We start from the raw sequence: 72,089 nt of genomic DNA, 5'->3' as shown, positions 1-72,089 counted from the left end.
AAACCGCCTTTATTTAGAGGTTACCCTGGGTGTGAATCATCAAAACAAGATAATTCATGTAAATCATCAAAACAAGATAATTCATGTGAATCATCAAAACAAGATAATTCATGTAAATCATCAAAACAATATAGTTTATGTAAATCATCAAAACAAGATCATTCATGTGAATCATCAATCAAAACAAAATTATTCAATTACATAGCTCAGGGGACGCGGTGGCTGAGCGGTTAAGCACTTGACTTTCAAAGCCGTCGTCTTGGGTTCAAATCTAGGTGAAGACTGGGATTTTAAATTTCGGGACTTTAGGGTGCCTTTGAGTTCACCCAGCTCTAATGGGTACCTGACTTAAGTTGGGGAAAGTAAAAACGGTTGGTCGGTGTGCTGGCCACTTGAGACCTTCGTGAACTGTTGGCCACCTTAACATCATCTGTTCTATAGTTTGCAAGGTTTGAAAGGAGAACTTTTTTTTTCACATAGTTCAATGTTCTATAGGAAAAACTTTTCTTCTCTAGCAACTCTCGACTAACCTTTCAAATCCGAGACACATCGAAGGCCTGACCAGTGCATTATACGTTTTATAAATCCCTGCAAATTCATGTTTGTTTTTCTTATGACTTGTGAAAGATTCTTTATGTAGTGTCGATGATCAAATGGTTTCTGATTACAAAGCTCCAAAATCATATCCAATGCTCTACAAAGAGATGGCGCTTTATAATAATAATAATAATAATAATTTAAGAAAAAATGAGAGAAAAACAAAGAAAATATGGGAACCTAGGCTTGGAGATTAAGCGTCTATGGAAATTGTCCAAAATAACAATATACCCCATTGTTATATCAACCGAGGTGATAATAATAACTGACCATCACAGACACCTTCAAGGCCCTTAACATTCCTAGGAACATCCTCGTTGCCTGTCAGATGGCGGTACTGCTGCAGACATGCCACATCACCAGAAAATTCCTCAGTGGAAACTGTTAAAGGGACTACGATAAATTTTGTTTCTCTTTAACGAAACCTGACCCTGGCAGCGCCAGAGAATGACTACTCGTTCATTTCTAACATAATAATAATAATAATCTCTATTATCCATAAGGAAATTGGTCTTACATTTTGTGCATTTCAGCAAAACAAAATTATAATTATAGAAAACCAAAATATACATTCACACCAGACTCCCTCATAATTTACATGCGAAAAGTTTATATCAGATAGTTTCTATTTAATGATACGATTACCAGGGGAACAAAAGAGTTTTTGTGTTTGTTCTATTTGACATGTAATTTTATGTTCCTACATATAGAGGCTTGATGGTGAATTCAATCATTTACACAAAGGGGAATTACTTTAAAACTAACTGGAAACATTGGAAAAAAATCTGCCATATATCAGTGAAGGCTATCTACATGAAAATGACATATAATGTGGGTTCCCATAGAAAGCTTTTCAATTGACAAGAACAAGTAACACATGACTTGGTGTAAGAGTGGTGTGAATAATAGGACTTTCTACATCATGAGGATACATAGGAACAAAAAATTAATTTAAAAAACAAAACATTTATATATATATATATATATATATATTCTTCTTTTGAATTGATAGGTATCACTATTTGGCATCTTCCTCAAAAAGTTGTTTCCATTCTTGAAGTTAGTTGTTAACCATTAATTGTGTTGTAAAACGCACTGAAAAAAAGAAAATGGTGTCAGTTTTATTAAAACAAAACTAAACGAATTAATTTTCCTTTGAGTGCTCCACAGTACCTGCCCATGTAAAATCCATTGAGGTCATTTGGAATTGACTATATATGACATGTACATTTGTGATAGACGCTCGAAGCCCTAGTGAAATAAACTATCAATACATAAAAGTGATAAGTTATTGATAATTACTAGTGGCGTTGCTAGTGTAGCGGGAGGGAGGGATTATTTGAAAATCTCCCGGGCCCCAAAATGAGTGTTTGAAATTTTTGTTTGCATTATATATAAACATTATCTCAACCCCCCCCCCCTCCCCAGGCCTCCAAATGATAGTCAATTCCTAGCCATGCCACTGACTGACAAATCCTAGAGATACTAACTGAGGGTGAATATAGAAAAAGATAGTAACGTCAGGTGATTACAAATACCCAACCTGTGACTGCAGCTGTGTATCACGGATTGGGGTCTTCACACAAGAATATGCAATGGTAAAATATTGTCTCTCTAGACGTAAAATCCCACAGATATTTTTTAGCAGCTGAAGGTGAATGTCTGAAAGGGATGGATATGTTTGGTTCTAGGCAGTGTTTTATGAAGCCCAAAACAAGATATTTCGATGTAAAAACAAAAACAAAAAAAAACGTTTAGAAAATGAAAAAAAAAAATTTAAAAGACTTGGCACATAGAGATTACCTTTATGATTTGCCTAGTTGCACGGGGAGCATTGTGGCTGAGTGGTACAGCGCAATGCATACGAACCGAAAAGCCTCAGGTTTAAACCTCAGTGAAGACTGATATTATGAATTGTGAAATTTTTTGGACGCACCCAACTGCAAAGGGCACCTGACCTTAGTTGGGGAAAGTAAAGACAGTTGGTCATTTGGTGGCCAAATGACATCCGTGTTAACCGTCGGTCATAGAAACGTATGACTTTTAAATCTTCTGCCCTATAGATTGCAAAAGTTTGAAAGGGATGCGTGACTATATTTTTAAATAGCTGCTTATTGCATGATGGAAAACAAAATACATATTTTGTCTTTATAGGCCTTTCATTGGTATTTCTGTGTTATACTATTACTAGCAGTTGATTTGTTGTTCATTTGTTTCCTAGACTTTTTAATGTTTATTATGGCCGGGTTTGTTCCTAGGCTTTTTTGTAAATAATAATAATAATAATATTTATAGCTTTTAAATAGCGCTACTTTCTCTTTTGTGGACCAGTTAGGGAGGGGGGGGGGAAAGGGGATATCTGGGAGAAGGTTTTTCGTGCTGCCTTTAGGCATTCAGTAAATACAACTCTGTTCGAGTCTGGTGTCGAACCTCGAGCCCCCTTCATAGGTAGCCAAGACAGGCCAAGTTCAAGCGCACTTAGCCTCTCGGCCACGCTTCCCTTATAATTCAACATAATCATAATAAACTGGTCTTATTTTAACGATCAATCTAACTTTTGTTCTTAGCCCGTGAATGAGTGTATCTCTTACAATAAACGTTCACCTCCCGCTCATTCTTTCTTGAACACCCCTTTTCTTGTCTTTCTTTCTTTATTTTTTTTAAATGTATTATTTAAATAAATGGGCCCCATTTTAACTATCATAGTCCCCGACACATACACGCATTCATATTTTCGGCATGTTAATTCTAATACCACTCTCACTTATCCCCTTATCCCCCTCTCCCCAGACAAAAAGGAAAAAAAGTCATTCGTAGATTCTATGATTTTTTTCGGCTTCTCTATTCAATCCGTATTGGTACGCTTTCTCTCTCTCCTAATCAGCACTTGTGTAAAAACTGCTCAACACGCAGCACATCAAACTACAAGAACTTGACAACAAGTGTTTCAAATAATCTGTGTACTTTAATGAGGAAATGAAAACCGCCAATACGACACCATTGGTTACAGAGCTACTACATAGGTTACACTGTACAGCACCGTAATGCCGTACTAAACTCTATTGTCTCATCCTGGACTCGTATGTTTCATTGGAGGACTCACAACAGGACCGACTTTATGGCGGACTAACAGTCCCGGTCTCCTCGCTGTCCTGTCTTACACACTCTGTCTCTGGTCCATGAAAGCTTCTGATCACAGGATAATAACCCGGGTCATATTCACTGGCAAAGTTCATGCCAGTACTGTCCCTTGTCCATCGATATAGCACGCTAAACTGTATTACTGGCCTGTGTCACATATGTCAGTTGATCATACACATCAACCCTTATCGTATCGCCAATAGGGTTACAACAATATATATATATATATATAAATATACTTCGACCTTGACCCCCCTTTTTTTTGCAACCTTTAGTCTTAATACACGCAACCTTTAGTCTTAATACACGCAACCTTTAGTCTTAATGCAAACAATGTGTGGTACTAACACCGCACAAATTTCTTCATACCATCAGTTTCAGGCTTAGAGCAAAAAAATGCATTTTCAGAAGGCCCAAATAGAATGCCGAATTCCCGTTCCACTTTCTACATTTATTATGGTAATTTGTTCTCTAAATTAAAAAAAAATCAAATATGTTTTATTTCCTTTTGAACGTACAATAGATGTAGTCCTTGCTCTCTCTCTCTCTCTCTCTCTCTCTCTTTCTCTCTCTCTCTCGCTCTCTCTCTTTCTCTCTCTCTCTCGACAAAAAGGAAAAAGACTCTAGATCTATCCTATTAATGCTATTAGGACTGTTGTTTTTATTTTCATTTAGACCGCGTTTACAAGGAAGTGGATATGACGTATGGCAAGTTAAAAAGTTCACTTAGGAAAAAAGAAATAATATAAAAGAAGTCCTAATTTCGTTATTTAAAAAAAAAATACTTAATTTGTAGACTGAGTCCTTTTGGGGGTAATACCGAAAATAAAATACAAAGGTTTAATAGAAAGCTTGTTTTTTTTTCGCAAATAGTGGCCCCAGGGCTGGGATTCTATTAAAAAAAAACGTTCGTAGTGAGCACCTTGGAGGTAAAAGAATAAAAAGGCTTGTCTTCAGGGGCGGACTGGCTATATGGGCATTTGGGCAAATGCCCGGTGGGCCGGTACCCAAATGGACTGGTAAGGCCACCTAAAGGGCCCCATGAATGCCTTTATATAACGTATTAAGCTTTTAATAATTATTATTATAAGTTATTGTAAATGAGGCAGTCTGAGCTTCGTGTTTTTTTTTTAAAATCTATACAGACTCTATTGTATAATGGTAATGTAATCTAACACACTTTCCGAAATAATGTAATAGTCGACATCCTTCATCATTTTAGGGCCCACACTTTTAGCGATTAAAAAGCAACGTAAGGCCTATTATATTTCTTAAAAAGATATATTTTATGCATGCATTCAATCATCGATACATTATCAAACTTAGCATATTGACTTTGAGGACAGATAGACTTCGAAAGGGATACCCACACACAATATACAATTCGAGGGCCGGATGATATAGAAATGCCCGGGCCGATTTTAACACTCAGTCCGCCACTGCTTGTCTTCGAGTCAAAAGATTGGTGAGGAATGCAGTATTTCCCGTGGCTGCGCAGCCCCAGCAGTGACCTGCATATTTTGCCACATCCAGGGCAAGCATAACCATTGCCCGCAGGCGGTCGATTTAGATTTTCTTTTCGCCGTCTGCATTTGTCCTCGGCAGCGGATTTTCTTTTGGTCTCAAATGTGTATCCCGCGGCCTCCGTGAGTGACGTCCAGCTGGCTTATTCTCTTCTCTCCTCTATATCAGCCAAGGAAAATTGACACCTAAACTGGTCTTTGAAGCGTATCCGTGGGGCAATTTATTGCTTAACGTTTATTGAATTACGACATTTAATATAATCGAATATTTGATATTTGTAATATAGTTCTTATTATTTAATACGAAAAAAATAAAATACCTGTTGGAAGTGAGTGTCTTCGGCCAGTACCTAAAATAAAGAAAAGAAATTATTTTTAAAAATGTGTATTTTTGTTAAACTACTGTTTCATTAGGCAAAGCCGTCGATAAGCCGAGGTCACATTGAGTGGTTAAATCATATTGTAACTCACCCGCATATAGCGACTTTGGGGGCTTGGCCCCACCATCCCCCTTTTCCACCGAAAAAAAACTCGATTGTTACCCAACGATAACATTTGCTTCCATTCTATTTTCAAAATATCTTTGTCAGCATCAACTTATCTACATTTTTTTTTAAGATGTAATATTGTTGGCTGTTAGTATATTTTTTTTCTTCTTTGGTATCACACTTTGAATAATGTAACAAGGTTCGGTGCAAAACCTCGTCACCATTAGAGACTCCCCTGACAATATGCTTAAAAAATAATTATTGCGGTCCTAATCCAATCAGAATTATTAAGTCAAATTTTGTTAGTTTCGCCTGTTGTATACAAAAGGATACAAAGCATTATCTTTGAATTTAAGAATACAAAGAAAATTAAAATATTGTTTGGAAACAATATTTATATCCCGTATGGGAGACGTATGCCAAAGGCAGTCTTTTTTTGGTGAGCTAAAAGGTGGTCGATGTAACAGAGGCGCCCCACGGAAACGCTTCAAACACCTGAGTCAGATGTCCTGAAGGTCCGAGAACTTCCGGTTCCCTTTTATGGACCTCTTGACCAAGGAAAGGCTTTTATCCATGGCCAGGATGAGGCATCGGCTCTTCGCTAATCCCTCTGTCCGAAATCCCGCCTTATCCGAAACGATCATGTACTCTCGTCCGGTATGTCGCTGGACACGACCCCCTTGAGCCCCACACGAGTATCCCCCTCTCGTGCGAGGCCGGAGGCCGAGCCGCGTGGGGGCCTTTCGTATGCCTATTATGTCCAGCTTCAAACACCAGCTTAGGCGTCAACTTTCTTAGGCTGACATAGAAGAGAGCACCTGGTTGCATGCGGCCTCAGAACAGAACCTGTTGGTAGGTTTTCTACTGAAAAGAAGAGGAAAAAAACATTTGCACTTTCAATGTAATATTTACCTCTTTGTGAATTCCGGTAGAGCAAAAATTGTTCATCTGGCTCTGCATTATCTTGGTCTTTGAAAACGAGATTAACGAAAAGGAGATTAAAAAGATATGCTCCATTACTGTCTATATATTTAACATTTAGCTTATATAAAGAAAAACAAGCAAAATTAAAAAAAAAAATATGTAAAAAAAAACAACAGCATACCTAGGGGAAATAACTCTTCCCTTTTAACTATGTATATCAGTAATGTAGAAGTTATTTTTCTTATTTGATATCAAGTGAAGTAATAAAATGTATTCATTCAAGTCTTAATAAATAACAATAAAAAATAGTTTAAAGTATCAACTTGATTGGAAAATGCATACGAAAGATATAGCGGTAACAATTGTTTAAGAGGACTAAACCTTACTAATTTAGCCATTTATCTGAATACTGAAGGATTAGTTTCCTTGTTGGTATCAACCAAAACAAAATAATTAATAATAATTACTAGACAAATTGATTAATGATTTGTATTGATTCATGTCTGTTATATGCTCTCGCTCGCTCCTCATGGATTGAAGATGTGAGACTTGGAGTCTCGAGATTTGAAGCAAGAAGATTTGGCAGGGTGAAAGAGCGCCGAACCAACAAAAAGCTGAGAGAAGAAGCAGGCCTATCCTCAACTGACCAAATCTACCCATGCCGCGTATGGGGCTGGCGTTTTAAAGCGAGGATTGGACTTTACAATCATCTTCGAGTCCATATGAAATGGGAAATGATGGAGCTATATAGGCTATATATATATGCCAATGAAGAACTGTGCAAAGTTTCAATTTGATCTGAGAATGGTCATGTACATACAAATGCACAAACAGATAGACAGAATGAGTTGATATAAGACTTGTAAAAAAAAAAAACATTTTAAAAAGCAGCATATGTATTTCCTTACTCATCTTTGAAATGTCACTGGGATAATCAAGGAACACCAACGTTGAGTCATTTAACACATTCATTGAAAACAAAAGTATATTTTACTCCCCCTTGTTTGCTTTAGTTTCCCAGTCTTCTTATCACCCTGTAGGTTCCAATTCAGAGCCTGCTTTACCCAGCTCCATTTGCGTCTTTCGATTTCTTGTTATTGGAAATCTATCATTTAGCACATTTTTTCTCAGTTAGGTCTTAATTAACATTTACAAATAGATCAAACACATAAATGCGCGTTGGCGTTATTGTTGTCTTTTAAGGGAAAATGTGTAATTTAATTTATTTTACCACTTAAGATCGAAATCAATCACTTTCCTAACTGACTAGCCGTTTCTCGAAATATATATTTTTTTTATCTACCTTTTGTTTTTCACATAAAAGTACATTTGACCACATTTGACCATAAACACACACAAACATGTATCATTTTTAACACATAGTAAAATAAACATGTATAATAAGTCTAAAAAATTTACAGCCAAAACGTCCGGCACCAAAAAGGTCGCACCAAAACAAACACGCCCTACTTTGCACAAGCCGAGGAGTAACACTCACAATGAAACCGCTGACAGAATATTAATATTTAAAAAAGGCAAAGGCAGGTCGAACTTCTATTGAAAAATCAGACGACAAGCTGAAAATTATCGTCACAGCGAAGCAAAACGACGTTAAATAGGAATCTACAGGTTCGAAAATTCAGGACAGGCTTGAAATATCACATCGATTATAGGCCAAGGAATTCCCGATACTTTGACAAGTGGCCAGTAAAATTAGCATAAACACTTTTAATTTTAAATACATCGGATACTGGCCGCACGCCACGGCTATTTTGCAAAAATACCGATGAGTTTTTCATTGCTGGAAATGCTAATGGATATAAGCCCTTCACTGCCCATAAAATGATTCCACATGGCATGGGTCTCAAATAACCTCTGACAACCAGTCCAACTCCTGGCCTTCAAGTGTGGCGCATATATTCAGCGGCACTGTTTTCACCTACAGGGGAAAGGGTGAAGGCTAGTAACTGGCGCCTACGCCAGTAAGCTTTAAGCAGGAGAGTCTCGTTAGTAATGGCTGGCTACACACCTAGGAGAAGGAAAACTGAATTCAAACCTCTGCTGCCTTGCAGCTATACTCAATCATGGGAAAGGCTTCGGGAATCAACCCTGAGGAAAACCAGGAGCCGGCGACACTTAAGCAGCTTGCAGCCCTTAGTACTACACTCTGGCACTTGCCGCTCCTTTTGATACAATCAGCGGCGTAGAGAGGGTGGACATGATGTACAGGCAGAGAACACTGCGCTCTATGGACGCAACGCTTCTAATGATGCCACTTTTTCATTAAATGGACCAAAGGTTTAGAACTCAACTGTCCACTGATCTCAGACAGACAGCATGCTTCACTACATTCAAGAAGAACATTAAGACCTATCTTTTCAAAACTTTCTTAGATTAGTTTGTCATTTTAGCTCTCATGATTATGTTTGTAATGTTATCACAACGCCTTGAGCCTACATCGTGTTTGTTCACAGTGCTCTTTAAAGTAAATTATTATAACTATTATTATTCATCTTATTTCCATGAGATGATCCATAGTCGTTTCGGGACTGAAGGAGGCCGAAAAACGAGTTTTTGTGTACAGTATGCTTTGTTAAATTTGGCAAAACACATATAATCAATATTACCTTGAATATTTTGTCGAATCGTTTGAGCCACTGGAGTCGTTTCTAAATAAATAAAAAAAAGTATGATTATAAATATAGTTGTTTTTTTTAAGTCTAAATTCTGTGTTATGCATAAGTCTTTTACTTTTTTTTTTTTCATTCTTTAACCCTTAAAGTGCTGAACTGTTTTACAATGAGTGCAAACACAAGTCTGATGGTTAGAGGCTTAACTACCACACGCGTTTTAAGGGTTAAACAATCAGATAATGTACATTTTTAGGCGTAGATAGATAAGGGTGGCAGTGTTAAAATGCCCTTTGAACTTGATAGTCCCTAGTTTGAACACGGTATAAATAATAAATATTACCATGAAAGTTTTGTCCAGAGTATTGTAATGGTTCCTCCATTTCTGTACTTTCTGCATCAACATCTTTAGAAACAAAAATAAAAATTATATATTGAAAAGTATTTTTAAAACAAAGCAACAAAAGTTTTATAGCGATTCTTTTTCTCTTTTCTTGAAACTATCAACAGAATATACACTGTACAAATACTCCTTCTTCCCTAGTGCTATTAGAGCATGGAATGGGTTACCTGAGTCAGTCAGGAAAATTAATGACTTGCAGAATTTAAGTCATTGGTTAACATGCATGGCTAGATTTTTTAAGTAACGTCTGTATTTTATAAGATAAGAGATAAAGATTTAGATTTTAAGGCTGCCTGTTTATGTATGCGCTCTGAACAGTTGTTTCAATGTTCTTGGGTTCAAAAACAAACCCTGCCCGCCGTCACGACCCGAAACATGTAAAATAAACAAACAAGACTAGATCTACTTGATTTATATGGGGATTAATTGATAAGCGAATTTTATTTTTCTTCTGCTAATAACATAAGTTGTTTTATAGAATCCCTAAGATGCCCGTTGCATTACTGATCCCGCTTGGGTGAAGCGTTCTAAGTCAATACTCAATAACAAAATACACGAAATAGAAAAGTTATATTTATTTAAGTAATTAAACACTGTATTAAAGACTTAACTCTTTCTCTCCTAACTGACGATAACAGCGTTGATTCCACCAGAATGTTGTAAATAATTAGGGAGAGAAAGAGTTAATCCTCCCCCCCCCCTTTTTTTTTTCACTTCTATGCTACTTTATTTTATTATATATATCAACAGTTAACAAAATATCCCTTTAGTGGTCTGGTTGGTACATGACAACCACAAAGTTAACTCTTTCTCTCCGTAATTATTTTCCTCGTTTTGATAGTATTATTCATTTTGCAAATTTGTATTTCACTATCCTGTTGTAATTAAAATTCAATAACTTTTTTGTTTCCTATCAGAAAATGTTATATTATAGGAAAATGCATGCTCTTTTTGCACAACACAAATTTAAGTTTATAAATCCAAAATGAGCCTAGTTTAATGCGGGTCAAATCAACGTTGGCATCGTCAATAAGGAGAGAAAGAGTTTTAAAAAGTGTAACACTAAAAATACTCTATGAATTTTCTTCGACTTCTCAAATCAATTTACATATATATTTATTTATTTTTTATTTTTTTTTATTAATGCACGCAACCTTTAATCTTAATGCAAGCAATGTACGGTATTAGACACCGCAGACATTTCTTCAAACTATCAATTTCAGGCCTAGAGAAAACAAGAGTTTTTTTTTATCAATCAAGAATGTAAGTTATTTTCAGGCCTTGCATCTGCCATCTTTCATTTTTGTAAGAATCTCATTTGCGTTTTCTGAGAGGAGCACCGTTCTATCGCTGCCATATCTCTCATTATTGCAAGGCTTATCTCCCTTTAGCTAAGTATATTTTCTCAGATAAAACAAAATTAATTAATTATGACTAATTGATGTAATAATCGGTTCAATTTTTTCATTGCCATCGACAACGAATAATTTGCAGTTATAATTTGACCCGAGAACTGGAAGAATGAGAAATGACGTGCAAAAGATTTCAACCGGACAGACGGACGAAGGGATGTGGTATAAGCTGAATAGAAGGAAGACTCTACCATACGAAAGGTTTTACCTAGCTGGAATGTCGATTTTTGCAGCGATCTAAATTTCTTACGCCTCAGGTAAATTGCAAGAAAGGTTATAAATATAATGACAAGGACAATAACGACAATCTGTACGGCTACAAGAATCACAATAGTGTTGATGTCTTCTTCCACTGTGTGGCCGGCTCCTTTATCTGAAATATTAATAGATTTAAGTCAAAATAATCATCGCATTAAAATTGGTTATGGTTATTACTTTATTTTAATTATTGCTAATTATTACATACTTGATAAATGGCACAATTAATTTTAACTCAACCCGCAAACTTCATGTCCACATAGGATGGTTACATATGTCTCTGTATGTAGAGCTCTGAATATAACTGCATGTGTGGAGCTAGGAGATTACTTACATATACATTATAAACATACCATTAATTACTTTTTTCTACTTTGAAAATACACTGTAAACTGTTATGTCTTTAACTTACAATTACAAAATAGCTTTAGTTTTCTGAATCTAAAATTTGGGCTAAACTTTCAAACTATGGATAAAATATTCGTTTATTCCAAAAACTCAATCTTAAGCAAAAATGAATATTGATATTTGAACAACATAATTCAAAACACTTTTATGATATTTAAATGTGTAGTTAACAATATTCGACCTCTTTCTGAAATAGTCTTTAATTAAAAAAAAACAACACTTCTCTTTAGGTGGAGGTATCTTTTTCATAAGCTAATGGAAAACCTTATGCATCGAGTTCTTCCGTTTTTTTAGCACTAACTTATGACGTCTCCAACTTACTTACTTAGACTTACTTAGACTTAGGTCCTCCCGCGCCGTTCGGCGCTTTGGGCAGCAAGCCGTCTCCACAAAGATCTGTCACTGGCAATGTCTGAAGCCTCCTTCCTCCTGGTGTCCACTGTTCTCAGGTCCTCCATGAAGGTGTGGTGCCAAGTAATACGAGGACGTCCCTGTTTGCACTTTCGTCGTATTGGCCTCCATGTCATCGCAACTCTTGGTATGCGTAATTCATTTTGAAGTAGAATATGTCCCGCAAACCTCAAGCGACGCTCAGTCACAACCTCACTAAGTGTTCGACTCCCAGTTCGCAATAGAATTTCCTTGTTTGAGACACGATCTGCCATCTGCCGGTCCAAAGCCCCGGGTGGAGGGTTTGGCGTGGGGCTAGCGACCCAACCCTGTAAAACCACTATTGCTACAGAAACGGCAAACTTGACACACACATCTCCAAGTAGATATTTAAAAAAAAAAGAATGGATGTCATACTGTGTTTTTCGCACACCTGGCCTAAGAGGAAGAGGGAAACCATACCAATATCGAGGTGTCTGTTGGGATACTTGATAGTTTGTCATACGTAGTCATTAAATATTCATAACCTTTATTAAAACATTTTTGGTGAGATGAGGGCGGGTGAAATATGTTGCTTTATATACTATAGAATAGTACAGTAAACAAGGTTACAAAAGACAGTTTGTGTGGAAACACAAACTCAAAATCGGCCCCCGAAGTAAAATGTTTTACATAATTCGGATAATCCTTCAGAGATAGTTTACTTCCTAGTCCAAACCTCCCGCAGGACGACGGGGAATGGGAGCAGGCAGGGTTTGAACCTTCGATCGTCGATAAATCCAAACGACAGTACAGCGCGCAAACCGCACGACCAGTGGTCCACCCAGGTAGGCTTCGATATTTTCAGAAAGAACATCCGAATGAAATTATATCAAAGACAAATGAGAGATAAGAATGGAGAAAGAAGGTTAACAGATCTTGTGTAGTGCCCCAACCGTCCCGCAGATCAAAGGATACGTGAAAGTGAATGTAAAGTTAGATGTGAACCTGGCCTAACTAGTTTGTGGTCTATAGGGCAGATGATGTAAAGTTCATCTGTCGTTGTGGCCTACGGTTAACGAGGGTGTCATGTAGCCAGCACAACGACCAACCGCCTTTGCTTATCCCCAACTAATGTCAGGTACCCATTAGAGCTGGGTAGACTCAGAAGTTGAAAATCCCAGTCTTCACCAGGATTCGAACCCGGGACCCTCGGTTCGAACTAAATAAGTTAATTTCTTTGAAAAGGCTCAATCTCATTTTCGAATTCTCAAAAAAAAAATAAAAAAAAGATCATCCTTACCATTTAGAAAAAATATTCACGAAAATGATATTTATAAGATTACTATTCGTCTTAAATTAGGTGTAACATATAATGCATACTAATTAGCTTTTTCTTATAAAAAACTTCTTGCATAATTGATTTTTAAAAATTAGAATTTTCGCTTTCAGGAAAAAAAAAAGTAGCCGTTGCATCAGAACTTTGAATGGTCTAAAATATTGGGAAGTCGGATTTTCAATATATCTTCTAGTTTACGAGATCTAAACGGGACGGACGGACAGACGGACAGACATTTCGCTCAAAACTAATAGCGTCTTTTCCCCTTTCGGGGGCCGCTAAAAAAAACAACAACCTTTTAATTACAAAAAGTTCTGGTGTTCTTTAATAATCATTTAAAAGGCCAGCGCTAAAACTTCGAATACCAGTCAGATGGCTGCCTGGTTCTAACATTGCCCACTCCCACACCCCTTCGTTTACGGGAGTAAACTGTCTTAAACTCTGAAGGAACATAAAAAAAAAAAAAAAAAAAGCGGCTCAATGCGTTGACGATTTTATAAGAATATATTATTATGATGAATTACCATTAGAGATTATTCTTCTTCGTAATACTTTTAAGAATTCTAGACATTGGCAAGATTGCCACCATCTACCTGTCTGATCAACCTTCTGTCGGGAAAGATGAAAAAAGTAAGTGCCTACATTCCTATTACCGATGACTCGTAATCCGAGACGCTCTGATTAGGAACAGCCCAATAGCCGAGCATTCAGAGAGAACTCTCCCTCATTCCTTCTCTGTACCAATCACTGAATCAGCCGACATAAAAAAAAACGGCCCTTTGAGGATCGGTGTGTAGATGGCAACATGTTTGTTGGGGTTTTCTTTCATTCCCCGCCAGTGCAATAAACTCTTGTCTTAAGGCACCCAAACGGGAGATCTTCTCGCTTCCCTCCTGGTCTAATCGTCTCCTGTATTGATGGTTTTCACCTAAGGCCATCGTGAGTCTAAGAAGTATCTCCCGGGAACAATAGAAACGTATTAGAGTTCCATGTTGAATGTTATAAATTATTTGTAAAAATGTGCATCGACTCGAACATTTTTGAAAAATTTGACTTGTAATTAAGGTTAAGTTAATTTAGTTAAATATTTACTTTCTGTAATCTTCTCCATTGCAGTATGACCTGAAAAGGAAATAAGAAACCTACAAGTTATCGATATTTAATAGAATCGACTTTGTGGTTTACGACTACAAATCTATCTTGACAGAAAAAAAAAATATTTTAAAAATATATTAAAACGCACTAAAAAGTAAAAATATATATATAAAAAAGAAATCTTAGAGTTAAAGTTAAAGTTAAATTCACACCCAGACCTTTATCTTTTTTATGTAATCGCTATCATGAATAATTTTTTTTACTATATATTATTTTCGTTTTTTAGTCTGAAACTTTGACAATTATTTTCGACAACTGATGTAGTAAGTTTAAACGATTCAAGCCTTCTCATGATGGGCTTGCTCATTTAGTTGAATGACGATAGTGACAGAGCGGATCAACCAGCGCAAGGTGTGGAATACACTAAATCTGAATCTGAAGACAGGCTCTCTTAGCCGACAAAGGCGTAATTGATGTAAATTGTATGTCTTATGTACTTCTAAAAGTAAATCGAAGCATTTTTGTAGAAGAAAAATAATTTTTTGAAAATGATGAATAAGACAAGGTTAATTAACTAATCCATTACAAAGTTTTCTTTATAATGAATTAATATAGGCCCTACACATTGTCTTTGATATAATCTTTTGTGACGGTACGCACTACTACGGCGTACCGGCACTTTTTATGAAAAAAAAATTTTTCTTTTATTTTAACGTATAATATTAATTTTAGTAGTTAAAAGTTAGGCAATCAACTACTGAGTACCGGCACCTAAACACTGAGTACCGGCTCCTATTTTTTTTTTTTTTTTTTTTTACAAAAAATGCACTGTAAATATATATCGGTAATAATTATGACTAATTGATGAACTAGTTGGCTGATTTTTCTTTTATTGATTCATGTTCCCTTTACCACCGAGGTCTTAAAAAAATAAATAATTCGACCATACTATACAAAAAGTGTTTTAGGAAAACCAGCCAATGAATCGTAATTTTAATGTAGGCCTATATAATCATTTCTTTTAAGGAACTTACCGAATATCAGGCGACATGTGATATTCTCAGTGCGTGCGTTACAATAGCTGCATAAAAAACTCATTGAATCATCATTCGCATTGGTCTCAGCAAAATGAGCCGCACACCTTTCTGACTCTGCTACGGCCGCACCGTTATGATAAATTGTAGCCATCGTTGCAGAGGGGGCATTTAAGTCACAGCAAAATGTAATCTGTTTGGTATGACTCAAATCAATGAGACATTCAGTGGGAGATAGCTTTTTCCCGTTCACGTACAGAGCTACATTGAATGGATCTGTGGAAATAGATTTTATTTTGAAGAAAACTTGTTATTTAGGAGGAGCGGTGGCAAGGTGGTAAAGCGCTTGGCCTCGAACCGGAGAGTCCCGTGTTCGAATCCTAAGACTGGGATTCTTAACCTCGGGATTTTTAGGGCGCCTCTGAGTCCACCCAGCTCTAATGGGTACCTAACATTAGTTGGGGAAAGGTAAAGGAGATTCGTCGTTGTATACACCACATGACACCCTCTTTACCCGTGGGCCACTGAAATAGATACAATTTTCCCGATAGACCACATGGTATGAATAGGATACTTTTTTACAATTATTTTACGTACGGAATGTCCATAGATTGGAGAAATCGCAAGATTAAAGACAAAACAATCTAAACTGTTAGTGTCTTCTGAAAGCTAAAAGGAATCAAATTAAATACAAATTTCTCATATGATATTGAGAATCCTTATTCAAAATGGACAATTTAAAAATATCATGTGTGAAACGGCTTGTAGGATATTAGCGAGCTAGTGGCTTTCAGGGGTGCAGGTCAGGGGCGTATCTAAGAACTTTCCATCGTTTGGGGTCCCGAGGGAGGGGGCTTGATCTCTTTGGGGGCCCCTGCATTTTGCGTAATATTTAATTTTTAATTTAAAAAATAATTTGGGGCCCCCAGGAAGTGGGGGCTCGGGGGGATTTTCAAATTCTCCCCCTTTCTCCCCCAACTTAGCTACGACACTGAAGAGGTACAGTCATTCGTCTGAGATAGGGTCGTTGGACAGAAGAATGTTGGCTACCAAATAAGTTGTACCGTTCATAACAGACTTAGTAACTTAGTGTATTTTTTTTAAATACCAATATACGCAGAATGACTAGGTTTTGGTAATGTCACACTCAACATAAGGGAGTGGTTACCCACCATTATAGTGTAGAAGCCGAGTCACCGTGTACCAATCTATAATACAGCGGTTCTCAACCTTTTAGGCTCGGCGACCCCTTTTTTCACCCCCCCCCAAACCCTGCCACGACCCCCCCCCCTCCCCCGCACATACATACAGAAAAAGAAGAATAGACAATAACAATCCATTTTTTCGATGGTCTTCCGCGAACCCTGGCAAATCGTCGATCGACCCCCCAATGGGGTCGCGACCCACAGGTTGAGAACCTCTGCTATAAGATATATTTTGAAATTCGTTTAAGTTATAAGGATACAATACAATAATTATATTTTTTTTTTCTTTAGTCTGTACAATAAGTAATTTAAGTTAATTAAACGCTCACATTTAGTCTAAAAATTCAAATTACATTAGATTCTAACATTAACTTAGACTATTTAAATGTTCTGTATTTTTTATGTATATAACTTAAACTTACCAAATACAGTAGGGAGATTGATAATGTTACTTTGTATACGATGTGTTCCATTAGATATCGCGATCAAAAGAATGGCTTTATTCATTAATGCCTTGGCTAACATCTGAATGCTGATTTGATACTTATTGTCAGTAATCTTTTCACAGCGCACAAAATAGCTCGTTCTCTGTAAGCATCTTGAAAACGATATCTCTTGCAACTAAAACAATATAATGAAATAGACAAGCAGTTTTTCTAAGTTGTTATTTGTTTTACTAGGTTTCATACTTGAGACAAAATGTTTGATTATCTAGAGGTCTATACTCTATAGCCACGTGATGAAACATTTCATCGTAATAAATAACAACAAAATGTTTTCTCTAAATATTTTTTTTCATAACACAATGAAAGCTTATAGAAAAGCTAAAAAATAGACCACAGAAGCCAGAGGAAGCTTCAAATGATGGACACTTCCCAAGAACGATAATCAAATTAATTCTATAAGTTTTATGAGAACAGAGTAAAAGAAGGGGTCAAGCGGCTTGACCTCCGAACGGGGTTCCTGGTTCTAACTCTAGTGAAGACTAAAACCTTTAATTTTGTGATCTTAAGGTCTAATAAAAGTTAAAGCGGTTGGTCGTTGTGCTGGCTACTCGACACCCTCGTTAATCGTAAAGGAAATGGAATCTTTACTTTTTAGAGTTATAGAAAAAGGGGAAAGAATGGAAACTTCAAGGTTGTTTGCTTGTGAATTTAGTATCTAAATTGATTTACGTTGTGACTTATCATATACCATCTGATATTGTCACGTATCATTAAAACATCTAGACAAATATATATTAAAATTATACTTCACATCGAACCGTGACACAGATTGAAATAAAAATATGCATGTTTTGATTGTTGCATTTATTTGTACAGTTATTGACATTTCGCCAGTGGCGTGGCTAGGAATTAGACAACATATGGGGGAACGGAGGGCTTAACCACTTTGGTGGCCTCTACTATTTGCGTAATATTTAATATTTAATGTAAAAAAAAATTCGAACACTAATTTGGAGTCCCGTCTCAACAGGGGGCACGGGGGATTTTAAAATTCTCCCCACTCCTCCCCTCACCTTATCTACGCCACTGCTTTTCGCAAGTTATTTTAGTTTAAAATTATTATTATCATAAATAATTTATCTTTAGAAACTACTTACCACTGAATAGACTCTACTCTTACTATCCTTCATTTCTATGGATACAATTTCCACGACAGTTTTAGCATAATCATTTGCTCCTGTGTACTGCAGGAATGCTTTGAGGCCCAACCTATCAATCTGTGCCAGCAGGCCATGGGTACAGTTTGTAATGCTATCCTTTTGGTTGAATTCTTGAAGATTGACAAAGATGTCTTCTGATGATAGAAAGCTTTTTTTAAATTAATTAATAATTAATTCAGCAGTAGCATATATTTAGAATGTCTACGTTTAAAATGTCCATTTAACAGGTAACACATTTCAAATGTCTAGAATTACCTTTGATGCCGTCGTTAACATCAATAAGAAGAGCTGCAATGTGCAATAGTGCTGCGTAATTAAATATTCTCATGCGATTCATTCTTGTTAAGTAAAACCTTTTTCTTATCAATCCTAAAAAGAATGAGCCATTTCATTATACATTACCTTTTACCCTTCACCTATCCCTTAGTCTGTTGGACCGTTGGGGCACCAGGCAAGATTTGTCGACCGTCTTTCTCCATTCCTCCCTTTTTTTTGCCTTGTTCAGAACCTCTCTCAATGGCAGGCCTGTCCATTCTTTAATGTTGTCCTCCCATCGCTTTTTCTGTCTGCCTCTTCTTCTTTTCCCTGGCACTGTTCCCTGAAGAAAGGTCTTTGCGAGCCCCGTAGATCTCATTATGTGGCCAAAGGTTTTAAGCTTTCGTTTTTTCACAATAGTAAGCAGGTCGTCATGAGCTCCGATCGCTACAGTAACCCTGTCTCTGATTTCTTGGTTTGTGATGCGGTCTTTGAATGTGATGCCTAGGATCCTTCTGTAGCATCTCAATTCCATTGCTAGGATCCTCCTCTCAAGCTCTGCATTCAACGTCCACGACTCACAAGCATATAAAAATGTGGCCATGACCAGAGAGCGCATCAGTCTAATTTTGGTGCCGAGGGCTAAGCCATTATCTTTCCATATTATTTTAAGTTTTGAAAGGGCTGCTGTGGACTGTGCTATTCGGGCCAATAATTCGGGTTTTGTTCCCTCATCTGAGACAATAGCTCCGAGGTATTTGAAGCTGTTAACACTAGTTAGCTTTTCATATATATATACGTTGAATGCAGAGCTAGAGAGGAGGATCCTAGCAATGGAATTGAGATGCTACTGAAGGATCCTAGGCATCACATTCAAAGACCGCATCACAAACCAAGAGATTAAAGACAGGGTTACTGCAGCGATCGGAGCCCATGACGACCTGCTAACTATTGTAAAAAGACGAAAGCTTAAAACCTATACATTACAAGATCTACGTGGCTCGCAAAGACCTTCCTTCAGGGGACAGTATCAGGAAAAGAAGAAGAGGCAGACAGAAAAAGCGATGGGAGGACAACATTAACGAATGGACGGGCCTGCCATTGAGAAAGGTTCTGAACAAGGCAAAAAAAAAAGGGAGGAATGGAGAAAGACGGTCGACAAGTCTTGCCTGGTGCCCCAACGGTCCAACAGACTAAGGGATATGTAAAGGTAGAAATTTTTTTTTATGTATATATATATAGCATGGGCGTAGCCAGGGGGGGGGGTTCTTGGGGTTCAAACCGCCCCCGAAATGAAATCCCCCCCCTGGGGGGGGAACGGAATTAAGTGACTGGTTTTTGCTTTCATTTTGTTTATTTTAGGTGAGATTTTAATACTAAATCATCACTTACCACAGCACAGCCGAGGGGGTTTTGAGATTTAAAAAAACCCTATCAGGGGGTTTTGAGATACAAATCCCTCTACCAGGGGGGCTTGAGTTTAAAACCCCCTACCAGAGGTTTTTGCAGTTAAATCCCCCTCTTCTATAAAACAAAACAAAAAAATGCAAACAACAATCCCCAAATTCTAACAGCACAGTTAAGAAATATTTTGATTTTAAAACCCCCTCTTCAATATAAAAAAAAGCAAATTACACACTCAAAATTCTATAAGCGTAGCCAAATGGGTTTTGAGTTTAATTTCACCCCCCCCCCCCCTTTTCCAGTTGGGGTTTGAAGCTAAAAAGTACCTATTCAATATAAAAAAAAAGCAAATTACACACTATAAAATCTATGAGCGTAGCCAAAAGGGTTTTGAGTTTAAAACCCCCTGCCAGCGGGGTTTGAAGCTGAAAACTACCTTTTCAATATTAAAAAAAAAAGCAAATTAGGCACTCAAAATGCGCGTAGCCAAAGGGGGTTTTGAGTTTAAATCCCCCTCCTCCAGATGGCTTTTTCTTTAAAGTTTAAAACCCCTCCAGATGGTTTTGAGTTTAAAATTCCCCTACAGAGCGTTTAGAGTTGAAAACCTCTCTCTTCAATATTATTTTAAAGCAAACTACAGTCACCAAATTCTATGATCGTAGCTAAATGAGGTTTTGAATTTAAAAAAACAACAACAAAAAACTCCAGAGATTTTTAATTTAAAACCCCTCAACAGATGATTTTGACGAAAAAACTTTCCTTTTCGATATAAAATCTAAATCGAAATACAGGTATGTAATTCCAGGAGCGTAGTCAAGAAAGGTTACAAATTTCTACCAGTGGCTTGGGCCCCATTAATAAAGTGTGAATAGTCTTCTGCCAAATTGAAAAACACAAAATGTGGGTCAACAAAGATGGCTAAGACAGATTTTAGGAGTCAGTCATAGAGATCGGGTCTAAATCAAATAATTTTAAATCACATGCCGAACTGGGAGTCGAACCCTTAGTAAGGTTGTGACAGAGCGTCGTATGAGGTTTTGCGGGACATGTTCTCCGACAAAATGAATTACGCAAAATAAGAGTAGCGGAAACAGCTTGCCGGAAAATGCGCCGAACGGCGCGAGAGAGTCTAAGTCAGTAAGAATAGCACATTAGGTTTTTGAAATAAAACTTTTTTAATAGCAAGATAATGCACTGTAGATACCTCAGAATATGCATTTTGTTGGCTTTCAATACCAGAAATAGTGCTCGGCGGCGGGGCTTCGCCCCGCGCTGGGGGGAGCGCTGCGAGCTCCCCCAGACCCCCTTGCTAGCAAGGGCAGGGAGTCTACAAGTTTTCCACTAATTCCAGGAAGAATCTATTCTAGGGCACATTAAATGTCTTCCGAAAGGGTCAGAGTGTAATAAAGATTAATTATGTACACACACACATATATATATATATATATATAATTTTTTTTCCTCGGGGGGGGGGGGAAGCAGGGGGAATCCCCCCCCCCCCAAAACCCCTCCCGAAAAAAAATCCTGGCTACGCCCATGATATATAGATATATATAACCTTGATCAAACGCTGGATAAAAGAAACAACAAGATATAAACATTCACTTTAAACAGCTCCCCTTCAACAAAGGCTTATAAGATGAATCTAATGTTATGTCATTTAAAACAATATTTTAAAATTAATTCACAAGTTAAAAACATTTAGGTCATTTTAAAATTATAATATAAATAGAGAGTATAATGAGATGGAGCCTTAAAAATAAATGTTTCTAGCAATTTATCTTCAGATATTTACTACCTTACAGACGTAACTATAGTATATATTATTATAAGAAATAAACTCCGTTATTTATCACAGATTTCATACTATTCATTTAAATATAAGCACACAAATAGCCTAGTATTTAAGTCAATGCAAACTATAACATAATTTATATTTTATCATACAATCTTAACGAAGGAATGTAAACAACACTGAAAAAAATCTGATAGGGCCTGCATATCAAAACGAAAGCCACAGAAAAATCTTACCCAGCTATCAATGTAATGTATTATTTTTAACACGAGTATGTTTTGTGTTGAAATGTTACAGAGTTGTATCAATACATTTAGAATCAGAACAAATATCAATGGGAATAGATCAGGGAATACAGCTTGCAACATACAATTCTAGAGAACTGCAGTCTTTATAATCAAAAGTTTGGCCGAAAAATCGATATCCGTAGGCCTACAAACTCCATATGAAATAGCCAAATATAATATGTATTTACTGAATACATGCTTACGTCTTTTTGAAGACTTTTACTTTCATTGAATTTGATTGAATATTACATATAGATATATATATGTAGGCCTATACCGTAAGCGTAGTGGGGGGGGGGGGCAAGGGGGGAACACGCAGAGGGGTGCCATAGTTTTTTTTTTTTTTTTCTGGAAATGTTCAATCAATTTTTTATAATTAATTTAACTACCAAACAGTTTCACATAAAAAAAAAAACAACTTCTTTCATTACTTGATGTCTTACAAATTAACATTATGCTTATTTTAATACCAATTTATCTTTTATCCTTAATTCTTATAGATATATCGTAAGATAGAAAATAAATAGATATCAACTATATAGATAGATAGATAGATAGATAGGATTAACGAGGGTGTCAAGCACTACGACCAACCGCATTTACTTTTCCCCAACTAAAGTCAGGTACCTATTAGAGCTGGTTGGACTCAGAGGCGCCCAAAGATCCCGAAATTAAAATCCCAGTCTTCACCAGGATTCAAACCCGGTTCTCGGTTCGGAAGCCAAGCGCTTTACCGCTCAGCCACCCCGCCTCCAGATAGATAGATAGATAGATAAATAGATAGATAGATAGATAGATAGATAGATAGATAGAGATAGATAGATAGATAGATAGATAGATAGATAGATAGATAGATAGATAGATAGATAGATAGATAGATAGATAGATAGATATGTTTTATTAGTTTTATTAGTCTCCGACGAATTGAGTTGATGAGTGGGCTATTCATAGAATTAGAGATTTTTGTGCTGTCTTGAGCTTCATGTGTCTTTAACAATTGTGTGTTTGACACAAGACATTTTTTTTTCTGAAATTAGGGTTGTGAAATTCGAGTAGCTTAATTAGTAAACGAAAATAATACATTCACAAAATGGCTATACCTCATAATTTTTTTAATTGTTTGCGTTTTATACACCAGCTACACAGGTCTACAGGTATTACAGATATAAATGTAGGGCTATACAACTATATATATCACAATCTATGTTTTAAATCAGTGTTGTTTTTTTTACAAATATCTTTTATATAGCGCAACTTTCGTTATATAGCATGCTCAAAGCGCTTTGGTCTAATCACTAATCTCATTTATGGACTAGTGGGGAGAGGGAGTATCTGGGAAAAGTTTTTTTCCGTGCTGCTTTTAGACGCTCAGTTAGTCAGATAAACACAACTCTACTCGAGTCTGGTGTCTAACCTTGAGCCCCCTTGATACCTAGCCAAACCAAATTTAAGCGTACTTAGCCTCTATGGTTCCCAGAATTGAGCCATGATACCCTTTTTATAGTCACAATTTGCCCACGGTACGGACCTCCATGAAGAAGACTAAGATTACTTTAATGATTCTTGTGGAAATTAGTTATGATGACAAAGACTTTTTTCTCAATTAAAAATAACACAACGGAAACAGTCAACTAAATAAAACAGACACATTGAGTGACTTCACACAGACATTTTGATCCTTTACATGTTTCCTAGTCAACTAGTGGCGCTGATAGTCTGACCTAGTAACGAACTAACTAGTTTTGTATCGTTTGGTTGTAGTCTTGATTGACAGAAGTCGACCACTACAGGACGCCTTGACCTAGTTATGGTGCAGCGACCCGGGCATACTACCCTGCCTCATAGTGGCGCCCGGGTGGAAACGATCGTAAGAGGAAACGATTTGGCTAAAGGGTAGCAAAACAAGACTTCCGTGGGGGTACCTAAGGGGGTGCGAGAGCATCCTCATTGCACTGCGTGGAGTTGTAAAAAGCTCCCTTAACCTTGTCACAATCCATTCCAGGCGCTGTTCCTCAAGGGGCCGTTACATAATAAATGGCGTGTCCCGCAAGGTTAGCCTGGTATAGAAAAGAAAAATGGCGGGGGTTTTTAGTAGATCTATACGCGGCCTCTTGCCGCGAGTCTTACCCACCCGCTAGACACAACAGTGTACACTGTTTTCATACAGACCGGTAAGAAGGAGCTCTTGTTCATTTTTGCTGGCCTAGAGTTCCAAGAGCCGGACAGTTTAAGAAGAAAACGGTGGAGCAAATGGCTGTTGTCTTCCAAGAGTTTTCCGATTTTACAGAAACATTTTTTTTTAAGTTTTGTTTAAATATAGTAATGTTGTGCGTGCGTTTTTTTTTATGCTCTTTTTATATAATGTTGTCTGAGCTGCGCAACAGTTTAGATGAAACGTTGTCTTGCCAACAAGTTATTCCATATGTTAATAAATTTAGCATTGTCGTAGTATCAAAATTATCCAAGATTTTCTGATGTAATTAAAAGCTGTCAAGTTTGTAAAGGAAAAAAAATAGCCGATAGCCTAAGTATTTTTTTTGGTCATTGTTTTAAGATGATCTTCCCATAAAAGCTTGCGTGTTGTCAGCAATGACGTCTAGATATTTCTATGAGTGATAGATACATAAATGCATACCACAGAAATTACAATTAAAAAACAACAAAAACAAAGATTGGATGAAAAAAGTATTTATTGAACTTAAGACTTTTGTTATGAATAAAATGAAAACAAAAATGAAGTGAATGAAAGTGGATTTTATTTGTTTATTTATGTTCGTCTCAACTGTTTGTGGGTAGCATATCGCAAATCACCAGGAGAACTAATTTCTAATGTTGTTTTTTTTTTTCTCTTTTTTTTTTTGAGGCTTTTAAATGGCACTGAATCCACATTATTAACTTGTAAAATAGTCTTCTACTAATACGCTGATATACTTCAAAGAAGATGTTTACACATCGCTTTCTGCGGGCGTTTCTTTTGAACCACTCTGGGAACCATTGTTAATTTAAATTATGTTCAATGATTTCTTTGAGCAAGTTTTATGGTTCAGTGATGGTGTCTGTAGATTTATTAGTTTGGATCCACAGACCTATATAAATTATATGTCCGATTTGATATTGTTATTTAGAATCTATATAGGTCTGTGGTTCGGGAATTTCCTTTGCATATAATATTAAATATAGATCTATCTACTAGATTTTAGAATTTTAGAGCTAGTCTATTCTACTCACTAGAAATTCTAGATCTATCTAGATCTTTGTCTAGATCTAAATGGTCTACTAGAGTAGTGTTGGGTAATCATGAATGTGAGCGTCAGTCTAGATTTCTAACTGTCTGCATCTTAGTCGTCTTAGACTTAGAGATGAATCATGAATAGATATCTAGTTCTGAATACACACACAAAACTTACAAAAAAAACATTAAATTTACTTGTTTGAAGGTATATGCCTTACTATTTGACTTATTTTATGTCAATATGAATATGAATATTTTGACTTTGTAACACTTTGTTGTCTTGGTTGCCAAGACTTGGTATTAGTGTCAGTACTGACTGTCTACTATATACTATATACTATAATATAGATCTACATCATCACATCTAGATAATCTACTACTACTTACGTTTAAGTGTCTTTTTAGAAGGCCTACTTAAATTATAGGTACTCACTTGGCAGGGGTGGACTGGCCATACACTGATACAGTATATGGGCATGGGCATTCTTCAGGCCAGTACAATTAGGCTGGTAGGGTCAACGAAAGGGCCATATGAATGTCAGAAAATTGTTGTAAGATTTTATAATATTCTCTTTAAAAGCAACACTCTAGGCTAGCGTTGAAGAGATTACTTCCAAAAGTTAAAAGACTTCTCTCTTGGCTGAAATCAATCAACAGAAAAGGATTTACCCCAAAATTTAAAAATATATTGAAGGGAAACCTTGGCTTAAAGTTTGTGGAAATCATTTTTAAAAAATTAAATAATATAATTGTTAGAAAAAGGAAAGAGTTTATATAGTTAATTATATAATATTATTATTATAATTTATTCCTACAAACAAGCGTGCAGCACCGGTTTTAAGCAAGTGTAACAAAAAAAAATTAAAAAATCTCAAAATACTAAGTTGGCAACACCTCTGTAACATCATTGTAAACAAAAGGGCAGCGTGCTGAGCAAACTTGACGTCGCTAATGCTTTTTTGTTGATGTCATATAGATCTAAATATAAAAGTTCTCTTTTTTACAACCAAATGTATTTTAAAATTTTTTAAAAATTTTCGGTGAATCATTAATTTTTGACGCTCACAATCTAGAAATTTAGACATTATTTATGTATGATAATCTATCATCTAGAAAGTAATTTCAAAATTTGCTAGGCCTTACACACTACAGTGCTTACTCAGTTACTGTTACACAATTACTCAGTTACTGAAAGTTACTGGTAACTCATCACTAACTGGGCTTACAAGTTACTCCCTTAGCCTTACTCCTTGGCTTAGGCTTAGGGTAATTTCCACTTTGTAACATAGATAGCTAGTATTAATACTACGATTCTCTCCTAATCAGGCCTTCTGTAAACACTGCTAAGACACAACACATCAATCATAATCATTGATCAAGAACTTGACAACAAGGCTCCAAATAATCTGGTACTTTAATTAATAAGCCTATTTTATATAAGGGTCAAATAAAACAGCCAATATGACACAATTGGCAACACAATCAACTACTACAAGGTTATACTGTAGATCTATATCACGTACTAAACTCATTAACTCTACTGTCTCTTCCTGGACTCATACTTTTCACTGGAGGACTGCACCAGGACTGACTTCATGGCTGACTAACAGTCCCGGTCTCAACGCTCTCCGGTCTTAAACTGCCGCTTTCCTACACACTGTCTCTGGTACACGCAGTGGTCATATTTGCATGCAAAGTTCATGCCAGTACTGTCCCTTGCCCTTCGATGTAGCACGCTAAGCTGTATTGCTGGCCTGTGTCACAAATGTCAGCTGATCACACGCAGTTAACCCTATCGCGCCGCCAATAGGGTTATAACAATATAGATCTAGATCTACATTAGTACATAGCATTCGATATTACTGAATACTTCTTAATACTAGGTATTCGTAGTATTCTAGTTTTAGTTAAGTTATACGTTACTATTTATTTTATTACACTACAGTAATTACAGCATTAATTTAATCTAGATCTATGACTTAGTCATTGATAGATTACTAGATTCAAGATTGTCACTAGTCACTATAGATCTATTAGTCTATACTAACTAACTATAATAATTTTTAATTATATTATATATATATATATATATATATATATATATATATATATATATATATATTATATATATATTTATGTTTACGCCAATATAAATAATACCCTAAATATAGGGCCTATGGCCTAGTGAAATACTACAAGTATAAGCATAGTAAACTAAAATCACTGAAATTAGAGAGTAGAGTGTAGGCCTATTCATTGTTACTTGTAGAGACACTTCAGGAAGAAGGATAAAAAGTAAAGTGGATAAAGATCTAGATTAGATCTAAATCGTCTAAATCTAATATAAAGGCTATTGGATTTCCTCTGGCACTAGAAGAGTGGTTACCCTTTAAGCCCTGTTAAAGCTAGGGTGCCCTGCGTTGGCTTCAGAAGGCTTGATTTCAAATTCAGGTCATTCCTCTCTCCCCCCCCCCCTTTTTAAATAAAATTAATTAAATTTACTTGACTGATCCAAGCAGCTTGTATTAACTTGTATAAATTCCTCATCCATTTGTCTATAATAACACAATTTATATAATTTAATGTATTACTACTCATAGTTAAACTTAGATCTAGATTTGATGTCAAAGAGGTTGCCGGGTCGTGCAGTTTGCGGGCTGGACTGTCATTCAGACTTATTGATGGTCCCCGGCTCAAACCCTACCCTCTCCCATCCTCATTGTCTTGCAGTAGGTTTGGACTAAGAAGTTAATTATCTTCAACTCGGAAAGAAAATCTGATGCATGAAAAACATTTTACAAGTGGGGCAGGTTGATACTTTCAAGTGTACAAAAACTCAAACATTTTTTAAACTCTTGCTTAAAGAATCAAACATCTTAATAAACTCTGAAACAGGTGAAAGGCATTAGACATATCTATAATCTTCAAATGTTGTTATTTTTACTTAAATTATATTCCTCTTATGCCATGTCAAGAAGGACAGGTTCGAAATGTAATTTTCCCACTTTCCATATCGCTCAACTCTGCTTTAAAACTAACCTCACACCCAAGCCCAGTGACTCATTTCATTTGTTTTAGACTTCAAAAGGCCCTATCTATTTTGGGATATTGGGTCCAAAAAACATATATATTATGTCATCCTTAATATTTCTTGGGGATCCTAAGCTAAGAGTTAAATAAGCTTGTGAAATGTGTTACCTATAGATAAACCGGGATAACAAAACAGTATAGATCTCTCTACAGTTTGTATAGATCTCTCTACAGTTTGGTTCACCAATACCAACAAAAACATGTTGCTGCTTGCACAATGTCAAGGATTTTTTATTCTATTTCACTTGCTAGTCAAATTTTTTTTTCAAATCCAATATAATAAGGTACATTTTTATAACTGGAATATTGAATATGTCATCTAAGAGGTGTTTTGCTAAAAATAAACGATTCATGGACCGATCCCCTAAAAGTGAGATATTACTGAGAATAATTCGCTACTATTTAAGATCATTTATAATAAATACGTTAATGCATTGCATCTAATGTTGTTTTCTTTACAAGAACAAGTATCAGTTCTGACATTTGTTTCTTTAAACATGATCTGCTTTGTATTCAAGTCTTTTATCACTAATTTGACCCCCAATGATTTTCTCCTTTTGTACCTGTAATGTTTTACTTATTTTTAATTTTTTCCTGAAACAACCTACTTGAACCATAAAATGCAGCGAACTTAAGTTTCTTGGAATATAAAAGCCACTGACAGTGTACTTTTTTCAATGTTTTGTACATGCTGCTTTTATAATACAATGGTAACAATTTCCTACCATCTGTATTACATGAAAATATTTTTCATGTTGGTTATGTTGGATAATTTTGAATTAAAAGTAGAATATTATGAGCATTACATTTTTCAGGCCACTTACAGGATCATTTGACATTAGTGTCAATCTTGACTGTCCAAATTCTTAATTTTCAGATAAACTATTTTGTTGCATTATTTTTTTAATCTCTCCCTTACAAATTTTCTTATACAAAAAAAAAACTATCTATCTAAAGGGGAGATGATGTAAAGGTCATCTGTTTCTGTGGCCTATGATTAACAAGGGTGTCATGTGGCCAGCACTTCGACCAACAATCTTTGCTTTTCCCCAACTAATGCCATTTGAGCTGGGTGGACTGAGAGGGGTCCAAATATCCCTAAATTATTCATCCCAGTACTCACCAGGATTTGAACCCTGGACTCCCAGTTCAGAAGTTAAGCACTTAACCACTCAGCCACTGCACATGCAATTTAATAATTTAAATAAATATTAAGTAATGTCAAGTATTTATTGAAAAGATACAGTTTAGAACTGACTTGAGTAATAGTTGTACTACAAAAAGAACTGAATTAAAAATATGTCAAACTATTAATGCAAAATAACAAGATCTAAATGTAGATCTATATCTATATCTATAATCACCCCAAAATATTCTACGCTTAACTAACACTAACAGACATTAAAAAATGAAAGTGAAAATGTTTTTAAAATTGACTTTTCAATCAATTCTTACGGGTCGGGCTATTAGACTAAACAATAATATTTATATGTAGTAAATAGATTTTGAAGAAAAAAAAATGTTTTGGCTGATCTGTTTCTGTAAGCCAAGAAATGGGTAGATGCTTATAGATAAACCTTTGGAAATCCTGTGGATGTTTGTCTCTTTTTTTTCAAAATAACTTCTCTTGTATGAAATTTGCCTTTTTTTGTTTCAAAGGATAATGGAATAATTAGAATTTATATAAAATATAAAAATATTTAAGCAATATATTTAAAAACAAAAATAAAGGTAATCCTTGAATAATGATTTGGTTGCTCCCTAAATTCAGTCTTCTGTGATTAATACAGTGTGAGAGACATAACAAACAAGAGGTGGGGTTTCAACTGAAAATAGCGCCCTGCAAGACAAAAGTCTGGTCTTTGGAGTCTACATGCTAGTTGATTTACAATATATATGCCTAGGACATGATAAACACAAAAAATGTATCATTCATCACACTTGTCAAATAATAAATATAAATGCATAAATATGTTTGCATTGAACATCTTCTCATCTCAACTGTACCTTGACTTTCATCATAGGGGTTCTGTGACAGCGTAACCAAATCCCTCCACTTTTCTCTGTTAGGAGCTATTCTTAGCAGGATATCAAGAGAGAGGCCTGTTTATTCTTTTATGTTATCCAGCCAGCTTTTCTTTGGACAATCTTTCTTTGTGCTCCCTCCACTGTACCTTCAAGAATGACTTTTGATAGTGAGTCATGTCCAGCTCAGTTTTTATCTCTTCAGAGTATTGAGAAGTTCTTCCTTTTTTTTTTCAAGTCAAATTGTTGTTTTGTAAAGGTATCTGATACCCTGCATTTTCAAATAAAATACTCAGAAAGACACAAAAAGGCCCATTCCTCGTTCCATATGCTAGGACAAATTTGTACAAATGCTCTTTCTTCCCTAGTGCTATTAGAGCATGGAATGGGTTGCCTGAGCCAGCCAGGAAAACCAGTGGCTCGGTAGAATTTAAGTCATGGGTTTACATGCATGACTAGATGCATAACGCATAGGACGTAATCATCTTTTTTGAAGTAATGTCTGTATTTTATAAGATATGAAAAGATTTTCTGAAGCATTTTCTCTCAAAAGCTTGGATTTTTCTTTGAGCCTCAGCATTCAGTGTCTTTTCACAGAGACTATTATTAAAAAATGCAATTTTATTTTTACCTGAAAACTAATTTTACTCTTCCAGATTTTCCACAGTTTGGTCATGTCAGTGGATGCCAAGCTTAAATAGGTTTTTATCTCTTATTTTGAACATCTTACACTGTCTGCTTATTTTTTTAATTTAAAAAATAAAATAATTTTAAACAAAACATATATTTTACTAAGTAGTAAAAAAATAAAAAAATAATTTCTATTACAGGTCTAAGTGTTTTATAGAAAAAAAATGTGGTCTACCAACTTTAAAAAGATGGACATAAATTTAAGACTCGGCAAGGCTCTCGGGCTCCTAAGTGTCCTAATGGTTCATATTGGTAAGTATTAATTTAATTTTGTTAACAAATGCAATTATTTTATAGAGCCATATTATTTATTAATACTGATGCAAAAAAATGAAGTTATCTTCAATCTGAACATAAAAAATAATCATAATTTTATAAAATTCTAAATGCTTCTAGTAAGATCATAGGCAACAAAAACAAAAAAACGCACTTGGACACCAATTTGAGAAAAAAACATTGTTAAGAAAGCTACAAAGATTCTAAGTATAAAATTCATCCTCTTCTTCATGATTTTAACATTTGACCATCACCAAGAAGTTATGAGACATGGATCACAAAAACCAATAGACACAAAAACTCTTTTATTCCTTTGGGGTTTAAATCATTGAACAAAATGTAAGTTGGAAATTTTACTTGTAATATATATGAGAAGCTGGGCCATGAGAGTATATTTTTTGTGCTATCATACAATGTATTTGCTCTAATTATGTATTTTTTTAATTATTTTTTTTTTAGTAATGCACAATTGTGAAAAAAATTTCCTCACGGATAATAAAGATTATTAGTAGTAGTAATAGTAGTAGTAGTAATAGTTGTATAAATAAAATGTAATTATTTCAATTTTTTGGACTGCAAAAAAAGTTTCTGACTAAGCTAAACTTGTTACAACATAAACTTACTTCTTAAGTAACACATCAAGGAAACTTGACAGAGAACACAAAAAATGAAATTTGCTTACCAGTAGTTTAAATGGTTCTAAATCTGACATAACAATAAGACATTACCTTCAAGGAAGAATGTTAATATAAAAATGAAGACATTTTTTCAACATTTGATACCGAAGAAAGTTGATTTATGTTAAATCCTACTGCATCCTACTGCATGTTTGTTTAGGTAATTTCAATATTGCTGTTTTAAAGTTTTTTCTTGTAAGTTGAGAGATTTAAAATGAAATACATTTGCTTCCATTTATGTTTTTAAATTAAAAAAAGCATTGCTTTGTTTGCATCATATAAAATAATGTATGAAATATGACACTTTTAAAATGGAAAATGGATTCTTATATTAGTTTTTTTTAAAGCACTTAGATGATTTTTGTTTTATTTTTGTCTATATGTTATATTTTGTAAATCTTTTTTTTTTTCAGACTTCAGTACATCTCAAGAGGTAAAATGGACCAGCAACAACTTTAAACACTGCAATCAAGAAAAATTCATAATGAAAGCTACATTCAGCAGAACTAATGATAGCTCTTTCATAGTAAAAAGTGCTGAGTTTGCTGTTTATTTATCAAATCAAAAGATTGATGGAGTAAGTATTCATGATGCTTCTTGAACTATTATTTTAACTTTTTAAAAATATTGTTCTCTAAGATTTAAAATGCAGTCTTACAATATTTTCATAGCTAGATTCAGTTGGTTTGGTTAAAAGTAGAAAAAGAATAATATCTTTAGATTATGCATATTGATAAATCCTTCGATATAAAGTAAATAATAATGATTGAAGAATTGTTAGCTAAAAGAATATAAATAAAAAATATAAGGAAGGATCACTGGTTACAAAACTTAGATTTGAATATAAATTGTTTTTGTTTTTTCAAAGTAAAGTAAATAATAATAGTAATAAGGCTTGTCTGAGTCTTAACGATTAAGGAGTAGTGCATTACTTTACATTGCTATGAAGTACTAGCTGTAAAAAATTAAAATATCCCTTTCAAACCTTTTGATCTATGGATTAGACGATGTGAAGGTCATCTATTTCTTTGGCTGGTTTTAACAAGGGTGTTTTGAGGCCAGTACTTGACCAACCACCTTACATTTCCCCAACTAATGTTAGGTATCCATTAGCATTGGGTGGAAGGGGCACCCAAAACTACCTTAAATTCAAAATCCCAGTCTTAACTGGAATACAACCCAAGACCCTTTGGTTCAGAAGTTAAACATAGCTGTTTCTGGTGGTCAATTTAGGTTCTCTTTTTGCCATCTACATCTGATCACATCTGACCGCATCGGTGGATTTTCTTTTGGTCTCATATGTTTTATCCCATGGAACTTTGTAAGAAATCTCCAATCTCTTTTAGAAGCCGTCTGCTGACAGATATTCTTTTCTATGTCAGGGAAAATAAGTTTTTTTTTAAAGATTGTCTTTATTCGGCACATCTGTTAGCCAAACACCTTTCAGCTCACCAAGTAAATAATGTGCTATGAAATGATTCAGCTATGAAAATAATATAAATGAAATATGAAAAATAAAAACTAATTACAAAATCATAGGTCTTACAGTATAATTGTTTTTATCACCGTTCAGTATAAACTTGGTGATTTATAAACACAATCATACTTTAATTGGAAAAGATAAATGTATGTAATTATTAACTTTTAAATGAAAACAGTTCTCAAAAGTATTTGTAGGTCACTTCTTCTTCTTCTTCTACCCAGCTTTAAACTTTTAACATTCATCGCTTACAGCTCTTTCAATCTCCAGCCCATTTAACACTTTTTATAATGCATTGACCAACCAAGAAGCTAAGCTTCTCTGTTATAGTATACAGGTTTTGTTTCACTGATACAAATTAAAATGACTTATAACTGAAAGGACTGCTGATATTCCAGCTCCCATTCTATCAAGAAAATACAAATTGCATCAAAGACAAACATACAATAAAAAAGAATGAAGACTCAATTGTTTTATAATTTTTCAAAGATAATATAGATTGAAAAAGCTATACACCAATTTTAAATGCATGAACATACAAATACGAGTTAGTTTGCATTAAGAATGGTTTTCAAGAAGACAAGGCACTAGGAATTGTAAATTACATTGTTATACCCTGTCACTTTTTCTTAGCCTTTCAAAAATGCCAAGACTTAAGACCCTCAACAAGAATAAGTTAAGAAATGAGCAGTTCTTCTAGCTATTGCAATCTTTATATTTAATGTACATTTTAATTTTTTTTATTGGTACTTCTATATGAATGTCTTCATGCTATTCTCAAGTGGATGTGACAAATCAGCCTGCCATTTAACTTCAGCTTTGCTTGTATACGAATATGTTTCATGGTAAACTAAAAAATCTTATATTACCATCTGACAGAAAAGCTATTTAAAAAGAAAAATTTGTGTAACGTTTACCCACATGTCTACAATGATCACTGTAGGTTTACTTTTCATTGTCTCTGTGGACTTCCATATTCAATAATTCACAATACTTGTATCCTTAATCTTACTCCTAAAATTTGAAAGTTCTGCTGTATAATATTTGTTTAAATTAGCTTACAGATTGGTAGCAAAAAGCTGGCTAGTTGAAGAAGAAGAAGAAAGCCTTTTTTAATAGAAATATCAAGTTTATTTTCTCAGTGTATTAGGTTTATTAGCATATAGATATAATTTTTATTATTCTCCATTTGTAATATTTAAAAAACCAGTGCCTTGTTTTGGACCTTGACACAAAATGTGAGCCATCTGACTCCAAGTGTTACTGTGAAACTAAAAGTAAAGATGAGTTGGTCATTGTATTTGCTGTGCCTGCTAATAAATCATATATTGGTGCAAAAGCAAGAATCACATATCCATGTGCTAACTTAGTACTCTCCAAAAAGTCTGAGGATTTAAATATTTCAACTGGTGAGTGGCAAGAATATATTTTTTTCTTTTTGATTTATATATAAGGTTTGTCTTCAAGTCAAAAGATTACAAAGGAGTTTAATATTGAATGTAGTTTAATGCAGACCTGTGACCTATATTGTATCACATCTAATGCAGACAAAACCATTGTCTGCCAGAGGTTAATTTATGTTCTCTTTTCACCATCTACCCATGTCTTCTGCTCTTACTTTCCATTTGTAAGAGATCTCCAGCTGCCTCTTTTCTTTGCTAGTTAAGGCAGTCTGGTGCCTGACTTGAGTCTTTTATGTGTTTTTTTTGTGGCACCTTTGTTAGGCTGTCCTTCTTTAACCTCACAAAATAACAGCTGCCACATTTCCACGCTTGTAGTCTGCAGGCTATACACATTTTTACAAACATATGGCATTCTTTCATTTGGTGGGAAAATAAAGGCAGTTCATCAATGTGTTGGTCATATGAAACAATTCTGAAAGTTTGACTTCAGAATTGAGTAAGTCAAGTCCTTAATGCTATAATTTTAGTTCTTTTTTTTTGTTCTTTTTTTTTTTAAATAAATGTATTTTTAAATTTAAAAAAAGGATAGTTCCCCTTTCAAACTTTGTGATCTATGGGGCAGATGTAAGGTTATTTGTTTAACAAGGGTGTCATGTTACCAGCACAATGACAAACTGCCTTTACTTTTCCCAAACTAATGTCAGGCACCATAGTACCCTTGCAGCTGAGTGATCAAAGAAGCCCTAAAGATCCCTAAATTAAAAATCACAGTCTTCACCAGGATTCAAACCCAGGACCCCTCAGTTTGAAAGACAAGTGCTTTACTACTCAGCCACCGCACCTTCCAAATTTATTAATAGACCTTAAAAATTTGTATTTCAGAAAGTGAACCTGTTTTGAAAATCAGTAACCAAGAAATAGATCTCTCACATCAAACATGGCATGAGAAAGTCCCAGTGGATATTGAGTTTTGTTGTGACAAAAACCCGTCAACACCTTGCACTGCTTACATGATGAAGAATGAAAAGAAAGAAGATAATCATAGCAGATGCGTTTCATTTACAGAAACATCTACCAAATACTTGCAGTATAAAATGTATTCAACTCATTGTGAGAAGAATTCAAAGAGAGCAGATTTGATTTTTTTTTCTCAGTTAGGTATAAATCTTTTATATTGGTAATAACAGTTTGGTCAGTTACCTTTTTTTTTTTTTTTTGTACGGTAAATGGTTAGATAAATTAATAGTTATATTAAATAATTAAATATTACTATCCAACAGGTCATGGCTTTTTTAAATGAATGGAAACATTTGCCAAGCCCTTACCATAAGTGATTTTAATAATAAAATAATACTGTCAAAATTGCTGTTAAAAAAAAACTCCAAGGCAAAACAGGCATACTAATGTCCATGAAGTTTTTCTTCTCAATTAAGATTTTAAAAAATATTTTTCATTTATTAATTAGATTAGGCAATGAACAAATTAGATAGGGCTTTAAATATATTGTAAAATATTTACAGATCATGCCTTAAGGGTTCACTGGCACCGCCTCTGTCACCTTGATCGCCACTTTCAATAGGTCACAGTCCTTGTCACTCTACCTTTTGCTTTGGTGGAAATCAATAGTCTCTCCTTGCTGATGTAATTAGTCCCTTCATATTCAGCTCTGAATGTAGCACTGGTGCACATTATAAGCATGAGCTATTACAATATATTACAATATATATTTATTTACTTTATCTTTCTGCTGGTTGATTTGAAAATAGATATTAGTAGGCCTACAGAATATAGGGACCAAAGACTATAATGAATATTTTTAACTTTGTTAAATGTATTTTAGATCTTGATCTCAATCTCACTTTTTTTTTCTACTTATAATCAGATGATGAAGACAGTAAAAGAGCAGAATCAGAAGGAGCTAATGAAGGTGTTGAAGTTTGGGTGGTTTTTGTTATTTGTACTGTTGAGATTGTTGGAGCTATTGTAATTAATATTATTATAGCATCAAAATATTGTCCAGGTAATAAATGTCTGTACACATTTTAAAAAGTAGCTAATAATATTTTAAAATTGAATTATATATTGTTAATTAGAATACATTTCAGAAAATGAAGTGACATTATTTTTTTCTATACTAGTTTTTATTTAAATATTTAAAAACATTCTAAATTTTTTCCTATTTTACTTTCAGATAAACTTAAAAAGTTCTCTGTGTAAGTAGAAAAAATATTTTAATTGTTTTTATTTACCCACACAGAGTTCAACTGTGTTACGACACAAGACTCTTTGAAATAATAATAGACTCTCAGGTTATTACTCTATAATTACTTTAATATTACAACCAGTTATGTAAATACGAACATTTCATTTCTCTTCCTGTCAATTTCTCCCGGCTTCCCCTTTTCAACATCACTTCCATTCATTACACAAATTCGCACCATTATTCATGCACACCGTGCTGTGTTACGACCGTAACACCCCCCTTGTTTGCCAAGTTCGATGTACATCGAACGTCTTTTAAATATCAAATAAAATTATAAATCACTGTTCAATATAATTATATTATCTTCATTAATTCTCATTCTTTTAAACCAGGTAAAAGCCAACAACAAAAAAAAAAAACAACCTCCAACAGCAACATTACATATCACCATTCTTTACATTATTATTTTAGGTTCAAAATTACTTACATCCATCCCAATGTATAATGTCCAGACTTCCCCAACGAACCAATCAGAATAAATCTCATAATTCACAATTATAAACTATAATTAACTATGTAATGGTTTCATCAAATTCTCAATATAACACCATATATTAATATCTCAACACCTTACATATATAACAAAGCTTCGTCAGTCAATACAGTCTTCGATTACATATACATGTAATATGTGTATATTTACAAAATGTTCCAATCTGTTATAGATGTCTATTCATTACACTGCTATTCATTGTGTTCTCACCAAAATGATTTTACTGACATTATTCTTTTGACCAACCAACAGAAACAAAATTGACGTGGCCTAGCTCCTTTCCTTACTTCCATTTCTTTTCCTCCTTGGGTACACCGTGATAATGTGTCAGCTATCACATTGTCTTTCCCTGGTATCGTCCTGACCTCAAAGTTGTAATCCATAAGTTGCAATGCCCACCTGGCTATTCTGTTGTTCCCTAGTTTATTTGTATTAATGAAGGCCAAGGGAGCGTGATCCGTCCATAGTTCAAATTTAGCTCCCATTAGGTAGAACCCTAATTTTGTTATACACCATACAATGGCTAGTCCTTCCTTTTCAATGGTGGCATATTTCAACTCAGATGCTGTCAGTTTTCTACTCACATATAAAACAGGATGTGGGACACCATTCCATTTTTGCATTAGACAGCCTCCTATTGCAATGGCTGATGCATCTGTAGCCAAAATAAATTCCTTAGTATTGTCAGGTAATTTCAAAATCGGTGCCCCAGAAAAGAAAGTTTTAATTATGTCCAGTGCTTCTTGACATTCCTCTGTCCACACTATATTGTTAGGTTTTCCTTTCTTTGTTAGATTTGTTAAGGGTTCAATTATTTCTGAAAAATTTGCGATAAATTTTCTATAAAAGTTGCATAACCCCAAAAGGCTTCTAATTTGCTTCTTTGACTTTGGTACCTTAATGTCCAATATTTTTTATACTGTTTCTTCCAGTGGTGTAATGTACTCATTTTTAATCTTATACCCCAAAAATGAAATTTCACTTAGGCCAATTTTTATCTTTGTTGGTTTCAATGTTAAATTGTTTACTTTGATAATTTTAAAAACCTCTCCAAGGCTTTGTATATGCTCATCCCATTGCTCACTAAAAATGCATATATCATCTAAATAACAAATTGTGTCTCTTCTATGGCTGAATAATTTGGCCATCATTCTGTTAAATGTGGCTGGAGCATTTACCAAGCCAAAGCTCATCACATTCCATTGATATATGCCCGAAGGTGTCTTAAATGCCGATAATGGTTTAGCTTCTTGTTTTAGAGGTACTTGCCAGTATCCTCTTGACAGATCCAACGTGCTAAAAATCTTTGCATTTTTTTTAGCTTAGTAAACATTTCTTCTGCTTGTGGCATTGGAAATGGATCAAATTGTGTGACTTTATTCAACTGTCGATAATCCACACACAATCTTAAGTTGCCACACTTTTTTTTAACAAGCACGACTGGTGCAGCCAGATGGTTCTATCACTCCAAGTGTTAGTAGTTCGTCAATTTCCTTCTGTAATGTTTCTCTATGGTGTAATGGGATCGTATATTGTGGGTGTAATGGGATCGTATATTGTGGCAGTTTATTCGGTACTTTGCCGGTTAACTTGATATCATGTTCTATAATACTTGTTTTTCCAGGTAAATCCGTAAAAATATTCTTATACTCCTCAATTAGTGCCTTGATTTTTTTAGCTCTATCAAGAGAAAATCCATCCACCGTGACATCCTTCCATGTTTGCCTACTTTCTGTTGCCACTGTCTCTATTGGTCTAAACCTTTCCTCTGTCTCCATTTCTTCCGTCACACAGGCACTCATTGTCATTGACTCATCTTTACTCCTTTCTTCACTTCTTTGTCTTGGTGTAAATTCTTTTAACAAATCCACATGAAATATTTTTAACATCGAATCAATGTCTATTTCATAATCCATATCGCTAATTTTCCTTGCTACTTTGTATGGTCCCAGCCAATTTGTGCCCGAAGCATTATTGTTATCCTTATGTAAGACCAAAACATCTTGTCCTACCTCTAATTCCGTCATTTTTCTATGTTCATTCACTCTGGAATGTGTTAATTCATTTCTCTCTAGCATCTGTCTATCCGCTTCTTCACATGCCTTTATAATCTGATTTCTAGTTTCTGTTACAATATCATAACTGTCATTAGTTATTACATGATCATGTGGGATTATCAAATCTTTCAATATTGTCATTGGACCTCGTGGATTTCCTCCATAAATCATTTGAAATGGTGAAAACCCTGTTGTTTCATTACGACTCTCCCTGTATGCAAATAGTATTGACGGTATTGCCATATCCCACTCTTTGGGTTTATCATCCATTACTTTATATAATGATTTCTTTAGATTGACATTAAAACGTTCACAAGTGCTCTGTGGATAATACGAGGTTGTAAACCTTTGCTGGATCCCAAACATGTTCAAGAATGTTGTAGCCAATTGATAGTTGAATTGAGTGCCCCTATCTGACAATATTTCTCTAGGAAATCCAAATCTTGTAAACAACGTATATAATGCTTGCACTATGTCTCTGGCTTCAATTCGTTTGAGTGGGATAGCTTCCGGCCATCTGGAGCACACGTCTATCACAGTTAGGATATAACGGTGACCCCTATTTGATACCACTGGCATTGGGCCGATTAAATCAATCGCTATTTTACTAAATGGTCTATCTGGTAAATCCATCCTTTGTAATGGTGCTTTTATGTTTCTTGCTCCTTTTCTAGAACATAATTGGCACGAAGTCACATAACTTTTTATGTCCTTATTAATTGATGGCCAATAAAAATTCTGAAATATTCTTTGTTTCGTTTTGTGTAGTCCCAGATGTCCTGTGTGTGCTATATCATGTCCATTTTCCATTACAAGCTGCCTGAATTCTCTGGGTACCACAAACTGGATTACTTTTTTTCCATGCCATTCAATCTCTCTAACAAGAGTTCCTCTTTCTACATAGAATCTTCCTCCTCTACCTCCTTTCTTTGCTAGTTGGCGTAACTCTGGATCATTTTTTAGCGGCCCCCGTAAGGGGAAAAAGCTGCTATTAGGATTGTGCAAAATGTCCATCTGTCACACTCAGATCTCGAAAACTAGAAGAGATATGAAAAATATTATTTCATCATTAAATGCGGCTTGAAAAGTTTAGGTGCAACGGCTACTTTTGGTTTTCTAAAAGCAAACCGTTTAATTTATAAAATTAATTATGCAAGCGATTTTTTCATAAAAATACACCAATTCTAAAACAATTACGTAAATGTAAGGGAGGCAATGTTACAATATGCTAACAAAGATGGACAATTTTTGTGTATTTTCAGTATCACAAAGTCAAATATATTTTAAAAATGTACAGGAAATGTTTACAACAAATATAAATAATAGTTAAAGATGTTTTTTCTAGTCAACTAGCTGCTAAAAATAAAAAAAAACATTTCTGTTTGTTTATAAAGGCTAATAATGCACTTTGTATTTCAATATCACGCACATTTTTTTAAATGGACTTTTTATGCAGCGATTTTCGTGCAGTAGCGTAACGTCGCAACATGATCAGGTGCTAAACCAATTCCTTAAATTTAAAAAAAAAATCAGATTTTATTTATTTTTTGTTTAGTGCCCCCATCCGAATAAAAGAAGATTATTTTTGTGCGTGTTGTCTGTTGATCGGTCTGTCCGTCACGATTAGATTAAAAAAACTAGAACTCTAAAAGGTATTGAAAATCTGATTTACCCTTTAATGTTCCTCCCGTAACATCTCAATAGTTTTAAGTATCTAAAAATTGATTGTTCCGGATTTTTTGTTTGCAAAACTAATCAACCCCAACAAATGTTTGTTTGCTCTTCTAATTTATATTACATTCAATTTCCATTCTTAAACGTTGCAAAAACACATTATCAATAATATGTTGTTCCGTTTTTTTATGTAAATAGCATATTAATGCTAAATCAAAATCTCTATACTGACTTATATTTCATTAAGTGTAAAAATGTTCCGGATATTGTTTTATAAAACATGAATTATGCCTAATGATTGTTTGAAATCGCATAATTTACTAATATTACACTTATATTATTTGACAATGCGTCACTATAATTTGGTTATCAATATCAAATTGTTCCGTATTTTTATCTTTAAACAAATTTTAAAAATATCGACAATAGGTTGTTCAGGGCTTTAAAAAAAAGTAATTTACTAGAATTGATTACTGAAAATTACTTTTTAGACATTTAATTTTCTTGCTGAAACATAACATAGAAGTTTTGTAATCGATAAAGAATGTTCCGGATTTTGCTTCTTACAAATCGTAGCCAGAAATTTCCGAATTTATTTAAAAATCTACTAACCCCAAATAATTGTTTGAACTCCCTCTTCTAATTAATAAACAAATAATCTAATCATTTACGAAATAATGTTTTTACGGATTTTTATGAAAAATATTTTAACTCACTACTCTCTTACAGTACATTTAACTTTCTACCTAAAAAATTAAAAAATCTAATTATCGTTAATATTATGTTCCGATTTTTAAGGAAAACAGAATCCAAACACCAAAGTAAGGTATGAAAATCTCACCACATGGCTGTAGTACATCTAATATTTATACGAGACCATTCAAAAAATTTAATTAACGGTATTACATTTATCTGAAATTCTCTTTTTCTTTTACTATTTATACAAAACATCCGGAACAATCTATTATATAAACTTTTCAATTGTGTTCATACCTAAAAATTATTGCGATGTTTTGAAACGTAAAATAAAGGTTAATAAATTTTTTATAACTTTTAGTTGTTGTTTTTTTATATCAAGATGACGGACAGACCGACTGACAGACAAAACGCAAAAACAATGCGGCTTTGATCCTCTTTAAATAAATTCTATTAGAACTCAGTGCACCAATGTCTATGAACCCTCGTTAAATATCACGTGTAAATAAAGACATTTTTTTAGCCTATTGTGAGGTAATGGAATTTTTTTTCTTTGACGTCATATGGAATGAATTCTTTAAATGAAAGGCTTAAAGAACGCACTTGGTGCACCAATGTCTATGAACACTCGATAAATGGCTCGTAATGATGAAGGCGATTTTTATTCTAGCTAGGCCGTGTGACATAGTGTTTTTTTTTCCTTTGACGTCATATGGAATGAATTCTTTAAATGAAATGCTTAAAGAACGCACTCGGTGCACCAATGTCTATGAACACTCGATAAATGGCTCGTAATGATGAAGGCGATTTTTAGTCTAGATAGGCCGTGTGACGTAGTGTTTTTTTTCCCTCTGACGTCATATGGAATTAATTCTTCAAATGAAATGAAAAAAGAACTCGGTATAGTAATGTTTATTAAGCCTCGTTATGTGACTCGCGTTTAAAAAAGGAATGATATCTTGATTTAGATCTAATCTAGATTTTTTAAACTAGATCTAGATTTTTATTACAGTATATCTAGATCTGGATTTATATTCTAATTAAAATTATTTTAGAGTCTAGATCTAGAATTTCTAGATCTAGTTTAGACTAAAATAGACTAGATTTAGATGTAGAATTTCAATTTCTAAACTTAAAGTGTAAAAAAAAAAGTGTAGATTTTCATTTCCAAACGTTTTGATCAATATTGCAATGTTTTAATATACTAAAACTAATCTACTATTTTTTATTGAATTTAAATTTAAATTTACGGCAAATGAATCTTGAAACATTATTACTTTTGACCATCAAAATTAAATCACCTCTTTAATATTATTTGCGAATATGCAGATCCGACAGGGATCCGACTTCGACGGGGGCCGCCTCTGAGTTTGTGTAACACAAACTCTCTTTGTAATCTTGTTTGTTTTGTGATAAATTTTTCTTTGTTAAATCCAATGTCTTTGATTTCAATTGTTTCTGTGTTTTCATGTTGTTCTTCATCTTGCTCTTTTTCCTTAGTTGATAACTCGAACAACTTTGCTAAATCTCCTTCATCCACATCTTTACTACAGGATCGAGTAGTGGCCATTCCACAACAATTTTTCCAAACTTCTATCTCATTTTCCGTGCACTTCTTTATGTTTGGTATATTGCCAATAATCAAATCAATTTGATCATGGTCTATAACACATGCCTCTACGATCCCGGTATAATACGGTGTTTTAATGTTCACTCGGGCCACGGGTAATCGAACTGTTTTACCATCAAACATAATACATGCTTTGTTTTTTCCAGTATATTCATGATCTTCAACCAATTTTCGGTTTATGCCAACAATAGTGCTCCCAGTGTCCCTTATCGTTCTTGCAGCCTTATTTCCTACAAATGTTTGAAAACAATCTAGACTTCCCGAACTCGACAATAACGACAAACTTTGATCTCTTCCATTTCTTCTGCCATCATATCTTCCCTGTCTATTTCCTTGATATCGCCCTCTGTAGCTATTATACTGGCCTTGTCTACTATCTATTTGGCTCCTTCCTTGTCCTCTAAACCTATTCTGTCCTTCATATCTAAATCTTCTATTGTTGCTATAACTGTCTTGTGTTTCTCTAGCTCTATTAAATGCTACTATTTCTTCAATATCGCTACCTCTGTTTAACTTTTTTTCAGGATGTGCCACTTTGTAATTCCTTATTAATTTTACAATCTCATCTACAGATTTTGGCTTTCTCTCCAGCAGGAATATTTTTAGTTCGTCCTGACTCTCATAAATTACTTTATCCAGCATAAGAAATACCTTTAGTCCATCAAACGTCTTCTCTATTTTTGATGACTCTGTCCAATTGTCAAAGTAGCTATTCATCTTGTCTAAAAATGTTTGGGGATCCTCGTTGGTTTCAATGGTGCAATTAACATATTGTTGACGATAAAACGCCTCAGTTTTTCCAAATGTTCGTAGTAATTGCTCCTTTACTATTTGGTAATTATTCTGATTCATGCAAATCTTTGACGGTACCTCCGCTGCAAATGACTTCGATAACAAAAATGTCCATTTATCTTCAGGAAAAGCCAATTCTTTCATTTCAATTTCAAACTTCTTTAAGAAAATATTTATGTCTATTTTATTCTCATCAAACATTGTACCTTTATATTTTGCCAATTTATTTCCAGACACGTCATTTTTCTTTCCAGTACCTTCATCTTTAGCTTTTCCTTTTTTTATTTCCAACTTTTCTTTCTCTATGGCTAACCTTTCTTTCTCCATAGCTAGCTTCTCTTTCTCTATTTCTTTATCCATTGCTAATCTATCTTTATGAATAGTTAACTTCTCTTTCTATCTTTCTTTTTCCATGGCTAACTTCTCTTTCTCTATTTCCTTTTCCATGACTAACTTCTCTTTCTCTCTTTCTTTTTCCATGGCTAACTTCTCTTTCTCTATTTCCTTTTCCATGACTAACTTCTCTTTCTCTCTTTCTTTTTCCATGGCTAACTTCTCTTTTTCTATTTCCTTTTCCATGGCTAACTTCTCTTTCTCTATTTCCTTTTCCTTGACTAGTTTCTCTCTTCCTATTAATCTTTCTTGTACATATTTTCTCAGCTCTGCTCCTTCTAATTCCAATAGTCTCCCTTCTTCTTTCAAAGCAACTATCTCAGCTTTATCCGCCATTTGTAATTTTTCTTTATCGAGTTATCTGACCATATCCATTAAATATATTTGATTCTCATATACTTAATGCCTGTACCCAACAATGTCCATATCTAAATGTAATGTAATGAACCAAACGTTTAATGTTATTCGAATACAAATATGTGTGTATCTACTTCCCAGAATACTCTTCTTCCTGCTGGTATAACTTCTAATGCTAGTGTATATTCTCCGCCTGTGTTATGAATCTGTTGTTTGTCTACCTATGTCGTAGTCAGTGTATATCCGTTGGTCCTAAATGGGCACTGTTCTCCACCGTATTCAAAATTCACTATTGTCGCCCACAGCAGTGCTAATAATCGTACAAATTTCCATTAATATTGAATGTTAAAGGTTATTGTTGAGAACTATGACCCGCCAAAATAATGAAGATGTACTTCAGCAGCCACTGACATGATTTTTTTTTTTTTTTTATAAATTCATGGCCCATCCAAATACAGTGGGTAATCCCTGACGTTTTCACATTGGTGAATGTAGAGAATTGACCGTCATAATAATTCTAGTGATATAAATCTAAATTTACATGTTAATCCAATTGATTAATTCAGCAATAATGTTTTTAGTTACGTTTCAACTAAAGGTTTATGTTTACCAGTGAGTCTAGTACATAGCTTTAGAGATTTAGATGACGCTAACTCTCTCAATCTTAATAGATCTAGAGATTTTGTTACACTTTGTAGTACTAGTAATACCTCAGTAGACAGGAATTAGATACCGATATAACGCAGGTCTTGCCTTTTCCGTTGGGCGCCACTTGTTACGACACAAGACTCTTTGAAATAATAATAGACTCTCAGGTTATTACTCTATAAATACTTTAATATTACAACCAGTTATGTAAATACGAACATTTCATTTCTCTTCCTGTCAATTTCTCCCGGCTTCCCCTTTTCAACATCACTTCCATTCATTACACAAATTCGCACCATTATTCATGCACACCGTGCTGCGCTACGACCGTAACAAACTGCTATGAATATTTTTTAATGTATTTTTTTTACTACCCTTTATCATCATTTTGATATTGCAAGTATCATTCAAATTTTATTTATAGTTTCTTCCATGTAAAATATTCAAAAACATATCACATAGTCTAAATTTATTACAAAGCTTATATCAACTCACTCTGTTCTGTTCTGTTCAGTATTGTATTCTCTGCTATGCTGACAGATGCATTCACATAGAAAAAACATCTGGATAAATACAGCATACAGATTTGATGGTGGCCTATTCAACCCGATGCGGCTCAAAGCAAAATCAAAAACAAATTCATCCGTAATCAGGGACTTGCTATTTGCTGATGACTGTGCTCTAAATGCCTGCTCTGAAAATGATCTGCAGAGCATAGTCATTGACTTCTCAAGAGCATGCTCAGACTTTGACCTTACCATTTACACAAATAAGACTGAAGTTTTATATTTACCTGCTCCAGGAAAAGCCTACTCAGATCCATGCATCAAGATAAATGACATGATATAAATGCAGTGGACATATTCACATATCTTGGCAGCACACTCTCCAGAAACGGAAAGATTGATAATGAAATCGACCTGCGAATCGCCAAGGCTAGTGCATCCTATGGCAGACTGACTAAAAATGTCTGAAACAGAAGTTGTATCACTACAAATAAAAAGCTAGGGATCTATCGCTGTCCATAGGTTTCTTTGCCACTATCTCTCCCCTTAGTGTTGTCCAGGGCTATGCCTTCACAGTAGTCAACAACAATGTCCACTGCTTTGAGGTCCTGTTTGATTACATCATATATCAGAGGTGGGGATGACTAGTTTTTCTTGAACCTTTTGCAAGTTGACCATAAAGAATTACTTTTAGGATATCATCATATTCCAGCTGGCGAACATGACCAAGCCAAATCAGGCAGCGTTGTCGTAGCGTTGTAAATTGTTAGGACGACCATTCGAGCAAGTATGTCTGTATTGCACACTTTTGTTTGGCATGTGCTTTCTGGATTCTCTGGAGGAAGTGCAAGTAAATTTAATTACATTTTTGCTGTTGCTTTGTCTGAGTAACTCATGACTCACTACCATACAGCACTATAAAGACACTATCAAGAGCTTCTTCTAGGAATGTGATATTGACATTTACGGCTAGCTCTCGATTGCTCCTCATAGCGAGAAGCTTTGAGTCTTGGAGTGTCGATATTTGAAGCAAGAAGAGTGGCCAGGGTAAAAGAGAGCTGAAGCTTAGAGAAGAAGCAGGCCTGTCTGCAACTGACCAAAACAACCCATGACACGTATGCGGCTGTCTTTTTAAAGCGAGGATTGGACTTGACAGTCATCTTCGATTCCATAGAAAATGAGAAATGTGCTCATCTTTGATCTCAAAGGAAGAGCTATATATATTCTGTACAGTAGCATGCTCAAAACAATTGCCTTATTTATCTAAAAATCTGGAACCCAAGTAACAGATTTCATGTATGCCAGCAAGCTTGATGGGGGATATCATTGTAGCAGTGCTATCACGTTTTCTTTCTAGCAGGTGGCTCCATCATGTTTGTGTTCTTTGTGCTAGTAGTTATCTAATACTCTTTGCGGGCCTGAGAGAAATTAGATATTTGTGTGTTTTGAGCAGGAGGGATTTTTTTGGCTTAACTAGCTAACTCAGAATCCAATAGTCGTCTGCCTTGTGACTATACCGGCTTTGGGAGACAACCCTGAGGAATAATCAAGAGCTGGGGACCCATACGTAGCTTGTAGCACTCAGTGTAAACAACTTAGCAGTACCTGTAATTCTACTGATCCCAAACTGGATAGTTGTTACAAAGCTGGAATATCCAAAAATGAAAATGTATCAGTATGGAAAATGTAAATGTCTGTCTATGGTAAAATTAACATGTAATGATTCACAATAACCTTGTTAACACCACTTTATTCAACAAAAAAATGGAAGTTCCTTAAAGTTTAAAACATATTCCTTTTTTTTTTTTTTTTTTTTTTTGCAGAAATTATTTTTTTACAATGAAATAATTACTAAATATCAATGCTTATAAATTATGTGCACCAGAAATAAATTTTGTTTCATAATTGTAAATAATTCTTGGCATTAAAAAAACAAACTCCAGAATGTTCAGTTGTCATCAGGAAAAACTACATATCCTTTAAATTGAATTAATTGACTTAGATTCATATTTTCTTAGTGATTATGTCTTCCACACTACTCTCCCTTTGTAGACACTGCACCCAACCAAAACCGTAAACCATATCCTTTTTTGAATGCCCCTTCCTAATCCACCTTAGACAAACCCTACTACCAATACAGTCCATCATAACCAACAACCCTGTATGGCAGTGCTAAACAACTGAAGAAAACAGCACATTTTTTCCTTGTCAAAGCCTGAAAAAGAGCTGACAGCTCAGCAGTAAAAAGCTGGCTAGAAGAAGAAGACGAAGAATGTAATTTAGTAGTCATTTTATGGTAATTATTTAAATTGGGACATAGGTATGACTTTATGTAATGTCTAAATGACACATGACTTATTCACAGATTATCTTTTAAAATTGTGCCACAGAACTTCTACCATCATTTTTTTTTCGTTTATTGTATTTAGAAATTTTAACTTAATTCATGAAATAATTTAATGCCTTGCATTATGTTGTATTCTAATATATGTTCAAAATAGTACCTTTTGATTTCAGATACTACCATGATATTGAAGATCTTAAAAACAAAGTAAGTCATTTTACAACAAATTTCCTGCAACTTTAAAAATTTCATAGATGATTAATTCTGTTAGGATCCTGTTATGTGCACTGCTAGCAAGAGCACACAAGATTCAAAGATTGTTGTGAATAGGAACTTGTTCTGCCAAAAGAAATGTTTAGGACAAGGCAGAAAGGAAGGCTTAGACAAAAGATAGTTTATTTTTGTTTGCCCGTACCTCATGCATTTAGTGACAATAGTTTGTTATTTTATATTATATTGTATTTTAGGGGACACTGAAAGGGGAATAGCCACTATAAGTTTTGCGTCTTCTGTCTGTCTATCCATCCCCTTTAAAGATCCTGTTTTGATCCCCAAAACTAGAAAAGATAATAAAAAGAAGACTTCATGATATTTTATATCTTTCACAGTTCTGATGCAACAGCTACTTTTTTTTTTCTTTTCTGAAAGCGAATTATTTAATTTAAAAAAAAATCAGTATGCAAGCAATTTTTTTTCACTATTAATAGTAAAAAACTTACGAGGGTATATTAATACGAAGAGAGTATAGTAATAAGTGAAATAGTTTTCCTGTATATTTTTTAGACATATTTATGTCAAGGGTTTTAGTTATTTTCTAATAACAATCTATACTATAAAGTAGAACCGTTTGACCAATTTTGATAAGACTTGGCAGAAATTTTCCTTGGGTGCTAACTGAACAGTGATGTATGTATAGTAGCCCTAAAACAAATTTAAGACCCTCAAAAAAAAAAATTGACCAACTCTATGAAAGAATTATAAACTTCATCTATCTAGGCAATGATTACATATTTTTACATGAGAAAAGATCATAAAGATCTAGATCTAAGTCTAATTTTAAGAACTACACTTTCGGCAGATAGTTTTTTACTTTGACAGATGAAAATACAAAATATAGTTAATTTATTTTTTTATTTAATAAAATTAAGCTTCAAATTTGTGATTCAAAATCATTTTGACATAAATTTGTTCCTTATATCTGCGAATTTAGAATTCTTGACGTACATTCTTTCATTAGACAATACTGTAATGTTACACATGTTTCTATTCCTAGGTCTAAAACTCTAATTCAACTCTAAGATGATATAACTTCTCTTCACAAAGATAGTTTTATTCTTTAACACATCAACATAATAATTATAGTCCATTCATTTCATATTTTAATCAAATCAACATTCAAATTTGTTTTTCTAAAGCATTCAAAATTTTTAATATATGCATTCGCTAAAGCTGCGAAGCCATGTTGAGATATATTCATTCATGAATCGCGTACTAAAAAAAGTTCACGCATACGCAGAGCAAAGCCTTCATGTAGCGCATAATGAAGTCTAACCAAGCCATTATTTAATTCTAGATTAGTCGAGATCTAGATCTATGTCTAACTCAAGATCTACTTTATACTTTAACACATGAACATACAAAATTAAGTCTATTCATTTCCAATTTTAATCAAATATATGTAGGCCTACAAGCAAATGTTTTTATTTGAAAAAATGGATTTAAGTCTATTAGCTATTTTGATAGCTCCATTCATACTATTTTTACATTCACACATTCAGCATTCACTTTACTTATAACATTATTATTTTGTTTAATTGTTTCCAAAACACTCTCAGTGACTATATCAACAGTGATAAAAAATTAAGACCTAGGGGACGCTGATAATATATGTTTTGTGTTCTATAAAATTATAGTATCACTAAATTTACTATTTTCTGTTAAAGAAGCTACTTACATTTTGAATAATCTGTTTATTTTCATTTTTAAAGAAAAAAGATTTATTTTGTATGCATATAAGTTGAATGTAATTTAAAACAACATTCAACTGGAAGTATTTAATATGATACACATGGAGTGCTGTATCGAATATTTAAAACCAGTTTAGAGATTTAACTTCTTCTTGAGCCTTTGAATGAGAGATTTACCCTTAAGGAAAACATCAGATAATCATTCAATAACATCAGTTAGGCCAGGTTAACATTGAACAATATATTTATAACAATTATTTCATGGAATACATATGAATATTATCAATGTAAAAATAATGACACAAAAATATACATTTCTTGTGGTATCATGTCATCATTCAGCCTAACAACACAATATTATTACAAAAACCTTTGATGCATACACTCAAAGGTTTGTGCTTATTGATATCCTGCAGTTCATAACCTTTGATATTCTTGCTGAAAATATTGAAACCTGCCTTTTTACCTGAGTGGACTGATTCTGCGGGCAGATTCTGATTTTTTTTTTTTCGGCACAATTTTTTAACCTTGTTTTGTAATATTTTTATTATTGATTATTGTTTGATAATATAATTTTTCAGGTGAACTCTTTGATAGCGGATATGGACACACTGAACACTTTGAAAGTTGATGTTGCCAAAATAAAAAGGCAAGTCATTTATAATAATTATATTTTATAAGATCACAATGATATGAGCCTTCTATTTTATATTTAGTGATAATGTAATTTTTAGATGCACAAAAATGGCTCTTGAATGATTTGTAAGCAGATTTATTTTTCAAATTAGAGGTGTTCATTCTACATTCTTTGAGTTTAAATTTAGCAGTAGTTAAGATGACCACCTTATGAGTCATAGTTCTATAGTTATAGTTCCAATAGAAAAGTCATTTTTATATTACATAGTATATTGTTTTCAGTCATCATTGTGAATAACTGATTAGGGCTGCTAAAAGTTTCTTAATTGGTTTTTCATAAAAGAATTGAATTTGAAAATAACACACAAAGATATTTTAAATTTAACTGACTAAAATGAATGAGTAATAATCCATAGCTGTATCTAAATTAACCTTTGTTTACATTTATAGGAAACCAGAAGAAGAGGAGAAGAGAATATATTTAGAAAGCTTAAGAGATGATGAACCTTTGATAACAAGACGTGGGACATTGATGCTGCAAAACCAAAATGAACCTATGGTAACAAGATGTGGACATTGATGCTGCAAAACCAAAATGAACCTATGAATAAAAAAGTTTCATAAGTTGTAAAATTGTAACTAATTTTAAATTTGTCTTAACTCAAAGATGCATTGATATTTTAACGGTCTCAATTTGGTGATTGTTAATGAATTACTTTTATACCAATTTTGAGACCAAGTTATGTTTTAGAGATAATTATTGAGCTGAATGCTATTGTGGTTCGTAAATAACTGTTTACTATCTTTGAACAGGCCCACAGACATCTTTTACACAACTGTTACCATAAAGTGCATACGGATGCAAAACATAGTTATAATAGTCAAACAAAAAGAATGAAATACTTATCCTATTTTAAAAATCCAATCTATTCATCTTAAGGACCAAGATAAATGAGTCTAATTATAACACTGCTTAGAAGTTACAGTTCTATTATGTGATATTCCAAAAACAGTTATTCTCATTCACATTAGTAATTCAGCACTTACAAAAGCCATTTTTATTCAATTTATTGAACTTTAGATGGAAATTTTTGTGTCACTACTTGTTGGATTTAGAAACTAGAATTTAGACTGGTATTTTTTCTAACATCTTCAAAACAATTCTTTATATTGATTATCACTTCTATCTCTTGCCTGTTACACATACTATCCCCTGCTTAATAAAGCATCTTAATATTTTGGAAAATGATGTGGTGTTGAAGAAATGAGAAATTACAAAATGTTCAAGAGTGTTCATACATTTTTGTTATTTGAAGTATTTTTCAATATGAGTATATGGATGGAAAAAAGATTAGTTTTATTTGTAGCAGGTCTACTTTTTTATTTATATACATATATATACATAGAGGGAGTGGGTATAGATATAGGCATTGTTAGTTTTAACTGGGCATTTAATTTGTGCATTTTATTGACAGATTGAGCAAAGGAATTCATCATTACCAAAGCATGCTCTCTGCCAATCCCTTTCTTAAGCACTGTTTGGGTTAAGTAACTTTAAATACTGGGGTAAAAATCCTTCCCAGGGTCAAAGTTTCATTAAAGGGATATTTATCTCAAACCTTTTTGGACACTTAGACAAGTAGCTTTGAAAAAAATTCAGCACTTTATTTTATTTTAATAATTATAGCCATTGGCATTGTATTTGAAAAACCGATTCTATTTTTAGGCTTTAAACATATTAAGATATTTAATTTATTTTTAAAAATTTAAAGAGTAAAATAAAACCCATTCTCCCCTTTGACACATTAAATACTTGGGCACCTGAAAATAACCTAGTTTCTGTCACTAGATATAAAAATTTAGGCTAGTTATAATAAGAATAGAAAATCTATAATGTAACAAATTATTTTTTTTTAAACCAATGATTATAATGTTGTTCTCAAGATAGTAAACACAATTGTTAACAGAAATGTCAAAGCATTTTTTAATATACTGTACTTTCTCCCCATGTAAGACATTACTTGCTATATAAAACATTTAGGCTTGTATAATCATGCTGCTCTGTTTGTATGTTCCTTAGTATATTTACTAGCCCTAATAAAAAAAAAAAGGAACATGCTAGTAATTTCTGCCATGAACTTAGGGTAAATTTTAAGACTGGTACAGTGATGATAAATGGCCACACTATCGTTGTGAGATTCTCTTATAACTATTCTTTTTACCAGTCCTCAGAAGAGATCCTGGTCACTTAATTCTCTGGTCATTTAATCACCAGTCACTTAATAGTTTTGTCAGTTAATTCCCAGTAATGTAACAAATTATATTTTATAGGGTATTGTGGTAACACGTGACTTTAGGTTTAAATACTCATTTACAATTAATTAATAAACCAAAATATTTTTATATATACACACAATTGTTCATAAAGTTTGGCCCCCTCCTCTTTTGACTAAAAAATTTAGTGCTTAGAGATTTCCCACTGATAAACAGAATTATAGGCCTAGAAAATATAAGGTTAGGGGTATGAACAACATAAAGGATTAGTGGTGGTGGATGTAGTTTTATAGAGATTTTATAATTGATATAAATAAATGGTGATTAATCTAGGCTCCTTATTGTGAGACTTGCTGTGCTTTTAGGTTGTTTTTTTCATCTAGGCCCAATCTATGGGAAGTCAGCATTTTCTTGTGCACAGCTCTTCAAAGCTTATTCTTTTTTTTTTTTCATCAAAAAGCTGAACATTAACATTATCTAAATCATCTTTATTTTCTAGGGTTTTGAAGGAAGAATGCTGAGCATGAATGTTTAATAAATGTATTGTATCTAGATTTATATTGTAACATTTGAATTAAAAAATAAAAAGTTGTATGTGAAATGCATAATGAAATTATTCTGTAAAATTAGACTTTATTTGGCTCACTTTTGACCAGGCTACATATTTTTGATTTTGCCAGGGTCAACATTTGTTATCCACAAATAAATTATGTTGTACTTGTTTGAGTAATGTATACATTTCTGTTAAATTATATGTTGCAGTATTTCATTTATGCAGCATTCATTTTCGATGTGTCATTAATTGAAACAGAGTAAGGTCATCATGTTTGTCTTTTATTCCAACCCTGCCCATTTCCACCCAGCAATATGTATGGTCTTAAGTATAACTGTTAGCCACAGAAACAGATGACCCTTTACTTCTGCCCCCTAGATCAGAATGTCTGAAAGGATAACTTTTTTTTTTTTTTTAAGCATAACACTCTTCATATCTGAAGAAGCATCCGTAACATATTTTCAAAATGAAATGTCAATATTTAATTACATTACAACTGTTTTTGTTTTAATTCTACATTATTAAAAAATTATTTGTAACTTTGTAAATACATCAATTAAAGGCTAAATCTCATATTTTTATGTTCACACTTGGATGTGTTAAGGTTTTGTTTTTTATGCACAAAATATTATTAGCTGATAAACAGGTAAATCTTTAATATAGCATTTGCTTTGTGTTCAGTTTGAATAAACCTTTTTTTTTTCCGTACATAGTACAATTTGATTAAATTTGTAAACATTTTTAATATATTAGGGGATTACAATTGGAATGATTCCAGATATAAAAAACAAATACAAACTTTTTGTTTACAATATTGTGTGATAAATTCACATTTTTTACTTATAATAACAGCACAGTGACTTGTCAGACTTTAACTTATGAAATATAACTTGAGATACCTTGGCTCTCAAAAAATGACATACATTTCCTAATAATCTTACATGTCTCCAGTTAATCATTCAAACATAATTGAAGTAACTGTTTTATAGTTGTACAAAAATTACATCTTGATACATGATACTTCTCTGACTATTATGTAAAAAGGAGAGATTGAATGTGTACTAAGTTATACTAACACATCTTACATTAGTTCGATAAAATGTAGTGTTGACTATGCATTATTTGCTGTTTATCTGCAAAAAAAACAACAACAAATGTTTTCAATGTAATAAAATTAAATTAAGTTAAATGTTGTACTGTTCATAACATAAAAAATTTTATATATTGCTATATATAAATGTAAAACTATACATTGATAACCTAAGAATCCATTGTCCATTATCTTTTATTATCTTGCAAAATATTTAATTTTTGTTTTCTTTTATGACATAAGTTAAAACGGAACAGGAAAAAATATTCATTCAAGAAATAATTTAACACCAACTGAAAGTAGCATTTAAAACTATTTGTTAGTGAAAATTCAGATAATAACTGTGCTAAGATGTGTATAAAACTCACAACACAAAACTATGACCTAATCCCATATCACACCTGGAGTGTGGTTACAGAGTGGTTAAGGGGCTGGCTTCTGAACCAAGGGATTTTGAATTTCTGGTATTTGAAGATGCCCTGAGTTTACCAAACTCTAATGGTTATCTGATATTAATTGGGGACAAGTAACGCAGATTAGTCGTTGTGCTGGCCACAAGACTATGCGGCGAAAAAACCCAGATGACCTTTATATTTGCAAAGTCTGAAAAGGGTACTTTAACTTTTCTTTTTTGTATCATAGTGCACCATCAAAAAAAGTAAACATAATTTTCTTTTAAAAATAGTTTCCTATACTTTTTTATTTTTAATAACTTAAATTTGCCTCTCGACAATTTTGCTTGAAGTATTTACACAATGATAATAATTTTATATGGTCAATATTGCAAATTTTTTTTTGCGATATATTGGAAATGAATAAATCATTATCATAATATAAATATATGCTCAATATTGCAAAATTTATTTTTGCTATATACTTAATATAAATAAATTATTAATCATAATGTACACTAATACATACCTGTTATCTCCTGTTGGCTACCAAAAATCACACTATACGCCTTTTAAATCAGAGTTGCGAACAACGATGAAAAGGTCTTGTAAAGTTTTACAAAATAATAGATGCTTATTTGTTGATGGGTTCTTGTATGAAAGTATTGTTTTCTACAATTTAAATTATCTTGTTTATTTGTTTACTTTAAAGGGTTTGACATACATTGTCTTCCCCTTTTCGATACCAAACAAATTAATAAATTACTAATATTTAAATTAACTATCTGGTTGATGTCTTTTATTGACTGACAATTGTTTTGCCAGGTATAAAAAAAAATGAGCGAAATTTTAACTTCATCCTAGATTGGGCGTGAAAGATATAACGTTTACAAACTTTTTACTAGACAGACAGAGTGATTTGATATAAGCTTTGTATAAATAAATAAGTTATGATTAAATAAATAAATATATGTATAAATCTCCGTTAGAGTAAAATAGTTTAGTTTAGTCTTTTTTTTTTAATATGCAAACAGAACTTTGCATAACATAGTATACTTAGCATAAAAAATGCTAGATAAATTTATTTTGTTACTAGACCAGAGGAAATCTCCCCTTGTTCAAAGATGGCTGTCTGTTCGTGTGGTATGCGCGCTGGACTGTCGTTCGGTCATCTAGATGGTCCTGGGTTTATACCCTGTCCGCCGCCATTCCCCGGAATTCTCTGGGAGGTTAGGACTAGGAATTCTGAAGGAAGATCCAAAACATGTAAAACATTTTAAAAACTTTTTCTACGAGGTCAAAGTGGGACAATCTATAGAAAGATTGTTTTTGTAGCAATCCGCATATGCTTGACACAGCATTAGACTACCGCTTCTCATAGGTCTGTATTTTTTGGGTCAATGAAGACCCTCGTATTGCTAAGGACGCCGCATCAGAAATGTTTTTGCTGTGTGAACGACCTCGTTCCGATAATAGCTAATGCCCAGACATTCTTATCATTTCCAATTTTGGTGTAAATGAAAAGACCCTGGCCGCGCCTCCCCGTGGTGAAAACTGCCAAACTTGAACCAGCTTATATAGTACAGTGAAGAAGGGGCCACAGACGCCTTGATTCATATGTCGCACGGTTCGGACCAGACTTCAACTCACGGTGCCTCCGCTGCCGAAGGAAGAGAAAGCAGTGTCTCATATTCTTTACGACTTCCCCAGACTTGTTTAACTTTGTCTTGACATGTCTCGGGAACTACAAGTTTTTAACCTGTTCGGCGTCATGCATGCACTACACAGCAGGGCTTTCTGTCCAGGGCTTTTGCAAGAGAGAATCTGAGCCTCTCGGGCTCTCACTTAAATAGAGTCTGATGTTGATAATGATAATGCACGGGACCTGCAGACATGTCTTAGCCACTGTATTGAAAATAATTGTTCTCATTTTGCAACATTGCAATTGTGCATGTGGTTATGTCTTCTGCTAGTCTTTAGAGATCTGTGTAAATATTGTCGCAGACTAATAGGCCTACTTGTCTTGTGTTTAGTATTTTGTTAACGTATTGTTTACTAACACTCTTTGTGTTTTTTAAATGTCCCATTGGCTTACAATGATAGTACTTCTGTTTTATTATATTACACTAAGCAAAAAAAATATTAATTTAACAAAATAGGCTTTTATAACCATTTTATATTTATATATTTATAGTTACCGACAATGTTAGGGCTGTACACAATTTCTCCTGCTGTCAAATTGTCACTGGTATACATACGGCAAATAAATGTAGCTGTAGATAAACATTATTTGATCCATAATTATAAATTAGGCCTAGTTTGTTTTATTGGATATGATTACCTTTTGTTGTTCTAATACAGTATACGATTTTTAAGTCTATAATAAAAATACACATTGAAATAGTTTGTTATAAAATAAATTATGTATCTAACACTTTTCAATATTTTTGTTTTGCTATTAGGTAAATTTCATTAGAAGTATCTTATAAATAAGATTCCCAGTCACTTCATCTCCTGGTCATTTTATCCCCTGGTCATTTTATCTCCTGTTCTTTTCATCATCTGGTCATTTTATCTGACAATTAGTAATTGTTAAAACCATGAAATAAGAAATACTTAATTTCTATTTACATGATAAAAAGTGTAATACATTACATAAGGATAAATAATGCCATTAAAAACTAAACAAAATTAACATGTATAAATATAGAGGTAATGTAAAAAAAAGTGTTTTGTTTGTGTTTATCTATATCAATAAGATAGATAAGCTATTGATTGTAAGTACAGAAGACTATACATCGATTCATATTGCTGAACAGTGTTGTTTGTGATTCTCTTTGCCTGTAACACAATGTAAAACTTTAATGTTTAAAAAGGAATTAAACCAAAACTTATATACGCGATAAGATATCCCGAAGATGGGTGAAGTCAGCCTTTATTAGAAAAAAATTAAACCTTATTTCAAGGCTAAAAATAACGCGCCTATTTTCAAGATACAGCGATTGACAAATAAAATAAAGTGAAAGAAGGTCGTCAGGAGTTAGCAGCAGCATGATCATAATTATTCTAATTATTCTCATCTCTCAAAATATTTTCACTACTTCCACCAACCTTGGCCTTTAATCATTACGTCATTAAAGGATAATATTACACCCCCCACACACACAGACACACACACATTCAATAGAAGCGCTATAGCTAATTACACACCCAGGATTTACAATATATCAAGAATGTAAAGTGGAATGGAAAAAAACTATAAACGCATTAATTACATGTAAAAAATATCAAAAAGCATTGTACATAATCATATTTATATACAAGATGAAATGAGGACTTAAAGTCAAAGCCTTAACAGCACAATTAAACAATGAATAAGAAAACATATTGGGGATGAAGTGACCGGGGATGGGTTGACCGGAGATGAAATGACCGGTCACCATAATTAAATAGTAATACATATAGGCCAACGTAGTCTTAATAGATCAATTGTAAGATGCTGGATTTAAATCTATATAAACACAATATTGTTATTGTTTTGTTTTTCTTTCAGGTTAAAAATGGTACCGTTTTTTTCCGCTTTGAATTCCAGAACATTGGTCGTGTTACTGAACACGATTTGTGAGTCGTGGTACCACAATACTGTGGCTTCACTTAAAGAAGAAACTCTGCACGTGCATCTCACGGATTCCCCAACTTCAATCTCTAGCAAACATTCTTGTAAATACAACTTGGGTTTAACTGTTGTTGTTTTTTGTTGTTGTTCTAATGTAGAATAAAATAAAAAGATACAGTAAATAAAGTTTTAAAATAATTTTAAATCTTGAAGTTGTTCTAAATTTAAATGACATTTTATTTAATTTGACATTGTCCTAGTCACTAAAAGTTGAACTAACCCTTTTCTATCTTTATTGTTATATTATCTCCATAATCCATATCAGTATAATGATTTGTAACGTTGGGATAAATTGTAATAATAACATCCACAGGACTGTCTTTTTCCAAGTTTGTCAAGGGCAGCGTAATTTTACAATTGATTTCTTCCGTTGTATTGTGTATTTGATATGTTACATTCCCTGGTAACATAATTGACTATAAGTAAACAAGAAAAACATTTTTAAAATACTTAAAGAAAAAAACAAAGCTTCTATTAAAAGTGTTATTGTATCAATTAGTTTGGATCAGTCTGTAATTAAATTTGTTATATATCTAGACGAACAATAATAAAATTGCGCGATTGAATTTTTTTTTTTCAATTGTTGTTTATAGCAATTTAATGCTTTTAGCTTTCTTAACACGCTATGATCCTATCAATTGTCTAACTAAACCAGTCGGAAATGGGTGGGGAGAAAGAGAGTGTTATCTGGGTGCTCGCTTTTTAAATGCAATTCTAAAAAAAAAGAAAAAAAAAACAATCTGAATTAGAACTCGAGGGCTAAAGCCTCCTCACGCCAATACACTAACCACTGTGCTAGGGAAGTGCTTATAAAAAGAGAAAATTTTATTATTATCTATTGTTAGTTTCAAAAGTTAACCTAATTACCTTCTCAAAATATAAAGGGGAGTAACTCAGCCACCACATCTGTCAAGTACAATGACTTTCCCTTATTCAATACCAAATAAATATTTTTTTTTTCTTGATTCTACTTTAGTAAGGTAAAAGAATTGTGCTAAATTTTAGCATGGTCCGAGATTGGTTGTGTGAGAAATAATGTGTACAAACTTTTTACCAGACAGAGAGAGTTGATGTACGCTTTGTAAATTTAGTAGACATATTTTGTTCATTTTCATTTTATTGTAAAATAATCCAATTTATCTTAATGTTGTTTAATTTTTTATTACTAAGAGTTTCAAATAATTACTATATCAGTGTTCTTTTAATTTTGGACGTTTAAAAGATATTAATTGTAATTATTGTTAGAAATAAGGATTATAAGATTTTTGAAAAGAAGCAGATGAGATACTGTAGTATTAGAGTAAAGTTCCCTTTCAGATGCTGCAAAGATCATCTGCTTTTGTGACCCATGGTTTACGAGGGTGTAATGTTGCCAACTCAACGACCAACCGCCTTTACTTTTCCACAACTGGTTTCAGGTTTACTTAGAGCTGGGTGGATTCAGAAGCCCCCTAAAAGATCGATAACTTTAAATCCCAGTCCTAACCTGGATTCGAACCCGGGATCCACCAACTGGCAAACCGAAATTTGATTATATATAAATATATATATATATATCATGGGCGTAGCCAGAATTTTTTTTTCGGGGGGGGGGGGGTTTGGGGGGGGGGATTTTTTTCTCCCCCCCCCCCTCGACCCCCCCCCCCCAGCGCGAATTTTTTTTTTTATATGTATTTATGTGTGTGTGTTTGTGTGTGTGTACATAATCTTTATTGCATTCTGACTCTTCATTCTTTCGGAAGACGTTTATTGTGTCCTAGAATAGGTTCTTCCATGAGTTAGTGGAAAAATTGTAGAATACTAGCAAGGGGGTCTGGGGGAGCGCTAGGAGCTCCCCCAGCTCGGGGCGAAGCCCCGCCGCCAAGCACTATTTCTGATATTGAAAGCCAACAAAATGCATATTCTGAGGTATCTACAGTGCATTTTTCTGCTATTAAAAAATTTTATTTCAAAAACCTAATGTGCTATTCTTACTGACTTAGACCCTCCCGCACCGTTTGGCGCATTTGCCGTCAAGCTGTTTCCATAAAATTGTAGATTCCCTGCCATTACTAGCAATGGGGTCTGGGGAGCGCTAGCGCGTTTGCCCCGCCGCCAAGCACTATTTCTGGTATTGAAAGCCAACAAAATGCATATACTGAGGTATCTACAGTGCATTTTCCTGCTATTAAAAAGTTTTATTTCAAAAAGCTAATGTGCTATTCTTACTGACTTTGACCCTACCGCGACGTTCGGAGCATTTGACGTCAAGCTGTTTCCATAAAAATCTGTCACTGGTAATGTCTGAAGCCTCTTCCCACCTGCCATGAGGACCTCAATGAATGAGTGGCGTCAAGTTGTACTAGGATATCATTGCAACTCTCCTTATGCGTAATTCATTTTGTCGGAGAACATGTCCCGCAAACCTCATGCGTCGCTCTCTCACAATCTTACTAAAGGGTCGACTCCCAGTTCGGCATAGGATTTCCTTGATTTAAACCCGATCTCTATAACGGACTTCTAAAATCTGTCTTAGACATCTTGTTAAGCCACTGTACATTTAGTATTATTCAATTTCGGCAGATGACTATTCACTGCAGTTTATTAAGGGAGCCCTGCCACTGGTTAAAATGTGTAACCACTCTTGAATACGCTCTTGGAATTAAGTGACTGTAGTTTGCTTTAGATTTTATATCGAAAAGAGAAGTTTTATCGTCAAAATCATCTGTTGGGGGTTTTCCACCTCAAAATGCTCTGTAGGGGGATCTTAAACTCAAAACTATCTGGAGGGGTTTTAGACTTAAACAAACGCCATCTGTAGAAGAGGGGTTTAAACTCAAAACCCCCGATTGGATTGGCTACGCTCAAATAATTTTGGTGTGTAATTTGCTTTTTTTTTATATTGAAGAGGTATTTTTAGCATTAAACCCCTCTGAATGGGGGTTTAAACTCAAAACCCCTTTTGGCAACTCTCATAGCATTTTGAGTGCGTAATTTGCTTTTTTTTCTTACATTGAAGATGTATTTTTTAGCCTCAAACTAAAAAAACTCTAAACTTTAAACTCAAAACCCCTTTGGCTGCCTTCATAGATTTTAGTGTGAGTAAATTGCTTTTATTTATATGGAAGAGGTACTTTTTAGCTTTAAACTCCACTGTAGGGGAGTTTAATCTCAAAACCCCTTTGACTACATACAAAACATTTTGAGTGTATAATTTGCTTTGTTTTTATTATTAAAGAGGTATTTTTTACCTTCAAACCCCGCTGAAGTGGTGTTTAAACTAAAAACTAAGTCAAAACCTATTTAGCTACTCTCATAACATTTTGAGTGCGTAATTAACTTTTTTTTATTGAAGAGGGGGTTTATCGTAAATTTTGGATGGGGTTTTAAAATCAAAATCTCCCTTAACTGTGCTCTTGGAATTAGGGGATTTTCGTTTGCATTTTTGTTTTGTTTTGTTTTATAGAAGAGGGGGGGGGGGTTAACTGCAAAAACCCCAAGTAGGGGGTTTAAAACTCAAAACCCCTAGTAGGGGGTTTTAAACTCAAAACCCCTAATAGGGTTTTTTAAACTCGAACCCCCCTAGTAGGGGGTTTTAAACTCAAAACCCCCTAGTAAGGGGTTTTAAACTCAAAACCCCATTGGTTGTGCTGGGGCAATTGATGGTTTAGTATTAAAATGTCACCTAAAATAAACAAAATCAAAGCAAAAAATCATTCACTAAATTCCGATCCCCCCCCCCAAGGGGGGGGATTTCCAACCCCCCCCCCCCTGGCTACGCCCATGATATATATATATATATGAATTAATTACATTTTAATCTGTTTGAAAAATATAAGTTCTTACTTTTGTTTATATGAATGCACAATTTTTAAAATGTGTCTCACCTGTTGGGTGTAATACATGTACGTACAAAGTGCTGATGGATAAATTCCAACAATTCTGCATGTCACATATGCATTAACTGTGTCTAAAGAGTAGCTACACTTTGTATTTTTGCTTCTTGCTGAGGAGCGTGCAGAACATCAGAATTAAATCATCTTTTAAAAAAAAAAAATTGTCTAAGAAAGTGATTCACAAGTTTGTCTATATATACCCCTGGGATTCTACAAAAAATTTCCAAGGCGTGTCCATGAGAAAAAAAAGTTTGCGAACTGCTGGTCTAACAGAAAGTAAATATTATAAATGATAGTTTTGAGAGGTGTAGATTTAGTATATCTTTGCCATTTGTCAGACTGTTATCGTTTTTCCAAATGTTTATCATAGAAATATAGAAATGTTATTTTGTAATGAGGACTTTGTTGTATTTTCTGAGACCCTATAATAGTTTCACAGTCTGGTTTATGCAATTGACATACAAGAGAAAAATTGTATATTATACCCAACATAGTGGTTCTGAAATTTTCTGTAATAGTTAACATTAAAAAATAAAACCAAGATTACAAAAAAAAATCTTTTTTTTTTAAAGACTAAGGAGTTGTAGATAGTAATTTACTAAAATGGGCAGAACTGGAACTAGTAAAAGGGGTAGGATTGTAACTGATCAGGGCTTAAAAAGTTAGAAGATAAAGCTATAGGAAGTGTGGAACTTAGTGTTATGCAGGTGAGTGAAACTTACGATAAAGTGAGGCAGGAGCGTACCTAGGGAGACTTACGGGGGAGATGAGATCAAAGAGAAACAAGGTTGCAAAATGAAGGGGCCAGAAGGATTGCACTTGAATGCAATGTCCTGTAAAACAGAATTACAGAACAATAAAGACGTATATTTTGTCATGGGTCTTCCATGAATGGTAGCATTTATCACTATAGTAACTGCTGAAACAAACCATTTTCTAAACGATTTTAAAAACTTTTAATTTAACATTGTTTGCGCATTAATTTTGAACTACACCAACGAAATTATTTTATAATGTTTTCGAAATCAATCACATTCATTTTTAAAGTACTGCTTTTATACCATGCGTTTTACAGGGCAGATGATACCAAGTTCATCTGTTTCTGTCATGGCTAACGAAAGTATCATGTGACCAACATAACGACCAACCGCTTTTACCTTTACCTAATTAATGTCAGATACTTATTTGAGTTAGATGGAGTCGGAGGTACCCTAAAGATCCAGAAATTAAAATCCCAGTCTTCACCAGGATTCAAGTTCGGAAGCTACGAGCGTAACAGTCTGCAAGCGCTCCACTACATTCTTTAAAATGTATCTAAACTATTTTGTACAGACCATAAACTTTTAAATAGAATGTCGTTATTTCCAGATCTTTGTGGCTAGTCATTCCGACATGTACCAATGTCCATATACCCTCGTTAGTTCTAGAGACACTTTCCAAAGTTAAACTTGAAGAAAATTCTTGTTTTCGATTTCTGGTTAGTGTGGTTCGGATTGGGTAGCTGAAGTAATTACGACATTTTGTATAATATGCACAGGTAGCTACGGGGACATTATTCTTTCTCCAAGAAACTCCGAAGTTGATCTCCTGTTCATTTTCTATATTCCAATGGCCGGTAAAAGTGTAAGGTTGACCTTCTTCTGCTGGGGGACATAAGGCCACACCTTAAAAAGTAATAATGAACAGAAAAGATGAAACATTTTAAAAGATAAAACTAGATATCTATGTAGATCTAGACTATTACTTTAACTAGATGTTCATGCTATTCATCTAGACAATAACGAAATTTGAGTCCAGATAAGTATCTGTCTATCGACTTTAAAACAATAAAAGTAAAACAAAAAAAATATTTGCAAAATGCTTTAAAAAACGTTATATTAAGCATATCGTTATCAATTAGTTTGGATCAGTCATATAATTAAATTTGTAATAGATCTAGACTAACAATAAAAAAGCATTTATAAAAAAAGGGGCTCAAGCCTTCTCACGCTTCTCAAGCCAACCCTGTAACCACTCTGCTAGTGCCAATGAAATTGGAAGACTGTATAGTTATCTATTGTTTCTATAGTCTCGTCTTATTTTTCATATTGTGTTCACTGAGACTCAGACGACAATGTATAAAGGGGACTAATTCAGCTAATACTACCAATTCAGTCAAGTACAAATTCATTACCCCTTTTGAGATATCAAATTTATTAATATTAATGTTAATTTATTGCCAGTAGTTATTTAACTATTTTTTAAATTGATTATTTAGTTTCAGTAAAAGAAATACTTTTGCCAAATTTCAGCTTGATCCTAAATAGGGTATGGGAGAAATAACGTGTACATAATTTTTACCAGACGGACAGACAGAGTGAGTAGATATAAGGTTTGAAAAAAAAAGACTTGCTCTAGCATTTACTTTAAGAATGAAAGGATCGGATAGACCCACTTTCAGCATTGTTTAAAGGAGTGACTTAACCCCAGCATTTAACAAATTCCCGTGATTCCCGTGTTTTCTTTTCATTCATATCATTTCTATGATTCATAGTAGCTTTTTGCCTGAAAGAGGCCATAGATATTTAAAAATACTAAGAAAACAAACAATTATGTTCCAATGCATAAAACAAAAATTGATAAAACTCTTACCCCAAATATCCAGCGTTAAGAATATAATCACTCCTACCATGTCCAACATGTAAGTGGGCATAAAGGATTGAAATGTTACTAACAAAACAGTAATTACTGTTAACAACGTAAACTTTTTTCGACTATCTCTACAATTTAAGATATTTGTTGTAATGCTGTTCAAATGGAAGAATCATTCCAACTAAATAAATTTTTTACGGATTTATAGAAATATATTTAAACGTTAATTAAATATAATAGAATAAAAAAGATCGCAAGGGTTCACATTAAAATTTAGTTATATTTAAAGTCTATAAAATAGTACATTTATTACACATTTCTTTGATAATAAACTTACTGTAATTAAAAGTCACTAGGATATTGCTAAAAATGTATTTACAGTTTAGTGATTAATTCTATATGATGGGAAGTGAGTACTTCACTCTAAACTCAAAAATAGTTTATATTTAACCTTTGTAAGTTGCCTAACAAGCGATGAGTTCAAAGGAAAAGTATGTCAACCAATGACAGATGCGTAAGAAGGTCAGTAAGTACTATGCCCCCCCCCCCATCCCCACTTACCCTCCCCACTTTGCTGCTGCTTCCTTTTATTCACAACTGTGCTTTTTTTTTTCATCTTAAAGGGAAGTAAAGCAAAAACGCTACATCAATTACCAAAAATATCAATGAGTATTATATATCACGGAAATTACGAACTAATTACTCACACATCTATTGTAAAGGCTACAAATCATCTCGCCCGAAAGGGGGGAGGTCGCTGTAAGTTTTTGGGTGTGGTCTGAGATGCTATTTAGAATGTAATGAAAAATATTAGAAAATTACAGAGTGTAGAAAATGTATGAGTGATAGGCTCTATGGGAAAGGAAAGTCTGATAGTCACCCATTAGCGAGATGATCATTAAATCAGTTCATTTTTTTTGGGGCCAAGGCTTACCTTTAGCCTTTGAACGATTAATTTTGCTATAGCGAGATCCGAGACGAAATTTCACGAGTCCACCCATGAATGTCCATCATACAATATACTGTCGTCATAACTGCAAGCAACTTGCATGAGAAACGGTGTTTAAAAAAATTAAATATAAGAGCGCGACTTTCCCTCTTTTGTACTTTGGAAGCCTCTCTGTCCAACTAACCATTTCATATTATTGACCTATCCATTAAAATGTTACTATGAGGGTTTACCAAAAGTTACTATCAATTCGTTTACATTTACAATGTTCAAGCTGACCGTATTCATACGAAGACACGAATGGCCTTGTGCATGCAATAACTTTACATGAATAAGTTGAATTGAGGGAATTTGATTGTAGTTGTTGATAGTCTCAAGTTCATAGCTTATGTTAAACAGAAAATGTCAAAACCATTTGTTATAGCTGCATTACTAACATAAAAGTAAAGAAAAAAAAACAATAGTTGAACTTATATAGTAGACGGCCTCTGAATTTCTTTTTTTGAAAACACAAAATCTCTTACTTAGTAATTTCAATATGAAATATTCTTCGGAGTATAATTCAAACTTACATAAACGGCTCTCTCCTAGTTGATTGTAATTTATTTTATTATGTAATGCTAACTTTCAAATAAATAGTCTACGTAATAGCTTTAAACCTACTTTTGGGCCTCCCATTAAAAAAACACACATAAAAAAGTGGTACAGCTCCTCCCTTTTTGTTAACTTTTACACATTTATTAAAATGTTTTTTTAAGTTTTATTTTCAAGAAATTAGTAGTTTTCTTTAAAAAAAATTAAATTGAATAAATAAATAAAAATCTTTTTATTAAAGTTTAAATCAGGTCTATTGAAAGCATGATTTATTATCTAATTTTATCATTTTAACTCAAAGTTTACAGTATATTATAGTGCTATAACAATATTAGAAAAAAAGTCCCCTTTTAGACCTTGAGATCTATAGGGCAATGGTAAAAAATGCATCTGTTTTTGTCGCCCACAGTTAACAAGGGTGTCATGTGGCCAGCACAACTACCTTTACTTTCCCCCAACTTATGTCTGATACGCATTTGAGATAGTTGGACTGAGAAACGCCCGAAAGATTCCGAAATTTAAAATGTCAGTTTTGATCGAGATTTGAATCCAGGACCCCGGTTAGGAAGCCAAGCGCTTTACTTCTCACCAACCGCGCTTTCCCTGTAATGATATAGTTATAAGAAATTCTAAAATTTTAACATCTCGTAGTACATATTTCATTCTAATTAAAGTATTGCTTGTTATCTTTCTTTAAAATGAAGAGTAATGTAAAAATTGAAGTCACTTAAACACATAAACCTTTTTAGCGGCCCCCGAAAGGGGAAAAGACGCTATTAGTTTTGTGTGGCCTGTCTGTTCTTTGTCCGTCTTTCCGTCCGTCCCGTTTAGATCTCAGAAACTAGAAGAGAAAATAAAAATCGGACATCATGATATTTTAGATCATTCAAAGTTCTAATGCAACGGCTACTTTTTCTTTTTCGAACGTGAATTATCTGATTTTTAAAATTATATATGCAAGCAGATTTTTCAAAAAATTAAAAATGAAAAACATCAGAGGAAGTAAGTCTTATTAAAAGTTCACAAGTTTCTTAAGTAATAAATCAAGCTTCATTCATAGATTCGCGCATTGGTAAAAAAAAAATATGCATCTAAGGTCACGATTGAAAATGTATCAATGGATTACTATAAAATAGATTTTCCATTTATTAACTAACACATGGAATTGAATACTGATTGAGATGTTGTTTTCAAAAAAAAATTAAATACGACCTTCCTTACAATTGAATGTTTAAAAAATAACAACAAAACAAAAAAATTATACCACGCAGTTTTCACACATCCTCATTAGGTTATACACTTAACAATCTAAATTACAATAAACTAGTCGATCGGCGGCGTAGCATACGTCGCTATTTTGCAGGGCGGGCCTTTCTGCGCCTGCAACCTGTGCGACCGCAGTGGGCCCCGCACTTTCATAGAACCCGCACTTTCATAGGGCCCGCTCTAATTCAAGGTGTAGAAATTAATTAATTAAAACATTTTACAAAGCAGATTTCCCGAGCCCTCCTGGCGATTTACCAGGAGCTCCTGGAAATCTCCCGAAATCGCAAAAAATATGAAAAAGTTCTTAAAATATACGGAAATATATACACGAAAATTGTCATTTTGGGGTGTCATTCAATATGAAAAACGCCAATCTTATGCACGACATTATGCATCAGCCGTAATTGTTTAATCTGGTGAAAGAAGCTTATTGCGCCTCAAACTAATGAAGAATTACTTGAGGTCAACTATTCTCAAAGATATATTGAAACATTTGGTAATTCTTGCTATTGAGCGTGATCTATGTAAGAAACAGAATTATTATGATATGACTTCGCTACACGCAAGGCTCGTAAAGTATTTCTGTACGTAGTAAAGAATGAATAAAATGCATAGAGGAATTTATTTTCTAATACAAACTCTTAAATTTCACTTATTATTCGCTTCCCTACTCAAACTTGGCCCCGCGAAATCCGTTTCGCATAACTCCCTCCGTCCGAGTTGCAAAAATAAAAGAATGATATTTCCATTGTGTCCAAATTCTTGGGCGTGCTCTGTCGCCTCAATGGTTACTACGGAGTAGATTACTTCCCCCCCCCCCTTTTTTTTTTAACGTGAGGTAGAAATCAAAATTTAAAAAAGAGTGATATTGCAACGGTCCTGCCCTGCTTTGTTGTGACTACGTGTTCTCCCCCCCACCCCCTCTTGTTTTCTCGTGGACTATCCGCAGAGTGATCTTTCCTTAACTTCTGGACAAAACTCTTGAGGGAAGAAGAGAATTATATATTTTAAAATATATTGATAGAGGCCAAATCTACATAGTGTTATAGGTTTAGTTTAATCGGGAATTTGACGAGACTATAGATAGACAATTTTGGACGGGACTAGGGAATTATGGGATATTAACCGGATATGGAATGATGGTATAATTTGACAGTTAGTAAGGACTCACTCTTCTTTAATGGCTAAGCAAGACATCAATTTAGTAACTGTTGACATATGGACTGTGCCCCTTCGTTTTATGGATTAAATACTATTTATCAAGTTATACAGTTTTCATCAATTCATTCATACAATTTAATATATATGTTGTCTGGTTTTAAATCGAACTCCATGAGTTAGTAAGAAAAACTTCATTATAGACCTAGATCTACTTTATTACTAAAACAACCACAACATATTTGGCGCCCTTTCGACAGAGTTAGAGTGGGTCAGCCTTACGGAACCTTGTAGGCCTTTTAACATCGTTGAGCTTAAAAACTGTTGGATCTACCAGTATTTGTTTATTTCTTCGCTGGATCGAGTCGAGGTGTAGATTACGGTTTAGACTAACTGGATCGTAATTCTGTTTTTTTTTATTCAGTGAACTTCATCAATCCAACGGTTTTAGACGTTCTATTCTACATTGTTCCTGTTATTTACATCGTCTTGCAGTGAGTAGAAGGGCAGTCCGTCACAGTTATACCTCTATACCTCATGAAGTCGGCAGTTTGAATTTAATTTTGTACGGAAGGTTACCTCTTGACTTTAGATTTATAGTGTAGCCAGTTGACCGTTGGGGTCACAAAGAACTTTGTTCCTGTGTTCCTGAACATATTTTTTCAAGTGTTTCCTTACCAATAACACACGAGTGTAGTATACCCTACTGCTACACTGCGTGATCGTATATTTTTATTATACGTTATTTTTCAACTTGAGAGAGTTGGACTTGGTTTTGTTCTCTCTCGAGACAGCACAACTAGCTTTTCTCAGTAATAGTACCAGTTTACTAGTAGCAGCCGTGAAGCCAGAAGCCAGCATCAAGCCATCAAATTTCTAGATCTATGGTTAGACTTAGATCTTGAATCTAGATTTAGATCTAAAACTAGGTCTAGATCTAGCTAGATCAATGTCTAGTTTGTATGACAATAAAGATATTAATTTTTATTTGCGAGGGGAAATTCTGTACACAATTGTAGCTTAAAGAAGTTCAAGAATTGTTTTCTTGTTGCCAATTTATCTAATTTTGTTAGAAGAATTTTTTTTTTTAGTTTCTCTTTATTACAATGTAACAGGCAGTTAATATTGAATGTATGGATAAGGTTTACATGGGCGCAGCCAGGATTTTTTTTTGTTAGGGGGGGGTGGGGGGTTGGGGGAGGATTTTCCCCCTCCCCCCCCGCAAAACAAATATATATGTGTGTGTGTGTGTGTGTGTGTACATAATTAATCTTTATTAAATTCTTACCATTCATTCATTCGAAAGACGTTTTTTGTGCCCTACAATATTTTCTTCCTGAAGTTAGAAATTGTAGACTACCCGCCCTTGCCAGAAGGGGGTCTGGGGGAGCTTGCAGCTCTTCCCACCTGCACTGAGGCCCTCCATGAAAGTGTGGATCAAGATTGTACTAGGATGTCATCGCAACTCTTATTATGTGTAACTCATTTTGTCGGAGAATATGTCCCGCAAAACTCATACAATGCTCTTTCACAACATTATTAAGTGGTCGACTCCCAGTTCGACATAGGATTTTCTTGATTTGGACCCGATCTCTATAGCTGACTCCTAAAATCTGTCTTAGCCATCTTTGTTGAGCCACATTTAGTGTCTTTTTCAATTTCGCCAGATGACTATTCACAGCACTTTATTAATGGATCCCAGCCAATGGTAGAAATGTGTAACCTCTCTTGACTACACTCTTGGAATTAGGTAACTTTTGTTTGTTTTAGATTTTATATCGAAAAGGGAAGTTTTATCGTCAAAATCATTTGTTTGGGAGGGGGGGTATACTAAAAAAACTCTGGTGACAGTAGTTGGCCTTAATATTCAAGAGAGAGGTTTTCAAACTCAAAACTCTCTGTAGGGGGATTTTAAACTCAAAACTATGTGGAGGGGTTTTAAACTTTAAAAAAAACAACTTTTGAGGAGGGGAATTTTTACTCAAAATCCCATTTGGCTTGGCTACGCTCATAGAATCTTTAGTGTGTAATTTGCTTGTTTTTTATATTGAAGAGGTATTTTTCAGCAA

General features: G+C 34.0%; 3 protein-coding genes across 11 annotated transcripts in view; 1 reads left to right on the top strand and 2 right to left on the bottom strand.

The window, feature by feature from the left end:
• Positions 1-22,429, bottom strand: part of LOC106050729 (uncharacterized) — a 22,634-nt gene extending 205 nt beyond the window's left edge. The window contains exons 1-12 of one of the 7 annotated variants that reach the window (XM_056011226.1): positions 22,183-22,429; positions 18,748-18,861; positions 18,430-18,626; positions 17,249-17,447; positions 15,622-15,897; positions 14,585-14,614; positions 11,327-11,491; positions 9,647-9,709; positions 9,301-9,342; positions 6,662-6,718; positions 5,582-5,611; positions 1-1,692 (exon numbers count right to left, since the gene is read on the bottom strand). The exon at positions 1-1,692 is cut by the window's left edge and continues 205 nt beyond it. In XM_056011226.1, the coding sequence (XP_055867201.1) occupies positions 1,658-1,692; positions 5,582-5,611; positions 6,662-6,718; positions 9,301-9,342; positions 9,647-9,709; positions 11,327-11,491; positions 14,585-14,614; positions 15,622-15,897; positions 17,249-17,447; positions 18,430-18,626; positions 18,748-18,829 (1,176 nt within the window). In that variant the 5' untranslated portion in view covers positions 18,830-18,861; positions 22,183-22,429 and the 3' untranslated portion in view covers positions 1-1,657. The other 6 variants (XM_056011229.1, XM_056011227.1, XM_056011225.1 and 3 more) reach the window with 6 other exon arrangements.
• Positions 22,430-25,408: 2,979 nt separating this feature from the next.
• Positions 25,409-58,313, top strand: LOC106065944 (uncharacterized). Of its 3 annotated transcripts, none has more exons than XM_056010854.1 (11): positions 25,409-25,670; positions 31,237-31,281; positions 31,411-31,522; positions 32,637-32,800; positions 34,914-35,112; positions 35,989-36,264; positions 36,989-37,126; positions 37,298-37,319; positions 49,133-49,166; positions 51,508-51,575; positions 52,013-58,313. In XM_056010854.1, the coding sequence occupies exons 3-11, from the start codon at positions 31,435-31,437 to the stop codon at positions 52,140-52,142; spliced, it is 1,119 nt and encodes a 372-aa protein (XP_055866829.1). In that variant the 5' UTR covers positions 25,409-25,670; positions 31,237-31,281; positions 31,411-31,434; the 3' UTR covers positions 52,143-58,313. The 3 variants fall into 3 exon arrangements, with proteins under 3 accessions (XP_055866829.1, XP_055866832.1, XP_055866830.1); XM_056010857.1 differs by lacking the exon at positions 31,237-31,281 and adding an exon at positions 26,792-26,874; XM_056010855.1 differs by lacking the exon at positions 31,237-31,281.
• Positions 58,035-66,448, bottom strand: LOC106065946 (uncharacterized). Its single transcript, XM_056010858.1, has 6 exons — positions 66,054-66,448; positions 64,757-65,086; positions 63,414-63,532; positions 59,768-59,963; positions 59,439-59,636; positions 58,035-58,144 (listed from the first exon to the last, which is right to left on the bottom strand). The coding sequence occupies exons 1-6, from the start codon at positions 66,112-66,114 to the stop codon at positions 58,035-58,037; spliced, it is 1,014 nt and encodes a 337-aa protein (XP_055866833.1). The 5' UTR covers positions 66,115-66,448.
• Positions 66,449-72,089: the final 5,641 nt, after the last annotated feature.

This window comes from Biomphalaria glabrata, chromosome 14 (genome assembly GCF_947242115.1).
Source record: "Biomphalaria glabrata chromosome 14, xgBioGlab47.1, whole genome shotgun sequence".
Lineage (NCBI taxonomy): Eukaryota > Metazoa > Mollusca > Gastropoda > Planorbidae > Biomphalaria > Biomphalaria glabrata.
Note: the sequence above shows the minus strand (reverse complement) of the source record. Positions and strands in the feature narration are given on the sequence as shown.

What these genes read in the sequence shown, in the direction of transcription:
- LOC106065946 (XM_056010858.1), bottom strand. Translation starts at nt 66,114, where the DNA reads ATGCCCACTTACATGTTGGACATGGTAGGAGTGATTATATTCTTAACG. An exon ending in CTTAACGCTGGATATTTGGG is followed by an intron (nt 65,087 to 66,053) that starts GTAAGAGTTTTA and finishes TTACTTTTTAAG; the next exon opens with GTGTGGCCTTATGTCCCCCA. An exon ending in ATTCAAAGCGGAAAAAAACG is followed by an intron (nt 58,145 to 59,438) that starts GTACCATTTTTA and finishes GTTTATCTACAG; the next exon opens with CTACATTTATTTGCCGTATG.
- LOC106065944 (XM_056010855.1), top strand. Translation starts at nt 31,435, where the DNA reads ATGTGGTCTACCAACTTTAAAAAGATGGACATAAATTTAAGACTCGGC. An exon ending in TGTCCTAATGGTTCATATTG is followed by an intron (nt 31,523 to 32,636) that starts GTAAGTATTAAT and finishes TTTTTTTTTCAG; the next exon opens with ACTTCAGTACATCTCAAGAG. An exon ending in GGATTTAAATATTTCAACTG is followed by an intron (nt 35,113 to 35,988) that starts GTGAGTGGCAAG and finishes TTTGTATTTCAG; the next exon opens with AAAGTGAACCTGTTTTGAAA.